The 71,370-nt window shown below is 45.8% G+C and overlaps 1 protein-coding gene, 3 long non-coding RNA genes and 1 other non-coding gene across 7 annotated transcripts in view; 2 read left to right on the top strand and 3 right to left on the bottom strand.

Annotated features, from left to right (window-relative positions):
• Window positions 1-4,574, bottom strand: part of LOC120098781 (uncharacterized) — a 6,974-nt gene extending 2,400 nt beyond the window's left edge. Inside the window, exons 1-3 of one of the 2 annotated variants that reach the window (XR_005497195.2) lie at window positions 4,451-4,574; window positions 2,252-2,374; window positions 1-1,533 (exon numbers count right to left, since the gene is read on the bottom strand). The exon at window positions 1-1,533 is cut by the window's left edge and continues 99 nt beyond it. This is a non-coding gene — a long non-coding RNA (uncharacterized LOC120098781). Of the gene's footprint in view, window positions 1,534-2,251; window positions 2,813-4,450 lie in introns of those variants that run through there. The other variant, XR_005497194.2, reaches the window with a different exon arrangement.
• LOC134484945 (uncharacterized) lies at window positions 2,849-4,536 on the top strand. Its single transcript, XR_010062754.1, has 2 exons — window positions 2,849-4,211; window positions 4,453-4,536. It is a non-coding gene; the product is annotated as an uncharacterized LOC134484945 (long non-coding RNA).
• On the bottom strand, window positions 4,095-4,238 carry LOC120100405 (small nucleolar RNA SNORA48). The gene has a single exon (XR_005500165.1). It is a non-coding gene; the product is annotated as a small nucleolar RNA SNORA48 (small nucleolar RNA).
• A 10,334-nt stretch (window positions 4,575-14,908) lies between the features above and the next one.
• LOC120098780 (uncharacterized) lies at window positions 14,909-18,528 on the bottom strand. Its single transcript, XR_005497193.2, has 2 exons — window positions 17,065-18,528; window positions 14,909-15,568 (listed from the first exon to the last, which is right to left on the bottom strand). It is a non-coding gene; the product is annotated as an uncharacterized LOC120098780 (long non-coding RNA).
• Window positions 18,529-31,237: 12,709 nt separating this feature from the next.
• On the top strand, window positions 31,238-60,249 carry Stx11 (syntaxin 11). 2 transcript variants are annotated; one of them, XM_008758601.3, is made up of 2 exons: window positions 31,238-31,437; window positions 55,988-60,249. In XM_008758601.3, the coding sequence occupies exon 2, from the start codon at window positions 55,993-55,995 to the stop codon at window positions 56,854-56,856; it is 864 nt and encodes a 287-aa protein (XP_008756823.1). In that variant the 5' UTR covers window positions 31,238-31,437; window positions 55,988-55,992; the 3' UTR covers window positions 56,857-60,249. The 2 variants fall into 2 exon arrangements, with proteins under 2 accessions (XP_008756823.1, NP_001020809.2); NM_001025638.3 differs by having other exon boundaries at window positions 31,246-31,314; window positions 55,988-57,871.
• Window positions 60,250-71,370: the final 11,121 nt, after the last annotated feature.

The following is a 71,370-nucleotide window of genomic DNA, read 5'->3' as shown; positions in this document are numbered from 1 at the left end:
GGGGGTGGGTTTTGGTGTGGCATTTTCGTATGTTGCCCTTTATCCTTACTCAGCCCCTCCCTTTCTGCCTTCTCTCATCTGGCCGCACCAATCCTGCTGTTCCCCTTCCTCCTCTATGAGTCCTCATTGTGCTTTCATATCTCATGGGTTTCATTACCTGCCCTATTCCCCCACTGGCCTTCCATAAGATCTCTTCCTTTTCGTTTCTCTGTGGGCCCTTTCTAGAATTACTGGCTACACACACACACACACACACACACACACACACACACACACACACACACACACACACTCTTCACCAACATGTTGCATTTGTCAGTTTCACTCACCGCATTCACCGTAGCGATCTCCTGTTCCAGCCTCTTTTCTGTAAATGCTATAGTTTCGGTTTCCATTTCCACACCCTCACCAGCATTTGCTGTTGCTTGTTTTCTGGATAAGCATTTTGACTGTGTTAGCATTCTGTCTAAGCTCCGCCCCACAGTTGCCTGGCAACAGTCAGGTGTGCCTGGCTCTCTATAAAAGGGGCTGTTTGACCCCTCTCCTCACTCTCTTGCTTTCTTGCACTTGCTCTGTCCTCTTGATCCTGCTCCCTCTCCTTCCCTACTCCCCTTCCCCTTCCCCTCTTTTTCCACGTGCTCATGGCTAGCCTCTACTCCTTTACTACTCTCTCTCTCTCTCTCCTCTCTTTCTCTCTGCCTCTGTCTCTACTACCCTCTCAAAACTATTTTTGTTTTGGTGTTTAATTTATTGCAGTTCCTTTTATATTTAGATGGTAATCCTTCATCAGATTTTTCTCTATCCTACTTCCAAGTTTCACCCTGGTAAGCTTTTCCTTTGCCACGCATACACTTTTAACATCATGTAACACCGTTTGTCAGTTCTTGGGATGATTTTCCCTCTTATTGAAATCCTTTGTAGAAAATCCTTACCTAATCCTTTCGAAGCACTTTTCCTGGTCTTCCTATTTGACTAACTTTTGTGCAGCCTCACATGTGTGGATCGAGTTTTATTCTTTCACACGTGCTATCTAGTTTTTGCATCGCTGTTCAGCAGGATGTCCTTGTCCTATGTATATGCGTTTGTATGTAAATATATTAAGATGTATTTATCTTGTGTGTATTTGTGGCGTGGGATATATATATATATACATATATATATATATATTGTCAAAAAATTAGGTGGTTGCAGCCGTGTACATTCATTTCTGGGTCCTTCTTTCTATTCTGATGCTCTGTATGTCTGTTTTTGTGCCGGAGCCATGCTGTTCTTGTTACCATAGCTCTGTAATATAGTTTTAGAGCATCTCTCTTTCTGCTTAGGGTTGTTTTTATCCTGTTAGGTAGGGGTCTTCAAGAACCTTCCCTTTTTTTTTTTTTGTTGTTGTTGTTGTTGTTGTTGTTGTTGTTCTCCCAGGCAAGAGTCTCTTCTTTCCTCCTGGAGAAATGTTTCAATTTGGAGGGACATGCCATGCAGCACATGTCTTTGTGTGGACCCTAGTCCTGCAATAACATCTTTATCACCACCCATGACCTAGGGAGGAAAGACACCTTCAACACCAGTGGCACTGATGCCCCAACCAGCAAGCCCTTTACTGTCTCGACACATGGAATCCTTTATATTGTTCAAACATCATAGTTAGCTAAGTTTCCCAGGGGTGTGTGTGTGTGTGTGTGTGTGTGTGTGTGTCCCTGATTAGCCACTGTGCATTCGAACCCTCCCCTGGGAATTGTATGAGGCAATTAAATCTGGCGTAAAGGCAGATTGTCTTCGAGTTGCCGCTCACGAGAACCCACAAGAGTGAGTGAGTGAATTTGCAGGCATGGTTGGTATGCCCTGTCCTAGCACCACGGTTTAGAATTCTCTGGATTTACTTCCAGGAATACTCTGTCTTGCCTGTGTTAATTGTTTCCTCCTTTCTTAACTTTTTTTTTCTTTAAAGAGCACTGGCTGCTTTTCCAAAGTTACCAAGTTTTGTTTTTTTTTTAATTTACTTCTTCTTGGATATTGTATGTAATTACATTTCAAATGCTATTCCCTTTCTCCTTTCTCCCAACTCCCCCGTGCCCCTGTTTCTATGAGGATGCTTCTACTCTCACCCACCCGCTCCTACCTCAACATCCTGACATTCCCTGCATTTGGGGAAACGAGTCCTCACAGGACCCAGGGCTTTTCCTCCTATTGATGCTGGACAATGCTATCTTCTGCTACATATGTGGCTCGAGTCATGGGTCCCTTCGTGTGTACTCACTGGTTGGTGGTTTAGTCCCTCGTTTTAACTTTTTATTGATTGTGAGTTTCGCATCATGCACCCCAGTTCTGCTCATCTCCCCAAATCTTCTCATATCCACCCTTTGCCCTTGCTGCTTCACCCCTAAAACAAACAAAACGTTAAAAAAAACTCATCGAAGAACAGTGTGTCCCACAGTGCACCCCCTCTGTCCACACGTCTTCACTTGCAAACATTCGTTGCAATGAGTCATTAGTCTAGTTCGAGGTCTCTGCCTTCAACAGCACCCTCAATACTGGATCCTCATCGGAGCTCCCGGTTATCCTGTTGCCGCCTTGTCATTGTGATCCTGCTGCTTTAGATCAGCAGGAACTGCTGCTCATGCATCTCAACCATTTGCAGAGGATATATATTTTTGGGATGGGCCAACTCAGAGCCCTGGATCTGGGCCTGGGTGGTAGCTGGGCTGGTCGGCCTGCACATCACTGGGATGAGCTCTCCAGCACTTCTGTGACTAGGCCACCCAGTGTGGCCATCACCAAACAGCAGGAGGCAGGGTCAGCTCCCTCACCCCACCCCCCTCCTCCCCACTCCCACCCCCACCCTCGATCTCATGCCCTCAGGGCAGCTCAACCACTCATGCTTCCAGAGCCAGCTCCATTGTGTACAGCCCAGTCAGCACAGGGCTCACTCTCCCAAGTGCTGCAGTCTGTGAGGGGCTAGCTCACTGGTATCTTCACCATCAGGACTAGTGCCACTATGTTGCCCAGGCAAGGTTCAAGACCCATTCTCCTGAGTGCTGTGGTTCAGTGAGGGGCAGAGACTCTGCACAGCCTCTGGACATCTATGGGAGCCCCAACAGCTACCCCGACCGTAATATGTTGAGGTTTGGTCCGTTGCTGTGTATTGTATTGCTGTTCTGTGTCCCAGTTGCAAGATAGAGTTGTAAACTTTGCTCCATGACTTAAAACTATTGTTTTGAATAAAAATGACTACAGCCAATTCCTGGAGGGACTAGAAGTAGGCAGGTTTTCAGTTACCAGATTGGGGGATCATAGGTGGAGAGGAGAGAGGAGGCCACCGTGAGAGATGGACCGTGATCACACGGCCAGGAGAAATAGCAAGTCTCTGGGGTACCGCGCTGGAGAAGTAGACACTCTAGCAGTCAGGAAAGTAGATTAGAGGGTGCCCCCTCCCCGGTAATTGTCAAAACCAAATAAAATAAGCAGTCTGAGTCTCATTCGTCTGTAAGATAGATGGGGATACGTTTAAACTGGATGGACAGCAAGAATATGGGTCATAACAGACATGAGCCATGGACATCAACACTGACTCCTACTATTGCATAGCTAAGAACCAATTCGTGACCCTCCGGGGCAGCTCAGGCTGGGACCTCACTATGGCCCCAGTTGGTAGAGCTGGCCAATCACAACAGACTACTCCTCTCTACTCACGAGTCTCCAGTTCCATCTCTCTTCACAATGCTCAAGCTGTTCCTTCCCTTCCTCTCCCGTTTGTCCACCACGCACTCACGTGCTGTGGCAGTTCCCGCTGCATGCAGGCTGGCCGGCCACGTGCGCAGCTGTTGGGATCCTGGCTGGCACCCTCCGGCAAGAGGATGTCTATGGCCGGCCTATGCTGCGCACTGGAGGGCAGGTCTGTGGCTGGCATCGGGGTCAACAGGTCTGCAGTCCTCCTCCCACCACTGTGTGGTGGCAGGCAGGGCTCTGCGTGCCTGTGACATGGGGCAGAGGGTAGGTCTGCGGGTGTCTTTCCCTGCCTGCACTGTGTGGCACTGTGCAACACGTCGGGGCTTGTCTGTCGCCCTCTTCTTGCACTGCGCTGCCTGGATTTGATTGGGTTTCTGTGAGTCCTCGCCATAAAATGTTTCCGGCCACCAGACCAGGCATCAAGCTAGGATAAACGAAGGACTTCCATCTGCTCCGCCCCTGACTGATAGAAGAACGACATCGCCAAAGAGGTGTCTCTTTGCCCATTCCCTGGGGGAATTATTTCTTTTTGAGATAATCTCTCTATGTAGCCCAGGCTATCCTGTAATTCACTATGTAGACCAGGCTGCCCCCGAGCTCATAGAGATCTGCCTCCTCCTCCAGAGTACTAGGATTAAAGGCGTGTACCACCACATTGGGCAATCATTTTCATTATTGTCTCCCTGTGTAATAGAAACAATTTAAGAGGGGTTTCCTTTCTTTTACTCACAGTTTTGCTGCGGGATATTCGATCACACTGTGAACTCCGAGAGCATGTCATTAACTGAAAAACAAAACCAGAAATAAAACCTTTTTCTTGTTGCGGTGTAGCTCAGCTCTTAGCACACACCTTTAATCCCAAACAGTGAAGGTGAAGTTGGTTTGTAGAAAGGATGTTTGAAAGCAATGTCTGACTGAGTGGCAGAGAAAGCCACTAGTCAGAGGAAGTCGTGACAAAAGAGGATACGCCCAACTCTCTCTCTTGTGAAGACAGGAAAGGGAAGCTCCTTAAGGTAGTAGTTCAAAGGAAGAGAAAGAAAGAAGAGGAGGCAATTTCCCCCCGGATGGTTGCAGAGTCCATTTGCAGAGAGTTGAATAAGCTAGACACAGTTGAAGACGGGACAAGCGAGAGAATGAGAGGACAGGAGATTAGGACATAGCACCAAAGTTAGTACGAGGCCAAGCAGAGCAATTCAGGAGAAGCCCAGAGAGAGAAGCCAGACTGAGTCAGTCAGCTTGGAGAGGAGTTTGAGTCAGAAGAACTGAGCTGAAACAGTGACCCAGAGCTCAGAAAGAACTAGAAAGGGTGAGTTTAGTCAGCAGTAAGTCTCAGAGGCTGAAACCATTCCAGGCCTAGATTAGATTGCAGGGGGACAGTAAGCCTCAGAGACGACAATCACCTACAGGAGATTAAAAGACACTTTTATATGAGGTTACTGTCCATGGTGTAGCTTGGTTTCACGCACATCGATCTTAGTGATGGGGAGGGGTCAAAGCGACTCCCATTATGGTCAATAGAAAGCAAACAGGAGTTGCTGGAGGGATGGCTCGGCAGTTAAGGACACTGGCTGCTCTTCTGAACGTTTGAGATTTTATTCTCTGAAACTGCTCATCGGCCCTCAACCATCTGTAACTCTCGCTTCAGAGGATCAGACACCTCTTCTGGCCTCTACAGGCCCTGTGCACACACGGTGTGCAGACACACATGCAAGTGGCACTTTCAATGTATAACTGAAAAAACAAACAGCAAAAGGAATCAGAGAGGGAGAGGATAACCTGAGGAACCCACCCCAACATATAGTGACCTCCCTCCAGCCAAGCGCTACCTCCCAAGAATAGCAATAGCAGGTGGGGCTAATCGTTCAATATGTTTCTCTGCGAGGTGTTTCATACTCAGACTCTGATCACCAGCTCTCATTAGCATTGTTCTATAGTAGCTGTGATATCGAGAACCTTTCATTTCTTCTTTCTTTTCTTCCTTCTTCCTCCTCCTCCTTTTCCTCTTCCTCCTCCTCCTCTTCCTCCTCCTCCTCCTCTTCCTCCTCCTCCTCCTCCTCCTCCTCTTCTTCTTCTTCTTCTTCTCCTCCTCCTCCTCCTCCTCCTCCTCTTCTTCTTCTTCTTCTTCTCCTCCTCCTCCTCCTCTCCTCCTCCTCCTTCTTCTTCCTCTCTCTCTCTCTCTCTCTCTCTCTCTCTCTCTCTCTCTCTCAAATCTTTCTAGAGCTTCTGGAGGTCCTTTAACTCTCACTCCTGGCTTTAATTTGCAGATTAGAATCTCAAATTTTTCTCTCCCCGGTGCATCGGTGGCCTTAAGATGTAGCCTCCCAATCTGCAGTCCATGGTTGCTGTCTCCCCCATAATTCTTAAACTGTGAGGCTACGCACTGACTTGCGTACCTCTGTCCTTCTGCTAACAAATTTACCACAGACATCAGCAGCCCCCATCCCTACAACCCCCACCAGCACTGCCCTTACCACCAGGGATGAGGTACCCACTGAAGTCTGACCTGTGAGTAAGGAGACTTCAAGACCCTCCTCCCCCATTCCGGAGGCATTTGTTTAGAACTGCTTCGTGGCCCTATTGTCTTATCTTAGGTCGAGCCTTCCAGCAGTAAAGTTTGAGACAAGGACTGACCATGAATATAGAGACTCGAGCTTTCAGAACAAAAAGCTTGTGGAAAGCTTAGAGCAGAGGGAAGCAAAGGCTTGGGCTGGTGGCTCTCAACTTTCCTAATGCTGCAACCACTTTATATAGTTCCTTATGTTCTGGGCGACCCCAGTCATAATTATCTTTGTTGCTACTTCATAATTGCAATTTTTCTACCATTAAAAATCATAATATAAGGGGTTGTGGATTTAGCTCAGTGGTAGAGCGCTTGCCTAGGAAGCGCAAGGCCCTGGGTTCGGTTCCCAGCTCCGAAAAAAAAGAACCAAAAAAAAAATCATAATATAAATATTTTTTTGAGAGGATAGAGTTTGGAAAGGGGTCTCGACCCACAGGCTGCGAACCTTTGGCTTAGGCGAACTTAGTAAGAAAGTGGGCTTAGCAGGAGATTAGTTTTAGCTTGTGGGAGTGAAGTCCTAGCACTTAGTCACCACCTGTGACTCCGGTGGGATGTGAATTTGGGGCAAAGCCACACCTCTTCAGTTGGGGCCATCTCTGGACTAAAGAGCAAAGATTGGTTGATTTGCAGCCAGAATATTTAAAACACGATATGAGGGTAGTGAGACACTGGGCTGAGAAGTGAGAGGGAGCCATCCTGAGAAGCAGGGCTAATAGCAATGCCTAATTTACAGAGTCATTTGCAAGGCAAGTGAAGCTGGGTGACTGACAGCTCAAATGTGAATGAATCCACATATCCCAGGGAGTGCGGGGAGGGAGGGGGAGGGTGGAGCAATGGAGCTGTCCGAAGTCTGGTGAGAGGTCCTGGAGCTTCTGGGAAATAAGTTTTGATCATCGAGATCTCCTTTTTGACTTGGTCACTCACGTGTACAAGTTATCTGTGCAGATAGCACAGCGCTTATTATGGTATGGATGTGCACCCCTGCCAGATGCTGATCCCCAAAGTGGTCCTCCTCAGAGGGGAATCTCAGGGAAGTGATCAGACCAGGAGAGTAGAGCTGTCAAAAGTTCAGGTCTCACTTCCTGTGAGAGGTACAACACCAGGCCCGGCCTAAAGAATGTATTACCTGTTCTGGCTAGTTTCAGTTCCTTCCTCATATCGGATGATACCTTGCACCAAACTACTTCTCCTGGCTTTTCGAATTGCATGTGCATGTGTAGCTTTATGTGTGTCAACAGTGTGCACTCGAGAGTACGTGGGCAAAGACAGGAGGGTGTGCCACAGGGCCCATTCGAAGGTGAGATGACAGCCTCTGAGGTTGGTCCTCAACTTGTACTTTGTTTGAGGCAGGGTGTCTTGGCTGTCTTTCGGCTGTGTATAGCAGACCTGCTGGCTCACAAGCATTCAGGGATTCAACCATCTCTGCCTCCCACCTCCCCGTAGACCCTGGAAGACACTATCACATCTTTTATACGGGTTCTGGTGATTTGAACTTGGGTCATCACACTTAGCAGGAAGGCATTTTTATTCGCGTCTTTTGACTCAGATGTTGTTGTTGTTGTTGCTGCTGCTGCTGCTGCTGCTGCTGCTGCTGCTGCTGCTGCTGCTGCTCCTCCTCCTCCTCCTCCTCCCCTTCCTCCTCCCCCTCCTCTTTGGATATAGCTTCACCAAGGTTCCCACGACAACCTCCAGCTCATTCTCTTCCTGGTGCGGGCATCTAAGTAGCTGCTGCACCTCACCACACCTGGCTCACAACCCCCTTTTCTTTCTTTCTTTCTTTTTTCTTTCTTTTTTTCCGGAGCTGGGGACCGAACCCAGGGCCTTGCGCTTGCTAGGCAAGTGCTCTACCACTGAGCTAAATCCCCAACCCCACAACCCCCTTTTCTAGTTTAAGATTCAGCTGGAGCGATGGGCTCCTGAGCTCAGGTCAGTGTTCCAATTCCTATCACACAAACACCAAGTGGAGAAGATTATTGTACGATCGGCTGAGAAGGACTGTGGGTGGTGAAGTCAGAGGGGACGTGCTAGAAGGACCATCTAAGGCATATGTTTTTATAAGGGGGTTGACAAGAAGCCCTATTTCTCAAGAGGAGGTGTCTTTACAAGGCCTATAATTTCTCTTTTAACATTATTTTTAATTTTACGTGTATGGGTGTTTTGCCTGTATGTGTGTCTGAGCACCACTTGAACATCTTTATACTGACTCTGAGGGAGACCAGAAGAGCCTATTGGACTCCCTGAAATGGGAGTTAGAGATACCGTTCTACCGTTCTAGAGATATCGAACCTGGGTCCTTCAGAAGAGCAGCCGGTGTTGCTAACCACTGACTCATCTCTCCAACCCCAACTGCTAGTAACTTCTGAATTGGGGGCTTACTATTTATTTTAGACACTGTAGTTAAATTTTCCTGTCTAAGCTTAATGGAGAGCCCGTGAAACTGGCCAATATCAATGAAAGGTGTGTATAGAAAAGCTATGGTCATGTCTCGACACACAGGAAGTCCTGCGACCAAGCTATTTTCATTTCTCCCCGCTACTACAAGAAAATTAGCAGCAGTTAAAACTGTTCTCCCTTCCCTTCCGATCTCCATTCAGAGCTGTGAGTTTAAAATAGAACGTTAAATAGCCCAAGTGACACGGTAAATGTCCCAGCAAGTGTTTGTCAGAGATAAGTTTTAACACTTCTGCTAAAAATTGAAAAGCTGCCACTTCCTGGCTGGAGTTGAAAATAGTCATTGCTTACAAGTTATCCTTTCTGATGCAAATGCACCTCACCCTTTGTGTTACAACAACAGCGGAACGTTCCATATGGATGCCTTGCAGCCTTAGGACCCCCGTGATGAACGGCGCTGGTAACACATTTAATCTACTTTAAGTGAATGCCATGTCCGCAGAGACCCGACTTGCTTCTCTCTTCCCTTCTGTAAACTCAAGGCTCCCATACCAATTCCACTTAATAAATATGCATGGTGCAACTTTTAGCTAAAAATTCAAGGGCCAGACGGTCCCCAGACTAGACAGGTGAAGGCAGGTGTGCAGACTGTGCAGGGTATTATGGGATTGTCGCTGTGAATAGGATGATCTCACACTGTAATCAGAGCAGGGGTAGGTTAATTTTAATATATTTGATTGCAAGAAGAGTTGTTTACGGAATGGTCTAATACAGGGTTATGAGATAAATCTCTGTCTGCCTCCCAATTAAATGGTCCTGGGTGTTTACATTTGGGTTGACAAATAACACTGGAATGCTACTTTGTGACATCCAAGGGACGTATTTGCCATTCTTTAGGTTTTTTTTTTTCCTTCTGATGGTTAGAATGTGACCACGATGACAAGCGACTTAGAAGCATATGGTGCAGGCTCAGGTACTAAAGGCAAACCTGGCAAGACGGCTAGAGAGCAGGATTCTGGCTGTTATCTGGCTCCTCCAGGCAAACCCGAGCCCCTTCCCTCAGAAATGGCTTCAACGGAACATGGATGTCTGTGCTGCTCGACCTGCTGTCATTGGGATGTCTGTCTTCATGCCCCCCACTCAGGGGCCGGGATGAACTTAAGAGAGGATAAAGGGAAGGGGACTAAAGGGACAGAGATGTGGAAGAGAGCCCCTCAAGGCTTCATGTTCAGCCTTTGTGTCTCAACTAGTCAAGTTTCAGCGCAACCCAGCAAACCACAGCAAGCAGGCCTGCAGAGGTGGAGAGAGGAACTCGCCTCCTCTGGTCAGTGAGTTCCAGATTCGATGAGAGACCCTGTCTCAAAAGTAAAGGGAGAAAGCAACTGAAGAAGACCCCCGATGTGAATGTCTGGCTTCTCCGTGAGCGTGCGCTGGTGGCGTAATGTATCCACACAGAAGCACCCACAGGAACACGTGCACATGCATACATCATACACCAAAAAAAAAAAAAAATAACAAATGATATCTTTTGAAGAAAACTTCAAAAGCCACAAAACCACATATACAGCATGCATCCCCAACACTTTTGAATTTATCTTTTTGAGTGCGCACTTTCTTTTTGTCTATTTTTATTATTTGTTTGTTTGTTTTGAGACAAGGTTTTTCTGTGTGTCCTGCTGCTGCTGTCCTGGAACTTGCATGTAGACATGGCTGGCCTCTAACTCAGAGATTCCCCTGCCTTTACCTCCTAAGTGTGGGGATTAAAGGCATGTACCCTCAACCCAGTTCCTTTTCTTTCCTTTTTTGTCCTTCCTTCCTTCCTTCCTTCCTTCCTTCCTTCCTTCCTTCCTTCCTTCCTTCCTTCCTTTAATGTTTCAGGACAAGGTTTCTCTATGTAGCCCTGGTTGTCCTGGAACTCTCTCTGTAGACCAACCAGGCCTCAAATTCAAAGATCCGCCTGCCCCCTGCCTCTCGAGTGCTGGGATTAAAGCTGTGTGCCACCACCACCCAGCTCCTTTTCTTCTTTTTTTTTTAATTAAATTAAATTAAAAATATTTTTATTGAATGTGTACGTGCACCTGAGTTTCGGTATATGCACTTCAGACACCCAGAGGCAAAGGTAGGGGGATCTTTGAGTTAGAGGCCAGCATAGTACATGCAAGTTCCTCACGTGCCATGCAGGTGCCCAGGAAGGCCAGAAGAGAACATCAAATCCACTGGACTTGATTGATATTACAGTTGTCAGTCATCTGCCTGATGCCTGTGCTGACAACCAAACCCAGATTCTCTGCAGGAGCAGCAAGTACACGAGGCACCTCTCCTTCTGTAACTTAGTCCTGTTTGTCAATCTTGTGTGAATATGGGCGGAGAACGCCACAGTTCGAGCATGGATAGAGCTCGGAGAATAGCTTGTAGGAGACAATGTATCTCTCCTTTGTCCTTCTGTGCTCTGTATCCAGACTAGGGCTCCTAAACAATTCTCTGAACAATTCTCTTGTTTCTGTTCCCTGTCTCCCCCTCCATCTAGCCCAGAAGTGTTGGGGTTATAGATGTATGCTACTGGGGATTGGAGAGATGGCTCAGTGGTTAAGAGTACTGACTGCCCTTCCAGAGGTCCTGAGTTCAAACCCCAGCAACAACATGGTGGCTCACAACCATCTGGTGCCCTCTTCTGGTGAATCTGAAGACAGCTACAGTATACTTATATATAATAAATAAATCTTTAAAAAAAAAAAGATGTGTGCTACCACATCCAGTTTTTTACAGGATGCTGGGGTTAAAACTCAGATTATCAGGCTCACAAGATAAGGACCTGGACATGCTCGAGCATCTCACAGGACTCCTCTCCTTTTCATCATTATATTTTTATTATTGTTGTTGCTATCGTTAATTTATGTGCACGGAAATTTTGCTTGCACGCATGTTGTGTACCGCATATCTGCTAAGCCAACTCTTTGGGCCTCCAGTCTCCTTTCCCTAATAAACTCCAACTTTGCTTTACCCTGACTGGTGCTGAAGTTATTCCCTATGAAATAAATCAAGATCTTGGCTGTATCTCAGTGGCGATCTCTGAGAAGACTTCAGCACAGCTGTGAATGTGGAGTTGCATCTCTTGCCTTAGGAGACAAAACAAGGAAAGGTGTTTAGCCCGTAAACAAGGAGAGCCCCTGCTCACCATGCTATGAAAAGGGGCAGCAAGGTGCAGGTTTCAGGCCACGTAGCAATTTGCCTCGAGAGGTGTCCTAATTTGCTTTCTATCGCGGTGATAAACACCATAACCACAATGAACTTGTGGACAAAAAGATTTACTTTATCTTACAGTTTCCAGTCCATCATGAAGAGAAGCCGGGGCAGGAACCTGTTTAAAGGAACTGAAATAGGGGCCCTGGAATAACACTGCTTGTTATCTTATTCAGGCTGAACCGCAGAATACTTTTTTCATTTAACTCAGGAGGACCACCTTGCCCAGGAGTGGCACTTTATGCAGTGGGCTAGACCCTCTCACATCAAGCACTAACCAGGAAGATGCTCCTTCAGGCCAAACCGACGAAGGCATTTTCCCAACTGAAGTTCCCTTTTCCCAGATGACCCTGACTTAGGTCAAGTTGACCAGAATGGGAATCAGCACAGGTGGGAACAGGAATGGAGCAAGGATGCTGGACGGGTTATATAAATATGTGATACCCTTCCCCAGAGATGCCCAGAGTCCTTGCAAGTCTCTCCATTCTCTCTGTCCTTCCTCTCTTCCCTCCGTCTCTCCTCGCTTCTTCTGATTAGAGTGACCTGTGAAATTATCAACATTCTTTTAGAGACTTTGTTTCCCTATAACAATTTGTCTACTCTTCACTTGTTCATGCTGCTGACATAATTTTGATAAAAGATGCAGATATGGAGTGGTGGTTTGAATATGATCGGCTGTCCCGGAACTTGCTCTGTAGACCAGGCTGACTTTGAACTCATAGATCTACCTGCCTCTGTCTCTAGAGTTTTGGTTTTAGAGGCCTGTACCACCACTCCTGGACCTAAGACTTTCTTTACCTGGAACTTGGTCTGTACCAGATTGGCATTTTATGTAACTATACAATATCAAAACAGGAAATTGGCATCGGTAAGCTACTATTCATTAAACTAGCTACTCACCCCTTCAAAAGTAAAATAAAAAATCCCATTCACTGGTGCGTGTGTGTAGGCGAGACTTTAATGAAAGTCTAGTTAAGTGTGCACAGATGAAGTGTAGTAGCCAGTGGGAAACCAATGCTCTCCCCAGCCATAGCAGGATGCTTTCCCTGTGCAGACTGCAGCCAGGAGACTCTGGAGAGGCCTGGGATGCTATAGCTAGCGTCAGAAGCCTGGCGTTATCTGGAGGGAGTAGCAAGATCCCTGACTTCACCTCATTTTTGCCCTTTGGTGTTCTGTTAACACCGGCTAGGGCTCAGAGCTGCAGGCAGAACGACTAAAAACGGATCTGGGACAACGGAGAAGTTCTAATCTAGTGCTAAGGCTAATGTCTAGTTCTGCCAAACCCTTTCTGTTTGCCAAGGGAGCCTAACGTCACTATGTTGAAAAACAATCTGGGTTTTATACTTTCTTGAACTCTGTTGTTTGCACCGGCATTGACGAGTGTACACCATTCACCCGACAGCTGCTATTAAATTCCATGTTTTCCCCTCAAAAGGGCCATTGTCATATAAATGATTGCCTTTGACAAACAGACTCAACTAACAATGACATAAGAAAATTTGTGACATTCTTGGTCTGTTATTCACACATGCTCTGTGTGTTAGTCACCCTCTTAAAGCGTCCTGGGTCACCGCAATCCATGGCCCAGCTACTGAAACTGCAATTCAGCTGTTCCGGAGGGGAAATCTGATAATGGGTTAATTTGTTATTCAAGCACAGGGAGACAAACAGCTCAACCTAGTCCATGCCCTTTATTTCAAAAGTCAGTGGATTTCAACTCAGAGAGTCAAGACCACAGCAAAACCATCCCTGAGTACATTTGCCCTTCGGTATGACTTAAAATGTCAAGCGTACGTCTGGCTATTTAGAAGGTGTTTTGGGGGGCTGGAGAGATGGCTCAGAGGTTAAGAGCACTGACTGCTCTTCCAGAGGTCCTGAGTTCAATTCCCAGCAGCCACATGGTGGCTCATGACCATCTGTAATGAGGTCTGATGCCCTCTTCTGGTGTGTCTGAAGACAGCTACAGTGTACTCATAAATAAATAAGTCTTAGAATGTGCCATGGTAGGGGAGTGTCAGGGTATACCTTACCCTGTTCCCTGTCCCTGGACTTTGTGACTGCCATTAAGTAAGGAAGGTATACCTTTATCCATTCCTTTCCCCCTGCCATGGCCTACTTACTCCAAACTAGGCCTTACCTCTACAGTTGAACCACCTACTTCCCAATAGTCAATTCAAAATTCAAATCCATCTATGGATCGAACTGTGATGATCTAACCCTCTCTGCATGCATCCTCCGAGACTCACCTGTAGTGTGCCTTTCTAGTCTTTGAGTTGACTCAAGAGTTGCTCAAGTTGACAGCCAAGATTAGCTATCACATAGAGCCTATATTGGGACCATACGACAATCCCAATGAGACAATGTTAACCAATGAAACTAGGCTTGCCTAGAAGCAGATTTGGTAAAGAATCTCTTCTAAAATGCTCCCCCACACACACACACACATATTCCAGCTGAGAAGCATCTTGACCCATCATAGCAACAGCCAAATGTGTGATGGCCAACAGACCTGTCTTATAACATTTCTTTCCAACCCAAAAGACAGATTTACATTTGCGTGCCACAAGCACACGTGCTCTTCCCTTCCTGATGACTACAAAGTAGAGCTCGCTCTTAATCGGAGGGTAGCATGATGCTGTGCTACGCTTCCCAGGGACACTCCATATGTGGTCAAAACCTGTGCCACAACCAGATCCTGTGCACAGTTACAAAGAGACTCATGTCCAGGAACTGAAAGCCCGGTTACAAGGAATACATGAGGTCCTGTAACAAAAGACTTATAACATGCACGCTCAGCCCCTACCACCAAGCACAAGGGGTGACAGTATTGTAGAGTCATCCAAAGACACGATTTTTGGAATAAAAAAAAAGAAATGTTTTGCTTCATCGTTATTTAAAAAAAAAAAACAGAAAGTGGTACATTAACTAGTATTTAATATGGTAATATGATAGTTATTAAATGTATTTTCAAACTTAAAAATAATTGAGACAGACAAGTTTCCTTATAGTTTTATTGTCCTTTCCCATAGGATGGGCCTATGTTTTTTTCTCTACCCTTGTGTCCTCTTTGCACGGAGGTATTCTGCCAGATCCCTTCCTCGTAGATTTATTTATTAGTATTCTGTGAAATAGAGAAACATCTTGCAATGAAAGATGTATATAGGAAAACAAATTAACATTCTCACTACAGATTAGGGAATTCACACACACACACACACACACACACACACACACACACACACACACACACTAGTTAACTTGACCAAATGCCCCAAGTCAACATGGTACAATATGCTTGGAACTGTAGACTGGGTTCCCCATAAGCTTGTGCTGATGGAGTCTAAAATGACAGCTGCTTGCTAGGGATCACCTAGGAATGGAAATGTCCGAAGCAAGATCGGGCATAGGAAGAAGCCAAGCCATGGTGCAGACAGGACAGATCTTCAGTCAACTGGACAAAAAGTTCTGAAGCATTTAATGGTCAGCAGAGTCCCTGTAAAAGCTGGACTGGCACAGGGCACTGGCTGCCTGGAGATGGTGTCCTTGTAGATGAAGTGGCTCTCTGTGGCTGAGTCAGGACTGGAGAGTGTGGATGCCAGATCAGAGCTGGGGCTGCCAGATGCCTGCGTTTCTAGCCGTCAGATATCAAGTTCTCTCCTAGGGGAGGAAACACAAGACCAATAATACATTGCCTGTTTAAAACAAAAAATTAAGTGGATGACAACTCAAGCAGTCTGGTTTCAGAGCTCACTCTTTTGTGTGTATGTGGGTTTTTTTTTAAATGTTTTCAAAAGTATGTGTTTATTGTGCAAAATGAGGGGTTTCGTTATGACACTGTGGAACATGTATGTAACGTGTGTTTTGATTACATTCACCCCATTGCCCTCTCTTTTTCCCCTCCCCCTCCTGCTAATCTCCTCTCATGTCCCAATGAGTCCCTCCTCCTACCCTAGACCCTTTGTCTCAATCTAGAAAAGTTCACCAGGGTCATTCACAGCAATGCAGCTGATTAGAAGTGGCTAGACCATTGTCTCTTCCTCTACCAGTAACCATCTTTAAATCTTCAGTTAAGGTACAGCCTTATGCATCCCTCTGCCCTGGATGGGCTCAGTACTGTGCAGATCTCCTGAGAGTTCGAGAAGGAACTAGTCATACGAGCCCTAAAGTCAGGAGCCTCTGATTTCCCAGGTCCTTTCTCCCTTAAAGAAGTATCAGGATCAGACAGACCCCGGTGGGCCTTTGATGGAAGGCTAGAAACCTGGTCTCGGGACCAATCAATCTCTCTTCCACTTGGCTACACTTTCCCATGTAGCACAGGCCAACGTTTCTCACTGGTGTTGATGCTTGCAGGGGTCTAAGGGACCTACAAAACTGAGTTTTCACGCTGATAGGACAGTTACAAGCCAGGGTTGGCAGTATGCTCAAATCTGCAAGTGTATGGCCCCATCATTTCCATCTAGTTGACAGGTATGTGACAGCCTGACTCTAAGCAAAGATCCAGTGATGGCAGTACTGGAAAACGAAACAAAACAAAACACAGGAGGAGAGCTGAGCGGCCACCTAGCCTACAGCAGGGTAAGGAGGTCCAATGCAGGGAACCTGGACCTGTGTTCAGAGACGTACATGTTCAATACTAATGGGCGTCGCTGCACAGAGGACCTGGGCAGCTCAGCTCAGCCGCACTTATGCTAGCATAGCTATTCAGTAGAGTCATCTTATCAGACTAAACTCCTTTCTGAAATTATAGTTTCAAGACAGCTTTAGATTGGCTCATCGGGAAATCATGGACTTACATGATTCCAGGTGAATGTTGCTTAAGAGAACGTGTCATACTCTGACAACACAGGGTCTCTACGTGAGCTCTCACTCACACGTGTACCCCGTGGGTTCAGAACAAAGAAACTCAGTACGGACAACAGGCAAAAGGTCAAACTCCAAGCACAGTTTTCTACCCCTAGAATAAAGCTTTGTGGTTTGGCTCTAACAAAATGACATTAAACCGATGCGCGTGCTCTCTCTCTCTCTCTCTCTCTCTCTCTCTCTCTCTCTCTCTCTCTCCCTCTCCCTCTCCCTCTCCCTCTCCCTCTCCCTCTCTCTCTCTCTCTCTCTCTCTCTCTCTCTCTCTCTCTCTCTCTCTCTCATGCCGCTTTTACCTTGGATTGCTTTGGATCTGTTATTAAACAGCCTGCAGTCATTTATATGGCGTTATTTATATGGCGTTCATCTTGAAGTAGCATTATCCTTGAATAACTTCACAGGAGATACAGATTAACTCCACAGGGAACCCTGTGTTTGCTTCCCTTTAGAAGGTCCTACTCACTTGTCAAGTCAAAGGGACCCTATACCAGGACCATGTGGAAGTTGGAGCCAGGACCCACACCTTTGGTGGTGTCAGTTGCGGGCTCTGATTTGCACAGGAGGGACATTGTAATGTTTGTGACTTTGGATGGATGTAGAATTGTGTGGCAATGTCCTGTTTCCTAATCCTCCTTTGCTCATCGCTGACTCGGAGGACACGGGTTTGAGGTAATTCGCTGCTGTTGCCAGCTTTCAACACACGACGCAATGGTGCAAGGCCACCGCAGGGTCCTCTTCAGCCTCCCATCTGAGTACGGGAAGGAGCTGCAGACCCAGAAGAGTGACTGTGAGCTTCTCCTGGGCAAGAATGTTATGCTATCCCTAAAGCCTTGTCACTGGAAGAACCCTTACATCTGGGTGTTCACTGCACCTACTTCAATCTGTTCCCGTTTGTATTAGCTTGGTTTTTTTTTAAGGTGGAGTCTCCTGCAGCCTGGGTTGGGCCTTGAACTGGTCAAGGATGACCTTAAACTCCTGATCTTCCTGCCTTTAGCTCCCAAGGATTATGCCACCCAGTCTTAGGGGGTGCTCCAGATTAAACCCTGGCACTTTCGTAAGTGCCAGGCAAGCATTCTGAGCTCCGCTCCACTGCTCTATGTCCCCAGCGTTCACTCAGTTTTTGCCGTATCACTTTTAGTCAGTTCCCCATTTGAAGCGCTTTAGGACTTTGTGGTGCCAACAGTCTGCTTTTGCGTTTTCTTCGGGATCATGGGGAGACACTTCCAGGCTGGGTTCCACAAATTCACAGGAGCTAGAAGCCCTCAGCAGAGAAGGGGATCTTTTGGCCCGAGGAGTGTGTAAAAGGGGAAAGTGGGACAACTGAACTCCTAGAACTTCGGCAGGGGGACGAGGAGAAGCGAGAGAAGAAAACCAGTGCTCGAACGCGACAGAAGGCTTTCCGGTGCAGACGTACATCTTGTCTAAACTAGAGTCAGGTATTCGGCTAAAATGAACAAAGGATATGAACGTAAAGATGTTCCACCTGTTTATAAAAACGGCGCCCGCAGAGAACGAGTAACTGCCTCTCGAAATCCACTTAAGGAAGATCTCACTTCTCTTCACAGAAAGCTATTACTGGATCCTTTATCTGTCTGTAGGAATATGGGCTTTTGCTGGACAGTGGCGGTTCCAGCACTTGGGAGGCAGAGGCAGGTTGATCTTCAAGACGGGCCTCGTATTCAGTGAATTCCAGGACGGCCAAGGCCACGTAGAGAAGCCTTGTCTTGAAAAACAAACATCAAAAAAAAAAAAAAAAAGAATGTGGACTTTTGTGCTGAGGCTGAGGGCTGTGCTCTATGCAAAAGGCCTGGCTTACTCATCATGGTCTGTCCAGATGTTTCTGCTCACTTTAAAGCATAGATTAATTGTGCACGGCAATGGGTTTCATTATGACGTTTCTAGATATGCACGTAACACACTTTGATCATATCTCCCCTCACAGTCCTACCCCTCCTGGTTTGCTTTGATCAGTTCAGAAGGGGACGGGAGTGTTGCAAAAAAGGGGTTTCCAGAAAAGAGCGTTCAGCAGCATTCTCATCACGCTTCAACAGCTGGTTCGGCAAGATCCTGTTGACTGAAAAATCAGTTTCTACTACGAGCTGCTGAGCAGATAAACCACGATGTCTCCAGGTGAGGATTTAAAAAACCCATTTTCTTTCACAAAAAAAAATCTTTAAAAAAAATCCTCCTTCCCCCAGAAAAAGAGGAGGTCTCCCAGAAGCATCAAAGGAAATCAACACTGTATGATACAGTAAGACAAGGCATGAACTCTGACACCAAGGCTGGGTGAGGCAGCCCAGGAGAAGGAAAAGGGTGTCAAGAGGAGACAAGACAGTCAGAGATACCCTCACTCCCACTGTTGAGACCCCCAAAATAGCAAGTCGACAACCCTCTTATATAAGAAAAAGATGTCGCCTACACCCACGTAGGCTCTGAGATCTGCTGCTCCGGTCTCTTGAGAGCCTCTATGTGTGGTGCCCTATTTAGTTGATTTCCACTTTCCTGGTGTTCTAGATTCCTCTGGCTCTCACAGATTCCTTGAGCTCTGAAGAGAGAGATGACAACCTCCAGGCTGGCCCCTTTTTCCACCTCATGTTTGGCTGTGGGTCCAAAAGAGAACTTTTGTTTCGTTCGTTTGCTGGAGCAACCAGAACACGGTCCACTTCAGATCTCTTACAGTATGCAAATACACCAAAAGAGTGTTTCCATTTACTGAGGTTTTTGTTAAATTTAAAATAAAAATAGTATCGTTTCCAGAACTGTAGACAAGAGTGAAATTTAGCCAACACCAAAATATTACAGCTTCCCTTCCTTCCTTCCATTTCTTCTCCCCCCGCCCCCGCCCCCGCCCCCGCCCCCGCCCCCGCCCCCCCGCTCCCCCCGCTCCCCCCACGCCCCCCCCGCTCCCCCCACGCCCCCCCCGCTCCCCCCACGCCCCCCCCGCTCCCCCCACGCCCCCCCCGCTCCCCCCACGCCCCCCCCGCTCCCCCCCCCCCCCGGAGCTGGGGACCGAACCCAGGGCCTTGCGCTCACTAGGCAAGCACTCTACCGCTGAGCTAAATCCCCAACCCCCCTTCCTTCCATTTCTTTCTTTTTTTGGTTTCTATGAATGCAAGCTTTATTATTAATGTACCAGCAATAGGCATAAGACCCAACAGCCCTGTACCCCAGTAAAGAAGTTGAAAAACATTAACAAAAGGAGCGTGTGGTAGATAGGCCAGGGAGTCAGAAATCCTGTGACACACCATCTCTGCATCGGTACCCGGATGAGACTGTGAGACTCTTCAAGGCTCCCAAGGATTGAGAGAGTCCAGGTTCATTTTGAGAGGACGCCTTGGGGTTTTGCCTGGTGGTCACTCTTCATTCCCCAACGCTTGCAGGGGCTCGGGGCTCAGACCATGGCTTCATTAGAGTCCTTTTCTGGGAGAACCAAAGCCTAAGGCATCCTTGTGTCAGTTTGAGTTTGTCGCCCAAGGCCTCCAGAGTCTCGTCCTTAGGGCGGCGGTCTTTCCGGAAGTGATTTTTTGGCTCCCAGAACTGCTTCATGGGTGATTCCATCGTTTCCATGGCCGTAGGACAAGAAGGGTGGAGTTGTCTCCATCTCAGTTACTTCTATCTCGGCTGCAGCTCCCTTGCGTTCCATTCTTCAGCTTCTCTGTTCGTTTCCTATACTTAATGTGAATCATGAGTGGGCAAATAAATGAACTTCTAAAAAAATTGCTTTTCTAAAATTTATTTTTAATTTTTTTGAGATTTATTTATTTTGCCTTTATAAGTATGGGTGCTCTGCCCGCATGTATGTCTGTGTACTGTATGTGTGTGTGTGTGCAGTGCCCACAGAGACCAGAAGAGGCATCATATACCCCTGCAGCTGCAATTACAGGCAACTGAGAGCCACCACATAGGTGCTGGGAGTCACCCTCTGGTCCTCCGGAAGAGCAGACAGTTCATTAGTCCATTTATTAATTGGATACTTTAGTTTGGAGTATTTAATTTTTCGCAGCTTCCTATGTGTTTCAGATATGAACCCCAGTCTGCTGTGGCAGTTGGCAAACTCTTTCCACATCCTGTATTTCTTCTGTCCGTGTGGATCGTTCACTTTGCTTTTTCATTTTATGAGATGGGTCCAATCCTGAGATTATTTCCTGTGCTGCTAGGGGTGGACTCAGAAAGGTTTTGCCTATGTTTATATCTCGATGGGTTTTCCTTAAGCAGTTTAAAGGCTTCAGGTCTTACATTTAGACTTTTGAATACGTGTGTGTGTGTGTGTGTGTGTGAGTATACATGTGTGTGAGTGTCTGTGTATGTGTATGTGAGTGTGTGTGAATGAGTGTACGTGTGTGTGAATGTGTGAGTGTGTGTGTGTGAGAGTGAGTGTACGTGTGTGAGTGTGTGTGAGTGTGTGTGAGTGTGTGTGTGAGTGAGTATACATGTGTGTGAGTGTGTGTGTATGTGTATGTGTATGTGAATGTGTGTGAATGTGTGAGTGTGTGTGTGTGAGAGTGAGTGTACGTGTGTGTGAGTGTGTGTGCATGCCCGCACGTTATATGAGCGCATACACGGATGCTCATGACCATGTGTGCACATGCAGAGACCAGAGGATGATGTTGAACGTCCTCATCTATCGTTCTGTCTTCCCTTGAAACAGGGTCTCCCACAGCACCTAACACTTGCTATCTGAGCTAGGTTGGCTGGCTACAAGGATCTGCCTGTCTCTGCTCCTCAACTTATTCTGTCCTTAAATTTGGTTTATAAGTACTGTATTGAGAACTTTTCTATCTATATTCATTAGGGAAATCCGTGTATGCTTTACTCTCTTTTTTAAAAAAAGGGTACCTTTATCTAGTTTGAGTATCATGATAATACTGGTTAATAATGCAAGGAAACAATACAAAATCTGACAGGAAAATATTAACTTGTCTACAAAGACATATACATAGGAAGAATATTAGATTTCTCCTCAGTAACTCAGAAAACCAATACACTTAAAGGAGACCCGCTAACTTGCTAGGTTACACAAACATACAAGAAAAAAAACAAAAAACAAAAACCAAGCAAACAAATACTGTTTTCAAGAAGCATGTCCTAATTGGCAAAGTCTCCAGGAAACCAAAAGTCAAAGGATGGCTTCCATCAAGCCAATGGGAGCCAAAACCAAGCTAAGTAGCTGTTCTGATATCTAATGGTGTAGGCTTTGAACCAAGACTAATTGGAAAATATAAAAAGGTCACTAAATATTAGTCAAGGGAAAAATCCATCCAGAAGCTAGAATAATTATACATACATGTATCACATTTTTGAGTTCCTGATTTTGTAAAATACTTTAAAGCATGAAAGACCAGATCGGTCCCGATACCATAATACAGAGTGAAGTCAATACCTCAGCCCATGTTTAGCCAGGTGGTTCCAAGCTAAAAAATCAATGAAGACGTTTCAGAGCTAAGTCACAGCACAGATCAATTGGATTTAACAATCCAATTATTAAATGTAGCTTCTAAATGTTCTGTCTAACACAGAGTCTACTCTAAAACTAAGCACTTTATTGTCCGTAAAACAGATCTGGCCAGGTGTGGTTGGAGTCTAGGAATCACCACCACACATACCATCCTGACACGGATATCAGTCAAATAGGCATGGTTTCTTAAACGCCACTCCCCAAGACCGATCCATCAGGGCCAGAAGTCAGACTCCGGAGATGACTGTGATATCTAATTATGATTCTACAAGGCTTTTAAGCCTAAAATCCACAAACATCTGTGCCAGGTTATTCCACCAATCAGGATTTAAAGATAGGGGATTTCCTTGGGAACGTGTCTTTTTGTTCTATACTTACCCTGCTCCCATCGGTTGGGGTAGTCAACTGTAGCGGGGGACTTGCCTTGCCTAACATTCATGTCTTAACTTGCTGTGGTGGTTTGAACATGCTTGGCCCAGAGAGGGGCAGTGGGTTAGGAGGTGTGGCCTAGTTGGAGTAGACATCGCCTTGTTGGAGGAAATGTGTCACTGTGGGTGTGGGCTTAAAGACCCTCATCTTAGCTGCCTGGAAGCCAGTCTTCTCCTAGCGGCCTTCAGATGAAAATGTAGAACTCTCAGCTCCTGCTGCACCATGCCTGCCTGGATGCTGCCATGCTCCCACCTTGATGATAACGGACTGAACCTCTGAATCTGTTAAACCAGCCCCAATTAAATGTTCTCCTTATAGGAGTTGCCTTGGTCATGGTGTCTGTTTACAGCAGCAGAAGCAACAACAACAATAAAACCTAACTAAGACACTTGTCAGCCAGGATGTCAGTTACTCACATACATGTCTCTTTCTGCCAGGTAGGATGTCAGTTCCCAGGGAGGTCTTGGGAACTTAAATTTTACTCAACCCCTACTCAGAATGGAAGTCTTATTCCAAATAGTTTCTTATATTGATGTAGGTGTCTCTCTTATGTTGGGGCCCATCCCAGGGGCAGCTTATGAAAGCAAACGCCATAAAGCTTATACTCTGGTGCAGGAAATGCTGCTGGATGGTTGGTTCTGGTCCAAGCTTATTGTGGGTAACTATACAAAGCAGTTCCACTGATTTATATCATGATTGGTTTCTTTCTTTTTTTTTTTTTTTCGGGGCTGGGGACCGAACCCAGGACCTTGCTCTTCCTAGGCAAGTGCTCTACCACTGAGCCAAATCCCCAACCCCTCATGATTGGTTTCTAAGGGCACAGAACATAACAGAATATGTAATGAACTTGAGCCCGAGTTTCCTAGTAGCAGCAGAAACAACATATGAGAAAGTTTCCTTATACTATTAGTAACAACACAGAATGGCAAGCTAGCCAGGTAACGGGTACCTAGTCCTTAACATTTCACATAGGCCTTAATATTTTACTTAGGCCTTAAGAGGTGTAATGGCTTTAGTTACAGCATATAAGGAGCAGAGACAGGCAGATTTCTGTGGGTTCAAGGCCAGCCTGGTCTGCATAAGAAGTTCCAGGCCAATTAGGGTTACATAGTGAGACCTTGTCTCAAAATGGTTGTGTGTGTGTGTGTGTGTGTGTGTGTGTGTGAGAGAGAGAGAGAGAGAGAGAGAGAGAGAGAGAGAGAGAGAGATCTCAAATAAATAACCAATTATGTTTTAGAAAATCATAAACAAGTCAAACCAAACCAATGGGTATCAATAAATAATAGAGATGAGGGCCCATGAGTGTCTCAGATGGCAACTATGCTTGTTATCAAGTCTGACATCTACAGTTCAGTCCTGGAACCTATTGACATGCCTTGGCCACATGCATACATATGTGTGCACACATCAAATAAACAAATAGGAGGTATTAAAGATTAATAAAGGTGGGGGTAAAAGTTAATGAAATGGAGCCTATGTAAACAGTATAGACGTGATCAAACACTTGGAAAGAGAAAATAAGGGTGACAATCTCCTAGCAACACTGATAGAGGATGGGGAGCATGAAAAAATGCGAGATGCAGTGCAGACAACCAGAGAGAAATAGTGGCTGTCTCTTGAGGGTACAGGCAGATTTATTTTATTCTATTTATTCTTATTTGGTTGGCATACATCCTCTGGGCTCATTCCTAGTCTTTACTCTTTTGCTAGTGTTCCACTCCTCAAGTCCCAGAGAACTAAGGTGTTAGGAACCCTGGTAGAGCAATCATTCAGAGTAGCCTCCCATTTCAGAGTGTTGGGGAGGGGAAGCACTTGATACCTATGCTGATAACATAAAAACCTAGGGGTCTTCTCCCTCGTAATCTCTGCTGGCAAGTGTTGGTATAAGAGCTCGTGGTAGGGACTAAATTTTCTGTATTTTCTAAGCTAAAGGGGATAAACATTAAAAACAATCTATGTTCTGTTAAAGACAGTTAAAAATAATCACCCCAGGTATGGCAATGCATGCCTGTAAATGTAGCAATAGGGAGGGTAAGATAGGAGGATCATGAGTCTGAGGCCAGCTTAATCGACACGATCTCAAAAACAAGAATGAAATAAAAATCTTTTCTTGAGAGAGCTATCTGAAGATTCCTGAGAATCCTTCTGAGTGCCTCCCTCAACAAGGCTGCCATAGAGCTCAAGGTCAGCTCCACTTCAGTAGCTCAGTCACACACCTTTCGACATTAGACTTTGAGTCTCCAAGGCACTGGGCACTGTGCTAAGCTTCTGGTGAAGCCAGTAAGTATCAGGACACGAGCCCCGTCTGTTCAAATCTTACCAGGCAAGTCAAGGGACGGAGACAAAGAGATCTCAATGACCACGCCTTACATTTGTAAAAGCAGTCATGGAAGAGTCATGGGACAACATGGCTGCCGAGTGTCCACACCCAACACTTGGAGTTGAAAATGAGCGACTTGCAGAGCAGCTGGGCAAAGAACCACATTTCTCATGCAGCACGATTTCCTCTTCCTAAAGGAAGATCTTTCATGTACGGATCCATATAGTATCATGAGACAAGGACCCAAATGGCTACTAGGATGTAGAGATCTATCCCACCTGAGAGTCAAAGAACTTTGTGCAGTAAAAGGAAGCCCATGTGTGTGCTTCTCAGGGCAGCGGGCACTCATGCTGGTGATGACTGAGGTTTTGAATGTTGTCAACTACAGTGGCTACCTGTGGGATGATGTCACAGGTGAGGTAGGTACAGGATAGAAGGAGGCCTGTCATTGGACTAGAAGGAAGGATGGGCAGGAGAAAAGTTTGAAGGAAGAGGAGGAGACTGGAATGGAAAGGAGGAAGAGACAGGAGGGACAGGGAGAGAAGCCGTGGCAGGACAAGATGGCAGGTGATGTTAAGATTCCACTCTGTGTATTTACAGGTTGTTATTAATGTTCTTAAGGGATGGCTGGTACTGGGCTTTGTATGTTTAGGTGGGCAAGTATATCTTATCAATTGGGCCAAAGGTTATTGTGTTGTGTGTCCTTTCATGTGCAGATTTAAGTGTAATAGAGTGTAGGGTGGCTGCTCTGGCCCACCATGGAGTTGGGATGTGTGTTTCTGGCATGGAAACCTGCCTTGGGAAATAGATAGGTAGAGAGATTGCTGCCAGGCTCAGAGAGAGGCCTTTGGCAGTGTGATATGGGATGGAGCAGAGAGTGTGAGATTCTTTGCTGACTGAGTTTTTGTTTGTTTTTTTTTGTTTTTTTGTTTTTTGTTTTTTGTTTTTTCGGAGCTGAGGACTGAATTGCTGACTGAGTTTTAAGATATCCAGCAGACATCTTGGGACACCACAGTGCTGACCCTATCAAGGTAAAAGACAACCATGCTCTTTTATATTTTATATTTTTACAACAACAGCTACCTGCTGCTATGGTAAGACGGCAGATTTAGAACAAGGTATGTAAGGGATTCCCTGAACACAGGCTGCTTCCAATAGCCTTATTTCGGTTCTTTGGGTCTTCCCCCCCACCCCTTCTTATAGTATCATTTACCCTGCAGTGTTTCAAATAGGGAGAGATCAAAGATAGGCTACTTAAAACCCAGTGAGTCTACCTCTGAATATAGCTTCAAAAAGATATTAAATCAGGAAATGAAAGACATATGTGTGCAGCTGTGTTCTTAACATCCTCCTGCCCCTCCTCCTCCTCCTCCTCTTCCTCCTCTTCCTCCTCCTCCTCCTCCTCCTCCTCCTCCTCCTCCTCTTCACCATCTTCCCTTTTCCAGACGCTTGGACCCAGGGCCACCAACTCCAGTTAAGTGTTCTTCCACCGATCACCCCTCCCTGGCCTTTGCAACAGTCTTTACACTAGCTAACGGGTAAATGCAACCCAAAGTATGAAACTGTAAAGAAAATCAGGTGTGGGTGTACAATGTGCTGCTATTCAGACTTAAAAGGAATGAGGTCTGGATGTAAGCTACAGGACAGGTGAACATTGAAGGCATTACGCTAAGTGGAGCAAGGCAGTCACAAAAGGACACACTGATAGCGGTTAAACCATGATGGTGGTTGCTAAAGGCTTGGAAAGAGAAGAAGGAGCTAGTGTTTAGTGGGTAGAGAGTTTCAGTCAAGAAGATGAAAACGTCCTGGAGAGGCACAATCGTTGATGATTACACATGTGTGCAGTGCACTTGATGCCGCTCAACTGTACCACTGAAAGTGGTTGCCTGTAAATGTTCTATTTTATCGCAGTTTTTAAAAAACTGTCTTCGAGGAGTCCTAAAACCAGTGTGGAAGAGAAACGGAAGTTCATGATGACTGGTGTGGAAATGCAGAATCACTCCTTAGCCAAAGGCTGTTGGAGGTGCCCTGTGCAGGTTAGATGGTTGGACCCTCTGCCCTCGAGCATCCATGGGCCTGTGAGCCTGTTAGACACACCCTCAGTGTCTCAGACCCATCCTTGACATCTTGAGGAACTGGAAGTGTCAAGAATAGAATTCTTAGGCTGCGGGTGTAGCTCAGTTTGTACAGAGCTTGCCTGACACCCACTGTTGTTGGTTGTTAGCCAGCAAAGACCTCTCAGACATGGGTTTAATTGTGCCAGTAGAACATCTTTGTTAGCCATCTGGTGACTACACAGGATGTTTGGGATCTGAGCCTTTCTCAGGATGAGCTTTTAGGTCTCCAACATTCCGGGTAGATATATTTCAGTTATCAAAGCAGCCAGAAGCAGAACTACGAAGGCCAAACAAAAGCAAAGTTAGTACATTTAGGGACTTCCCCAGAACTGTGGACTCTGATGGACTGCACCTTTGTTTTAGTTCTGGTACGTGGCGCTGTCTATGTGCTGAGTTTTACAGCCTTCGTGGTACTTCTATCATGGAGTCTGTTGTGCTAAAGTCTACTTTAAAGGGAACTTACTAAGGTCTAGTGCCCTGTGCACACACAAAGCTCTAGGCTTGACTCTCCACCTAGAACCTGGCGTGATGGTGTGTGCCTATAAATCCCAGCACTGCAGGAAATTGCTCCAGAAAGGTCAGAAGTTCAGGGTCACTCTTGCTGTACGTTTTTAAGGTTAGCTTGCAATGCATGAGACTCTTTCTCTGAAAGTTGGGATGGGTGATTGCCTGCCGGAGGGTGAATTTTGTATGTTTTTTGTATGGGTATATGAATGTGAGTGCACATGCACACATATGTGCGTGCATGCACATAGACAGTGTCTTCCTCTATTACACTTCTACCTATTGTGTGTGTGTGTGTATGTGTGTGTGTGTGTGTGTGTGTGTGTCTGTCTGTCTGTCTGACACAAGGCTCATCCGTTGGCTGAGCTGGCTTGCTGGTGAGCTCCATGAATCTAACTGTCTCCACCTCCCACCTGCAGGCTGACTCCTGTGCTGAGTTCACAGAAGCAAGCCATGGTGCCAAGCTTCCTTTATGTGTCCTCTGGATCCAAACACAGGTCCTCATGCTCTCAGGGCAGATGTTCTATTAACAAAGCCATCTGCTTCTGGCCCCATCACAGACACATCGAAATGGACTCTTTATATGCCAGCACCCTCTCTGTTCCCACATTCTTACGAAGTTTGAGATGGTCTCCCGAGATCTACATAGGAGCCCCTTTTCTACTAGTTGCCCTTTCCCCTTTCGCATGCCCTTCACCTTTTTACCATTGCGTCCTCCTTTTTGTGAATGTGGCTAGAACCCCATGGCTTCTTACTTGTTCCAACACTATGGTTTCTTTAAAAAAAATACACACACACACACACACACACACACACACACACATATATATATATATATATATAATACACACCAGAAGAGGGCACCAGGTCTTAGTATAGATGGTTATGAGACACCATGTGGTATTAGGATTTGAACTCAGGACCTCTGGAAGAGCAGTCAGTGGTCTTAACCACTGAGCCATCTCTCCAGCCCCCACACTATGGCTCCTTGTTTCCCAGGATTTCCCAGAGAAGCAGAACGAAACAGAGGACTGCCTTATATGCGTGTCTGAGCATTGTAAGGAATTGGCTCATGCATGAACGGAAGCTGGGAAGTCCCAAGAGCTTTGGCCAGCAGACTGGTAACCCAGAAGTCACCGTGCAGCTCCAAGCTGATCCTGGAGGCCAGAGGAACAGAACAGCCAATAGGGAAAGTTCCAGTCTTCACTTACAAGAGAAGTCCAAGGTCTCCTTTCAGGGACAGACAGACAAAGGAATTGACCCTTAACCTTTTTGTTTAAGTCAGGCCTTCAGGAGTTGATTTAAGGCCAACTTGCATGGGGGAGGGCAATGTGCTTTGCTAAAGCTGCCAACTCAAACGTAACCCCACCCGAAAGCCACTTTTGTGGTCGCACCTAGAATAGTATCTGGCCACTCTGTGACCCAGTCAAATTTCGACATAAAAATCTGCCACAGTTCCCTAATATATCCAAGTGGTTCTCTTTGTCTCTACTCTAACCTCAACAGGACCATGGAGGGTGGAAAAGCCATGTCAGGTCGTCTCAATTCTCCTAGAGGTTCTTCTTTGTATCGCTTCTCAGTGGAAGCCAAATGGAGACGGTCAAGGTCTCCATGCCCTCTTCTCCATCCTTAGCCAACCCCTGCCACCCGTACCCTCTGCATCTGTCCTGCACCGATTGTCCTCCAGGAAGGCAAGTCTGTTCCAGCTTCAGGGACTTTGACGTCTGTACCTTCCAGGTCCCAAAGGTCCCCATCAAAGTATCATGGATTCTGCTTCTTCCCTCAGAGCCAATGGCACCCATTATCAGTGTTTAGGTTCTTTTTCAAATAATCCGTGGTAGGGGTTTGGCAGTAGGTGGTCAAACACTGGTATACCATGCTTAAAGCCCGTGTTCACATGCCAGCACAAGTTTAAAAACCATTTTGGAACACTTTAAGATTTATACACACACACACACACACACACACACACACACACACATGCACACACACAGACACATACATGCATGCACACACACATATACACACACATATGCACACATACACACACATACACGCACACATACACGCACACACACATACACACACATACACACACACATACACACACACACACACACACACACACACACACACACACACACACGTCCCAGAACTGATGCCTCTCCTTATTTTCTATTCTAGGTTCCCCTTCTATCAAGATCCGACATTAACAGGATGGAGTCATTCTGGCTGAGAAACCAGCCTCCTCCCTCCATCTTTAGTTAAGTGTTTTGTTTCCATTTTCAGAGATTCCTTTCCTTTTATTTTATGTGTGGGAATGTTTTGCCTCCATCTACCGTGTACATATCATGTGTGCGACCGGCACCCACAGAGGTTAGGAGAGGCACCATGTTGGTGCTGTGAATCGCACTCAGGTCCTCCGCAAGAACATCAAGTTCTGAGCCGTCTCCCACCGATTTGTTTTTGTTTAATTCCGAAACCCACCTCCCAGCCTTCTCAGCATCTTCCGTGGCCGGTTAAGATTCTTTTCTCGTAGGATCTTTCAACAGCTGTGAGTAGGATTGGTCAGGCATTTTCGTGGGGTGGGGGTGGGAGTGGGGGTGTGCAAGTGGATTTGTGGTTGTTGAACCAGGGGCAAGCTCCGCTCACTGTCACAACATCATTTATCTGTGTGGTAAAAACTACTTTCCTCCTCCTTTCTGTACAGCCCTATGTAGAGGAGCAGGCTCTCTATATTGAGTGCAGAGAGACAAGTTTCTTTTCCAAGAAAGTGGGTTTCTGCTTCGGTTGCTTGAAGTTGCTCTGCTCCGGAGACTTGTGGACCTATTTCATCGGCCATCTGTTCACGTTAGATGAATAACTTTGTGTTACCATCCAGTGCCACCTCGTTCCTCAAATTCTTCCGGCTTTAGGCACCCGGAGCTCTTTGGGTGACTTCCTAGCATCAATGCACACATCATTTTTCTGTTTTAGATGGTTAGCCTTCGCCGTGTTTGTCCAGAGGCTTCCCATCCGCTCACCCGAAAGCCCCTTTTCTCTTTCCGAGTCTCTAGTAGGGTGTCAGGCTACGAGGACGAGGTCGTGGCAGTACCCGTGGATGCCCCACTGACAGCAGGCGGGAAGGGACTAGTGGAAGGCGGGGCTCAGTGTCTTCAAGATCCACAACCTCCGGTTCAACCATCGCGCGGGTCTCTGCAGGCGCAGCCACACCCACGCTCAGAAACGGTTTCTAGCGTCCTAGCCTCGGAAATGCTCTGGACTGCAAATGTCATTCATGCCGAGGGGTTTTCCCTTGGAAAGTCCGACGAATCCCGCTCCGCCCATCTCTCCATCCCAGAGCACCGAAGAAGACAGAGGAAGTTTCCCGGGTGGTCCACACGGTCGCCCGCAGCATCTCGGGGCGCACAGCAGTGGAGGGAGGCTCGTGTCTAGGTTCTCAGCCACCCGCACCGTGGCGACTCTCGTCCGTGAGGACGAGAAACTGCGCGCCCAGCCCAGGGCGTCCCCGGGGCGGGGCCTGGTCCCCCAGCTGTGCAGGCTCAGCGCGGTGGGGGCGGAGCCAGCAGCGCCAGATGCGGCCGGGGTGGCGCAGAGCTCGGACCCGGCTGAGAAGCGCAGCCCTGGCCATCAAGAAGCAGAAGAGGCAGAGCCTCCGGGACGCGAGCATTGCGTGTCCTCCCGGCGTCCGGACGCTGGATCAGCGCCCCGCCGGATCACGGTTCGTTTCGTCACGGGAGTGTGCTTTGGTTCTCAAACTCTTTGGGCATCGGGGACCCGGGTGCGGGGCTGGCTGGAGTGGCGGACCTCACTGGCCCAGGGCAGGGATGCTGCCCAGCAGCAGGTGGGTTTGGGGTGTGGTTCCCTCTGCGCCTCTAGGTACCTTCAGGACGCGGCTTTGGGTTTCACTCCTAGAGCCAAAAGCTTTTTAAGTCTTTGAGAATCTAAGGCTTTATCAGAAGTGCTTCAGAAATGACTGGTGTAGTCAGTTTTATTGTTTTATTGAATGGAGGTGCTTCTTTTCCGTTTGGTTGCCACTTTCTCAAGCACATCAGAATGGGCACTTCTCCACTTGAACTTGACAGTATGACTCAGGAGCCAGGAAATATGGGAACATTGATAAGGCGTTGAAACAGCCCGCACAGAAGATTTGGGGGAGTTTGTTTTAGGGGGGAGCGATCTGGTGGCTTTGCTTAAAGAACCACACTACGGAATTCTTTTGGCTTCTTTGGCCGAGACCAGCTGAGACCTGCGTTTTACTTCCTGTGGCTCTCTCACACTTAGTAGAGCATTTCTCAGCAGAGGGAGGAGCTGTTGTTTCTACACGGGTATCCACAAATGAGTCAGAAGGCGACTATAATTGCAAGGCTTTGTTAATACGCTTTTGAAAAGCGAGGTTGGATCCCTGTACTTAGAATAAGAACGGAGATGAGTCTGGTGCTGTCAAACTGGGGCAGGCGGCCTAGGAAGTAGCTATTCAAGTTTTCAGTTTCCTAGAGCGTCTGATGGGACAACATGCCAGCTAGGGTCACTAGGCCGATCTGAGATAACCCTTAAAATCATGTGCTTTCCCACAGAAGCTGAAGAGAAAATTAATTCCATTATCCAATAACCATTTGTTTTCACTGGTTGGTAGAAACTGGGCATTTAGTGGAGTGATTGTAAGTTACTCCGAAATTTAAAATATTTCAGAAAGTTTATTTTTTTTACCAAGTTAGTACTTTAAAAAATATAGAGAGAAGCTTTTGAAGAAAGTAGATGGTTGCTAGAGCCAGACATTAATATGCTCTTAGAAACAGACTTCCCTATCTAGAAGCTAAGCAGAGGCAAGAATAACTGTGTATCTTGGCTGAGCTGAGGTCAGCCCTAGACAGCAGTTACAAGGTTCTGGTCTGTTCTTTTCCTCAAGTTCCATGTGTACAATCCCAGGCACAGTGCTATCCTGACAGCCAGAGCCACAGCTGAGCTGATTTTCCTGGAAATCCAACATTGTGAGATGGGTGCTATTGTGTTTTATAAAAAAGAAAAAGAAGTCAGGGATATGTTTAGTAGAGGTGTGGGGGAAGGGGGTGCCTCTGTGGGTCCATGCTGAGGCATCCCTTTCCCCTGAGGGACCATCCATACATGGTATAGTATAAGAGTATAGAATAGAGTTTATTTAGGGCATGGGGAGGGGAGTGGACGGGGTAGAAGAAACAGAGAAAGGAGAGAGAGAGAGAGAGAGACAGAGACAGAGACAGAGACAGAGACAGAGACAGAGACAGAGAGACAGAGAGAAACAGAGACAGAGAGAGACACAGAGAGAGACAGAGACAGAGACAGAGAGAGAGGAAGGAGGAGGAGGAGGAAGAGAAGGAGGAAGAATAGAGAGTAGAGGCAGGCTTTGATCAGGTATAGAGGCGGGTAGAGGAGAATGGGGAGAAAAGGGACAAAGAGCAAAAGAGTGAGGAGGGGGCAAGCAGCCCCTTTTATACTGAGTCAGGTATATTTGGCTGTTGCCAGGTAACTGTGGGGCAGAGCCTAGAAGAAATGCCAGCAGGTGCTGTGAGAAATTTACACCCAAAGGAGGCGCCCCAGTGTGGAGGATCAGAATATCCTGGATCACTCTTGGGACAGCAAAGGAAAGTCTGGGTTCCCATCATCTGCTTGTCTTGGTTGGCAGCCAGGTTTTCACTCAATACATACATGATTTGAAAAGCATATTTGTATGTGCATATGTGTATGATTTAAAGAACATACTAGTGAGGCGTGGCGTTTAAAGTGTTTGAATTAACCGTGTTTTGTATTGCTCGGTAGCTGTGTGAAAGCAAACCCAGTCTGTTATCATCCCTGGGCACTTATGGGCACTTTCCTGTGTCTTTTAAACAACAGGGAGTGACTTACGAGCCATTGGTGGCTTTCTGCTCATCGGTTGTTCCTTATCTGAGGACTGGCTTCACTTCCTTGATTTTTATTACCCGAGCTCTGAAACGTGAAATAGAAAGTTCCAGCAATAATAGTATGCATCTATTTATTTTACTTGAGACGTGGTCTCACCGCGTAGCCCTGGCTGACCTAGAATCCACAGCTATCTCTCTGCCCGCTTCTGCCTCCTGAGAACTCGTATTAAAGGTGTGTGCCACCACACTTGGCAGTGAGATGATGCTCTGAGAGAGGGAATACATCCACACCAAATTAATTAGAACCATATCGTTGTAATTGCTCCACTATTAATTCTTGTTCATCTCTTACTGTGCATAATTTATGAATTTAAACTTTATCTTAAATACGCATGCACGGAGAACAGCAGAAATAGGTGTCAGGCGTTCACCACAGTCTCTTGGCTCAGATCCCTGAGGGTTAATTTCCCAGTCCTCTGAGGTGGCCAACTAGTAAAAGGCTCCATTACCACATCTTTCACCTCTGTCTCATCGCTCCCTCCGCAGCCTCAGAGCCACATCTTCTAGAGGAAAGAAAAAAGATGAAGTGTTATTCAGTATGGCGTTCCTGGGCTTGGGTACCCATCTGACTCGTGGTTAGTGGAAAGAAAGCATTTATTAAACAGTGAGCCTAACTGTAGATGAGGGTTGTCCAGGAGCTTGGATTGGAAGGTGACCCAGCAGAAGGAACAGCAGTGCCAAGGACAGAAACAGTTTCTGTGGTCAAGAAAGCCTGTTTCCTGGGGGCTGGGGTTTAAGGTAGAAGGGGGGGCAGAAAGGTGAAGGGGGAAAGATAAGAGAAGAGGACCACATAGACCCATGGAGGCTCCAGGGCTTTATTCTGTGGAGGCCTCAGAGAAAACAAACACCAGGAGAGACGTGTTTAAAACAAAGCAGAAACGAAGGGGGCAGCTCAGGTTGTAAAGTGCTTGACACACGAGCACAAGGCTGTCACCTGTAATCTAAGCACTGGGTAAGTGGAGGCAGAAGGATCCTGGGACTCGCTGACCTTCTGGTCTAGGTGGATCAATGAATCCGAGATTCTGTGAGAGAGCTTAAGCACCAGTGTCAACACACATGAAGACGTGCACACACACACACACATGAATAAGCTCAAGTGCTCACACCCTTAGAAGAGATTACTGTACTACTGAGATGGGAACGTGAACGAAGCTTGGATTGGTGGGGGAGGGGCATGGAAATGAAGGGAGGAGCTGATAGAATTGACATCGTGTAACACGCAGAACCCAAGTGGGGTCTGAGGAAGGGGAAGAAGAAAAAAAGATGACGTCTGTATTTCCGGTTCGTGACTGGCTTAGGAACATCCCACCCAGTGGAAGAGTTGGTGTAGGCTAAAGGATAGTGAAATGCTCACCCGCTACTTGGTGTATGATCGGCTCTTGGTAGGAGATGTTCGACCAAATAATAACTAAGATTTTATGCTGCTTACTTTCTTGTGAACGTGACACAAACTAGAATCGTGGGGGGAAGAGAGCCTCAGTTGCGGAATTTCCTCCGTCAGGTTGACCAGGAGGCATTTCCGTGGGACATTTTATAGATTAGTATGAAAGACTCAGTCCACTGTGGGCACAGCCACCCCTGGGTAGATGAGGTGGTCTGGGGATGTATTTTAAAAGTGAGCGAGGGAGGAATGGAGAACAAGCCAGTAAGGGATATTCCTTCATGGTCCCTGCTTCAGTTCCTACTTCTAGGTTCTTGCCTCAATCTCTCGCCTCTCCGTCTTATAATCGTGTGTGTGTGTGTGTGTGTGTGTGTGTGTGAGAGAGAGAGAGAGAGAGAGAGAGAGAGAGAGAGAGAGAGATGGATAGACAGAAGGTAGAGATAGATAGATAGACAGACAGACAGAGATAATTGTGAATGGGATGGGCTTTTGAAACCTCAAAGTCAACCCCAGTTGGCTCATGCCTCATCACCACATGATTCAATTTGTGACCTAGGACACATAAGTCAAATAAACTCTTTCCTCTGCTAGAGAAAGGGAACCACTTTCTCTCTCTCTCTCTCTCTCTCTCTCTCTCTCTCTCTCTCTCTTTCTCTCTCTCATGCCGCTTTTACCTTCGAAGTTTTAATGTGTGGATTGGACACAGAGACACAGAGAGGGAGACAAAGAGGGAGACAATTCTAGTTTGTCTCCTGGTTGAAAACCAAAGGAAAGGTCTCAGCTATTGCTCCAGCACCATGACTGCCTGCCTGCTGCCATGTTGCCCACCATGGTTGATAATGGACTAAATATCTTTATGGAGACTCAGGGCATCTAAAGATTCCCAGAGCTTTTGACCCATAGAGCTGTTTCTTAAGTGCCCAGTGTTCAGCTTTTCCTGTTTCTTCAACATGTTTGCCCAGTAGAAAGACCCGCCGAGGGCCCAGGTACTAATCAACAGGTTGTGGGTAAATGCTGGAAGAACCACTAGCAAATGAAGTCAGGGACATAAAAACTCCAAATCGGGGGTTGGGGATTTAGCTCAGTGGTAGAGCGCTTGCCTAGGAAGCGCAAGGCCCTGGGTTCGATTCCCAGCTCCGAAAAAAAGAACCAAAAAAAAAAAAAAAAAAAAAAAACTCCAAATCGTACATTCCTCGCTTGCGATCTACCTTCTGATGCCTAGTTCACCTTGGTTTGGCTCTGGACAGCGTCTAACCTCCACAGTCTTAAGCAGTGAAGTAGACTCTGCTGTATCCTTTCTCTCGACATTAGTGAGACCAGTGATTCAGTTGTTTTCTGTGGAGATCTTGCTTTGTATTGCAGGCATTCGAGTAGATTCCATTGATTCTAAAAAAGGTATTCTCACAAAAATACTATGCCCCTCAACCCCCGCCAAGTCCAGCACCAACCCTACACCATTCTCACTGTTTGGTAATTTGACTTGATCTGACTTCTTGGGTTAATACTTTGTTTCGTTTTGTTTTTCCAACATGGTCTTGATCATCTTGATGTTGGACAGTTCAAAGATAGAAGCATTGGGTTAATATTGTCCTCAAGCTTAACCATATTCACCAAGTGTAACACACTAAACTGTTTAGATCTACAAAACTTGATACCTTTCCATGTTTTCTTCCTGTGTGAACTAAACGGTTCCATGGTTCAGATTTATCAGGAAGTTGATAGTTGCCTGTTGCAGGAGGGCAGAGCATGGAGCCTTCTCAGGCAACACAGCTCACACTGGCTCTTGGTTTGAATTCCTATACATGCCTGTGGTTCATTAAGTATTCCTCTCAGTAGAAAGTGAAAGGCTTGGTTACTACTTCGTGTGGGTTCATCTTGCTTTCTTAATTCTTTGGGGAATTTCCTGAGAATGGGCAACTGCTATGGTTGGTGTTGGCAGATTCCCCCAAAGCCTTCTCTCCATTCTGTGACTTTTTTTTACTGATAACAAAGCCATCTATCAGAGTAAGCATTTGTGGCCCACTCTCTGAGCCTATAGGACTTGCACATTGCTGTATGTCATTCAAAACCTTTGTGGGGCTTACTAACTGGTAACTTTCATTGTGGGAATTGGAACTCTCTAGTTGAGACCACGAGACGTCTTTAGCTTTAACTGAGGGTATTTTCCTCTTCACTGGATACTGAGATAATTCAGATACAAATGTTTCATTTTGTGTCCCGGACTGTTCTACTCCTCTCTGTGTTCAAAGATGCAGAGCAATATTTCTCGTGGAACTTAGTGGTTAATAATGAGAACTCCAGCTTTTCGGAATAGTGGAGGGAACAGGACACATCTTGCCTTCTGGTTCAGCATCTGAATTGCAGCAAGCCTGCCTCTCCCCCTAGCTTTACTCCTCACTTTCTACTCAGACTTCTGGGCTTCTGGGCTACTGGTCCACGATCGGATATGGAGTGAGGTAAACTGTTCATGAGATGACGACCATGACATCACTTCACTGCCCATCTCATACCCTCTTTACTTACCACGTCATAAACTATTTGAAGCAATGTTTTCATGTGGCTATTTCGAAGCTCTTTATTGTCTGCGGGTTTCTTTCACCCGGAAGAACAGCCTGGCAGGGCAGTAATAGCAAGTAGGTGGTGTTGGTGCAGAACACGTTTGAGAAGCCTCAAACAGTCCAGCGGATCTCCACGCGCAGCCTGTAGGTTATAAACATCAGGATTGCCTAGTGCATTTCAGAATAAAACTGGGGAGGGCTTCAGGAGGAGGATGATTAAGGAGATAGAAAAGGGAAGGAGAGAGGGAGGGAGGGAGGGTGGGAGAAAGAGAGAGAATGGTGGAGGGAGAGAGGAAGGGACAGAGGGAGTGACGAAGGGAGGTTCTGCCCTGACTTTTTCCATCTTCAATGGAGTGATGTCAAGTTCCTTGAAAAGCTGTGCCTGACGGAAGGTAAGCTTATAGGAATCGGTAACTTTTCTAGGACAGGAAGACGTTCCAGGGAGTCTTATGCCGAGAAAATGTTGAGGTGCTGCCTTTAATCCTTAATGACCGTCTAAAAGCATGAAAGAGATAGCTTGGGAAGAAAGATTAAACATTCATAGGTTCAGGAAACACATCGTTTGACTCACAGAAATGGGCAATAACTTTTCTTGGAAGGGGAAAGCACTTGAGAGGATATTGATTTTGAAGCAGCCCTTTGCAGGAATAATGAGACATCCGCAGAGAAACCTGGTAAATGAGGCCTTCTGTTCATTCCTGAGGAGTCACTCCTGTGCCCCCCACACATGCTTCAGGCCTCTGCTCAGGTTATCTCTGCCTTTCCTCTTCTTTTCCCCTAACAAGTACCTCTTGTAAGCCACTTGGAGTTACGTCAGACCTGTGTTCTCTAAGAAGAGTTCCCTTTCTTTGAGTTTCACACTCTCCTCTGGGCCCTGCTTGCTTCTCATTTATTACCATTGTGAGGGCAAGGACTGTCTCTTTACCTGTGGCCAAGATGTGTGACTCACAGAAGGGACTGAAAAGAACCTTTCTAGTGGGCACATCTTTTGAAAAAAATATATATATATCAGGGTTTCCATGTTAGATACTTCAGAGCACATTAAAAACACAGCAGACATAGACTTAGGCACAGCCCCAGACCCATGAAGGTTATGGGCAGGCAGAACCTAAACAGCAAGAGACCGTGCAGTAAACCAGTTAGTAGGGGAACGTGGTGAGTATTGGGAAAGAGGAAGCATGGGGAGTGTCTGTTCACAGACCCAGTCTGAGGTCAGAGAAAATGTCCCATTTTTTTTTTTTTTTGGTTCTTTTTTTCGGAGCTGGGGACCGAACCCAGGGCCTTGCGCTTCCTAGGCAAGCGCTCTACCACTGAGCTAAATCCCCAGCCCCAAAATGTCACATTTTTAAGAAAACCAATTCACACCGAAGTGAAATCTGGGAGGGTGGCTTTTGTTACACTCCAACACGGGAAAAATCTTTTGTTGTACGTAGATCAAAGTTGAGATTTCCCACGTGGATATGCGGGCACACACATTTGCACTTGTGTGTATGTGCATGCATTTGAGTTGATGTATGTGTGTGTGTCTGAGTGTGTGTTTGTGAATGTGTATGTGTGCATATGACTGTATGTGTGTATGTATGTGTTTATGCATGTGTGTCTATATATCTATGTGTATATGTGTGCATACTTGGGTGTTTATGTAGGAAGGAACAGAGAAGGAAGTTTCTGCATATTTCATGCAAATGCTGTTGCTAGAAGTTGGTCTCAACATCCCAATATGTAATATACAATGACAAAAATAAACAAAACCCCAAATATCTAAGGCTCTGAAATTCGTGAATTTGTAGACTTTTTTTTTTTAATTTTAATTGTAAGCACATGAAGCTGGCAAGATGGCTCAGTGAGTAAGGGCATTTGTCACCAGGTCTAATGACCGGAGCTTCCAACCCAGGGCTCACCTGGTATTGAAAACTAATATCCACAATATGCACACGCACACACACACATGCACACATGCACACACACACCCACACACCACACATACACATCATACATACATACACCCCCCACACACACCACACACACACACACCACACCACACACACACACCACACACACACCACACACACACAACACACATACACACACACCCCACACACACCACACACACCACACACACCACACACACACATACCACACACACACCACACACACCCCACATACACATACACACCACACACACACCCTACATACACACACACCCCACACACACACACACACCACACACACACCACACACACCACACACACACACCACACATACACACACCCCACACACACACCATACACACACACATCACACCACACACACACACCACACACAACACACATACACACACACCACACACACCCCACATACACCACACACACACACACCACACACATACAATACACACACCACACACACCACACATATACACACACACCCCACACACAACACACACACCCCACACACACACACCACACACACCCCACATACACATACAACATACCACACACACACACACACACACACACACACATACAAAGAATAAACAAATATAGGGCTTGGAAAAACTGCACCAAAGTTAAAAACACTTGGGACTCCTGCCCAGACTTGGTTTCCAGCACCCACATGACCACTCAGAGCACAGCCTTTTATAATTCTAGTTCCAGGGACCCTGACACCATCTCCTGCACTCCTCAGGCAGCAGGCATGCATGCTGTATACGTACACCCATGCAGGCAAACACTTTGCCCATAGAAATAAAAACAAATCAGTAAATAAATAAATAAATAAATAAATAAGTAAAAAAAGTAAATAAATCTAATAGAAATAGCTTTTAAAATACTTTTTGGAGTCACTATTGTCAATGAAGAGGTTGCTGGGCTTGGCCTAAGAGAGTCACCCTTGAAGTTCTGTCCTAAACGGCCCCAGGAGTGAAACACAGTTGCCGAGAACTGTATCTGTTCTGTGAACTTGGCTTCCAAGCAGGGGAGAAAGGTTGCAATTCCTGTGTTGCAATTGGTAGTCTCCACCCTGCTTAGCAGCTCAAACTGGGTCCTTCCCGTTTCTTCTTTTCTGGTCAATTCTTCATTTCTTATTGTTCTCCTGTTGGGGTGTATTTTTTTCCCCTCATAGACTACAAGCTCATCCGAGCACAGAAAAAGAAATGATAAATTCTTGATTTTTTTTGAACTATCAGGATTTAATATTTAAATTGACAGTCGTTTCGTATTGGTTACATCTCTGTGGCTGTAGCAAAATAACTCAAAGGCAACTTAAGGAAGAAAGAATAAATTTCGGCTCAGTGTTCCTGAGGTAGGGTTCCTTAGCCCACGATGGTAGGGAGGTGCAGTGGGTGGAATGGGAAGAGTTCACATCTTGAATCTTGAACACACATCAGGGAGAGTAAATTAGTAGTGGGTGGGGCTTTCTAACTCTCAAAGCCTGCCCCCTAGTGACATATTTCCTCCAGCAACACTATCCACATAAGCCTCACCACCAGCTAGGGATGGCGTGTTCGAATGTCCAAGACTATGGGGGAGACATTTCTCACTCAAACCACCGCACATTGTCAGTTTTATTTTGACGGATAAGTCATATTTGCTCATGTGTGTGGTACCCTGTGGCATTTTGATATACGCACGCAATTCCGTGATCGAATGGAGCTAACCAATATGTCTAGCATTCCTTTTTGCTTAACTGCATGCTGACGCTGAGATTTCAAATTTAATCTCTCCTTTTATATTTACACTCTTCGTTTGTTTCATGTGCGTGCTCCCGCACACAAAACCACGCATGTGCGGAGACCAGAAAGGGCCGTCGTGTCTCTTATTTATCCTCTACCATAATTTTTTTTTAATTTACTTTTTTACCGAGGGACAGTTTCATACACAAACATAATAAATTTTTCATTTCCCAAAAAATTTCAGGTGGCGAGATTTGTCCCTTAAGGGATCGGATTAGAAGCATGCCAACTCGTATTTAGAGGTTGAAGGATGATGACACTAGGAATGGCCTGTTTTAGTCCATTCGTCCTTTTTGACATTGAATTGGGCGGTTTTTCGAGTTAACAACTTCCAGTGCTGTGAGCATTTTCGTGTGACTCACTGAGGATTACCTGCCTGTTTCCCACCGCTGTCATTCTCAGCATCAGCACCAGGCGTATTTTTCTAGATCTTGTACCCTTATTATTTCTCTCATTTTCGTCTAAGCTGCTAACTGGCATCTTGTCACTCATTCTCTGTTGCGTGGAGGTCTCCAGGTTTATGTCTCGAAGCCTGGTTCTCTTTCCTGCTGGGATTTCTTCAGACCGTTTATCAGTCTCCTTCAGGGCAGATAAGGATTATGAATTTTCTACCAGCGTTTCTCTTACTGCTTTTGCATCTCTAAAGATTTATTTATTTATTCTATATAAGTACACTGTCGCTGTCTTCAGACACACCAGAAGACGACATCGGATCTCATTACAGATGGTTGTGAGCCACCACGTGGTTGCTGGGATTTGAACTCAGGACCCCTGGGAGGGCAGTCAGTGCTCCTAACCACAGAGCCATCTCTCCAGCCCACTTTTGCATCTCTAAATCCAGAATGTCTCTGTAATGTTAGAGAGTTTATGGTGGAGATTACAGAGAATTCAGTTTATGCCAGCCAACGATGACAGCCTGGCTCGTCTACAGTCCTCTTACTGTTTTTCTGATGGGTGTGTGTCCCGTATGTCCTTGTATGCCATGGTTCTCTGTGTTTTTACTCATATCCACCTGTCTGTATTTTATATTGCAAAGTGTTATTCTCTTCATTATGGGCTCATGAAGGAGTCGTCGGGTCAGCCTCTGTTCCTTACTACCGTGTTCGTTTTATAAAAGACAACACCACCAAAATTAGCCATTCACTAATTGAGAATTGTTTATTTTAGTGTGTGAGGGTGTTTCACGTATGTGTGCACATGCGCATGGAAGGCAGAGAACAATGACTTCTTGCAGGCGTGGGATCTCACCCTTGTCTGGAAGCCACTGGCTAGGCTGGGTGGTCTGGCCAGCTGGCCCCCAGGCCTCCCTGTCTCCTCCTCACCTGGGTTAGCACAGCACAAGCTTGTGCCAGCAAGCTGGTTTTTTTATGTGGGTTTTGGGAGAGGAGCTCAAGCCTCATGCTTTTATATAAACACTCTGCTGACTGACGGCACCATTGCCCAACACCTTGACAATTATTTTAGGATCTTTCTCTCTCTTTCCACGTTCCCATTTCAGGGTTTCACTGTGGGGGTAGAACTTGAATTCACTGGAGTCCTGCCTCAGCTTCCCCGGTGCAGAGATCGTGTGTGTGTGTGTGTGTGTGTGTGTGTGTGTGTGTGTGTGTGTGTGTGCGTGTGTGCACCACAGTTGGCTCAGGGTCATTTTCCTTTTCAGGCTTTTAAATCCAAAGCCTTGTGGGAAGTTTGGTTTATTTCAATCAAAAACTTAGTACATAGAGTTTTTCTCCTTTTTTGAAAAGTTTTTATTTTAAGGATTTATTTATTTATTTTATGTACGTGAGCAAGAGGGCGTCAGATCCCATTACAGGTGGTCGTGAGCCACCATGTGGTTGCTGGGAATTGAACTCAGGACCTCTGGAAGAGCAGTCAGTGCTCTTAACCGCAGAGCTATCTCTCCTCAGTCCATGTGAAAAGTTTCTGATCCCACTATAAATGTGTTTAAAGGTCTAATCCAAAGTGGAATTTACAGGAAGCCGTCAATGTCAGAATCAGGGACCCGGGGCCCTCAGGAAAACAGACAGGGTTTCTCAATTATGCTGCTCTCCCTACCCTCTCTATGTACGCCAGACCAAGATGGCCTTGAACCCACAGAGATCCTCTTCCCTCTGCCTCCTGAATGCTGGGATTAAGTGTGTGTGCCACCATGTCCAGCTCTTCTGAAGTCTTCTTAGTCACCCTACTCTAGCCCAAATTCACAGCATTAATTAGGTCTTTCCTGCCTACCTCCCCCTTCCTTGTCCCTCCCTCCCATTCTTTCCTTCAGGAAGGAAGTTAATTGAGTACATAGTAGGGATACAATGGCCTGTCAATAGCTAGAATCCTACCTACAACCTCTTTGTTTCATTTGTTTGTTTGTTTGTTTGTTTTCAGTACTGGGGATGGACCCCCAGGTCCCTGCACACTCTAGAAAACCACTCTACCATTGAACTGTATCCCTAAAGCCTTTTTACATTCTGTTTTGGGATGGGGTCTCACTAACTTGCCAATCAGGCCTTGAGTTCAGTCTTTAGTCTTTAGGCAGGCACTGAACTTGTGATTCTTTTGCCATAGCCACCCCTCCTTGTAATGGATGAGATTATAGGCCTGTCCTTTTTGACCCAGCTCGATCACTCTCTGCTATCCTTTCCCCCTCCCTCTCCCTCTCCCTCTCCCTCTCCCTCTCCCTCTCCCTCTCCCTCTCCCTCTCCCTCTCCCTTTCCCTTTCTTCCTTCCTTCCTTTTCTACCTTTTAATTTTCATCAAACATATATTCAAGGAAAGCCAATTCCATGAAACATAATTTAAAAAAATATGAAAAAACAAAACCCAAAAAAACCTCAGTCCCCTTTCACATTTCCACTAAAAGTAAGCAGGTCCAGCTTCTTCAGATGTGTGCCTTCAGTCTCTAAATAGTACTTCTGTCACAGTTTTCTGATTTTTCAGTTTTAGGCATTGCCAGTGTTTCAGATCATTTGCACCCCTTTCTAGCCAGCCATGCACCCCCATTCCCAGTACAACTCTATCGTAACTCAAGCTAGATCGATATCCGGAAGCAGATCCACTGCGCTTTGTAACACGATTACGTTCTAGAGCTCGCCGTATGTCCTGCTTTCTGGATGGTCCGTTAACTTCTCTTCCTTGCCGTTCTATTCTCGCTAGCTTGGTTTTCTTTCCAGTCATGCAACTCCAGATGGTCTAAATCTACTCTCAAGTTATGGGCCACATAAAATTCCATTACTTTATCTTTCTAAACGAGCTCACAACCTCCTTCCTCTCCAAGAAGACATGCCCCCCCCCCCAGGCAAGTGTCTATAAAGTGTCCTTGCCACGTTAGACAATCCCTCTGCATGACAGTTGGTGAAGTCCTTACTGTGCAAGCATGAGACCACGACTTCAGACCCCTAGCACTTACAAGGGAAGCCAGGTGTGTCAGCACGCATCTGTAATCCCTACATTGGACAGGCAGAGACGGGAAAAAATCCCAGGGGCTGGCCAGGCAGTCTAGCTGAATGACTCCAGATTTGATGAGGGAGCCCACTTCAAAAACATAAGTTGGAGAACAATCAAGAAAGCCATCCATTAAGGAAGTCATCCACTGTCGGCCCTTAGCTTCCACACATGGGCACATGCATTCGTATACAAACGTGCACATAGATGTGTAACACCCCTCCCCATTACAATAAATAATAAAAGAATACAGATGAAAGGTAAACCTGGGGCTTTGTAAACACTAAGTCATGAGGTTATTAGGCCTCAGACTAGTTTACACACCTCCCGATTCTTCCTTAGTCTCCGAAACGTGCTAACCACCTTGGGAATTCTTGAGCACAGAAGCACATGAGAACATTCTTTTCCTTTCTAGAATTTTCTTTCCTTTTCCAGGTTTCCCTCATCATTTTATTTAGCTTCACCTATGCAAGACTTTTGATGGTGGAATGTACCCAGTGGCTTTCTCGGTGATGCTGTGGGATGCCCTGTCCAGAAGAAACCTCATAGTGCCCTCTATTTCACCAGAGAAATGTTCTCCCCTTTATAGCACCAGGGTCAATGCTTCTAAATGTGCTTGCTAAGTGTACATGACTTGCTAGGACAAAAGGTACCTGATGGGAGATGTTTTAGATTTTTATCGTGGACTAGTTTATAAATGTATTTAATTTTATTAAATATTTATTAATATTTTAATAAATGAATAATTTATTTAGACGATGGAAAATGTTTATCTTTTATATCAAATAATTCAGAGTTTTTATATCCCTGTTTAAAGAGTTAAACAGGAAAAAGGAGATTTTAAAATATTAAGAAAAGAAATTATTAAAAAGGGAAAAGAGAAGAAGTCATTTAAAACTTCAAATAGGGCTGGCAGAATGGCTCAGTCAGTAAAGTACTTGTTATGAAAGTCTGGTGACATGAGTTCAATCCCTGAGGCCCTCAAAGGTAGAAGTAAAGAACTGACTCCCTAAGATGGTCCTCTGACCTCCAGCTATATGCCATAGCACAGGTGACCCTGCTTCCATTAAAAATGTTTAAGCTCAAATGATATAGTGACCCGTAGTAGGCGTTAGGGTCGCTTACGGCCACAGATGAAGTAGAACATAGGCTGTTAATAGCACCCTGGAAAACGTGCTGTGGACACGCGTGCTTACCAGATCTGCATTAGTTCTTTGAGCCAATTAAGGTCCTGTGAATCTAAGGAACTCGTGAAAGCAGGTAGCAAAGACAGAGTATTTACTCTTGCATGTGCAAAAGCTCTTTGTGGACCTTCCCACCGAGTCTGCTCTAAGTCAGTGAGGTCGGCGTTCATACACAGGAGAAGGTAGACTGCAAGGAAGAGTGACATTTGCAGTCTCAGAAAGCGGCAGCCTCTGAGGAGTTGCATTCCTCCCCCCCCCCCCCCCCCCCCGGAGCTGGGCTGGGGACAGGGCCTTGCAAGGGCTAGGCAAGCGCTCTACCGCTGAGCTAAATCCCCAACCATTGCATTCCTTTCTTTTTTTTCTTCTTCTTCTTCTTCTTCTTTTTCTTCTTCTTTTTCTTTTTTCTTTTTTTCGGAGCTGGGGACCGAACCCAGGGCCTTGCGCTTGTTAGGCAAGCGCTCTACCACTGAGCTAAATCCCCAACCCCATTGCATTCCTTTCTTGACAATCACCCTGTCTACCTGCTGGGATGCTGGAAGCCTGAGAGGAATCTCCAGCGAGGGCCAACGGTGCCAGAAGTGGAATGAGAACATGACCTCACGAAACAGCCAGGGCTGAACTCTTGGCCACTCCTACTTCTATATGTAGATGTGGGATTCTGAATAGACTCCAGGCTCTGAGGAGAATTAACCGGTTGCCTTACCACTCTGAAGGATGAGTCTGGCCATATCAACCCCAGACACTTTTTAGAGACTAAGTTGAGCCCCCCCCCCCGCCAATAATTTGGGTTCTTTTTAGTATGATGGCACGGAAATCCTCTGCCGCAGTCTTGGCTGATACTGTGCGGCAGATCCAAGCCAGTTGGAAAGTTGCACTGAGCCTGCCGGCTGCACCTTCTTTGGGGGTGAGCCGAACGACAAATAGACTTGAGCTACGCTCACTTGCACCAAAACTGGCTCTTCAAGTTCTCCTGACCTCCTATCAGACTGAACCCAGGCCAAAGGTAAAGCTACCAGGTGTCTGTGTACTGTCCCCAACTCACGGTTCCTGGCTCCGGTGCAGTGCTGGGACCGCGAGGCTCCCGTAGAACGCTTAGAGCTGCGAGGCTCTCGTAGAGCACGCAGGAACGTGAAGCAACTCCCTGGCACCCGACGCTGTGAAGCAGCTCTTTACGCCTTATTGTATCCTCACTGGGACCAGCTACAGATCAACAGGAAAGACAGAGTGATCCTCTCTGGTTTATTAGGCTATGCATCCTTCCTGAAAACCTAAATGTGTCTTTATATGAAATTTTAGATAAAATGTGAACAGAATATCACAAATGTAATGGGTGGTCAAAATATATACCTTAAACTATGATCATGACATATTATCACAATCCTCAGGATGGTTGTTTGGAATATTGCTTATATTTTTTCTTTCAAGTTATAACAAAAATTTTTTAAATGCGTGAGAATTAACTTTCCAAAAAATATGAATTTTCTGTGATTGCTATCAGCTCCCTAATTTGGGATTAAAGAAGAGTACAGTGGAGGGGGGGCACAGATCAACCCAGAGAGGTGTATCACTGACTATTGTGACAATAAAGCACCCCCAGATAGCTGTTAGTCCTCTCTTATGTTTGAGGCAGTGACACGAGTTGACCTCTATGCAAGCTTTTTACAGTAGACCAGCTCTGGATAGGTCTACCCCAGGCTCAATCACTCAGCCACTTTCTTTGTGTGGTCCCCATTCTCAGAAGGCTAGCTCCCACTTCCTCACAATGGCTCCAATAGTAAGCCAGGGCAAGCCTCAGTGACACACACACAAGTTGCTGAGTCCATTTTGGTTGTTGTTTCTGTGTACAGTTTCGGGGCTGACCACTTCTTCCTCTCCCAGAATCCTTAGTTGCCCATAGTTCTTTGACTGGGGATGGCAACCCCATCAAACTTTCACCTTTCCGTGTTAGCACATTTGTTGATTTTGTCATTGTTCTGGTCTTGTTTATGAGGCCATACCCAGGAGAGACTTTCACAGCAAACACATTTTTAAAAAGTTATTATTTACTTAATGTATATAAGTGTACTGTCTCTGTCTTCAGATCCCATTACAGAAGGTTGTGAGCCACCATGCGGTTGCTGGGAATTGAACTCAGGACCTCTGGAAGAGCAGTCGGTGCTCTTAACTGCTGAGCCGTCTCTCCAGCCCAGCAAACACTTTTATGATCTCTTCTAGCTCTAACTCCATTTTGATGAACAGTCTTTAAACTCTCATGTTGTGCTTTGAATGCACCATAAGAGAATGTTAAATATGTGTTTGACAAATGTACTTGAAAAAAAATTGGCTTTTATTGTCTTTCTTTTAATCACCTTGAGAGCTTATAATGTTTAAAGGATAAAATAATACTTCCTTGCTGGGCAGTGGTGGCGCACACCTTTAATCCTGGCACTCGGTAGGCAGAGGCAGGTGGATATTAGAGTTTGAGGCCAGCCTGGTCTACAGAGTGAGTTCCAGAGAAGCCAGAGCTACCCAGAGAAACTCTGTCCCTGGGGGTGGGGAATGGGGTCGGGGGTACTTGGGTCTTTCTCCTTTTTCGATATGTCGCTTTTTAAAATGGAGAAACAGAGCAGAGCACCGAGAGGATCACTCCGTTGAGTGAAATGACTCAACCGTGATGGCTTTGAGTCACCCTTTTGGGGAAAGAGCTTTTGTTGTCTTTTAAGGGCGTGGTCTTATGGGCGAGCTGGAAAACAACCTCTAAGCTTCTGTGACATAGTGGAATGTCCTGTTCCCAACCAGATGACTGTGGTGTGGGGGCGGCTGGGCAGGAGGGGCTGCAGCATGTAGTTGAGAAAGGTCTGTTCAGGGCGATCGCAGCTGAGCAGGCCGTGACCTCGAGCGTGCGGCGTGAGGGCAGGGCTGCAAGCTCAGCTCACCAGGCAATGTACGCCGGTGCCGGCTGCGTCCACCAGGAAGGGACGCTCTAGGAGCTTCTCCTGGGGTCTCCTCTGGACTAGGAAGGGACCTCTTGCCCGGCAGCCATCATTTCCATCTACTGTTTAAATAAACTGAGATCCAACAGCTATAGATTACAAAACCCCGAAACAAGAGCTTGGTTCCTATACAGAGGCGATTGTTGATACTCCCTTGGGGACAGGATGATTTCCGCTTTATCAATAGCTGGACGCTGCATATAATTCAAGCTCCCGTGTCTAAACGTGTGGTTAACATTCACTGAAAGGAAACCACTCAACACTCTGCGCGTACTCGAGACCAGAGTGAGAGGCGGGCTGCTCCCCTATTCTCCAATTCACCTCTGAGGCAAACCCCTCACGATCCAGTCTGCACCTCCTTCCCCTCTGTGTTCCCATATCTGTGTCTGAGTTTTCTCACTACGAGCCAAAGTACGTGTAACACACTGTGTAATCAGGAAGGATCTGATTTATCGGTGTGAGGCAAGAGATGTCATGGCAGAGTATGACGGTGCAAATGGCTTTTAGGCCTGTCCAGTTTGCTTACCACATTCAGTCAAAGACAGCTGTGAATGGAAGCCAAGGGGAAAGCCATAAGCATAATTAAAATGTCGTGAGTTATTTTTATTGTTGTTGGTGGTGGCTTTGTTGCTGTTGTTGTTGTTTTGTTAATTTGTTTGTTTGTTTATTTTGCTTTACAACCCAGTCAGTCCGTATGCAGCTAGCTCTCTGGTGTGAACTTTGTAGATGGTAACTAACATATCACAGTGAGAAAAGTCTGGATAGCCCGGCACTAGACACACCTCACAGTTCATGAATGCTGTAAATCCAATATAAGGGTTTGGGGAGGTTTGGTGATTTGAATGAGATGTTCCGCAATGTCTTGGGTGTTTGAATATTCGGTCCCCAGTTGATGGCGTTATTAGGGAGGTTTAAGAAGGGCAGCCTTGGACTGGAGAGATGGCTCAGTGGTTAGGAGGACTGACTGCCCTCCCAGAGGTCCTGAGTTCAAAACCCAGCCACCACATGGTGGCTCACAACCATCTGTAATGAGAGCTGATGCCCTCTTCTGGGGTGTCTGAAGACAGCGACAGTGTACATGTAATAAATAAATCTTTTTTTTTTTTAAGTGTGGCCTTGCTGGAGGAAGGCTGTCACTAGAGATGGGCTTTGAGAGTTTAAAGACTCACACCATTTTGAGTCTGCTTTCTCAGCTTTGTGCTGGCTGCTCAAGATGTGAGCCCTCAGCTTTCTGCTCCCGCCGCCATGCTCGCTGTTTCCCTGCCGTGGTCGGCTCTCATCCCTCAGAAACTGCAATCTCTTTCTTCTGTCAGCCCGCTTGGTCAGAATGTTTTATCACAGCAATAGAAAAATGACTAATTTAGCGAGGTTTGTTTCTTCTGAGGTCTGTTTCTTCGGCTTACAGATTAACTGTGTCTTCTCTTAGTCTTCCTCTGCATGGACAGAATTTCCTCCGCTGGATTCCCTGTCAGCCACATTGAATAAGTTAAAAAACTTAATTACTCCATTACCAGCTCCAAATACAGATACATTCTGACAGGCTAGTGTCAGAAATTTGCAAATGAATTTGGGATGAGGCATAGTAACCTACATAAGTCAACCACACTGATTAAGCCAGTTCGAGGTTCTGAGTCCTTTTTTATTGAGGGCCAGACCAAGAGTGTGCTTGTGACTCTGAAAAGTCTCTCGGTGCCCAAACCCAGGCACGCAGAGTTTTTAGAGGCCAAAACCACAAAGGCCACAATTTATCTCAGAGTTAGGTAAGAGTCAACGTAGCCTTGAAACATTCACTTCTAGCAGAGCATAGTAATTATTTTAGACAAAACCTGCCAATTATTTTATATCTTATATCTTTTCTAGCTATTTTAGTTTCTTTTCTAGTTATTTTAATTTACTTTAATTATTTTGGTTAATAATTCTCAGCATGTCAAGGCTCTGAAACTATCAGGCAGACATGACTGTTGTGGGGAGAGGTGGAGGGCTGAGAACTGTCTAAGCCATTGGTTCTTTTAAAAAAAACAAACTATTATATATAAGGACACTGTAGCTGTCTTCACACATGCCAGAAGAGGGCATCAGATTCCATTACAGATGGTTGTGAGCCACCATGTGGTTGCCGGGATTTGAACTCAGGACCTCTGGAAGAGCAATCAGTGCTCTTAAACTGCTGAGCCACCTCTCCAGCCCTAAGTCAGTGGTTCTCAATCTGTGGCTTGCAGCCTTTCACTGAGATGGCCAAAGACCATCTGTGAATCAGGCATTTATATTATGATTCACAACAGTAACACAATTACAGTTATTAAGCAACAAAAATAATCTTATGGTGTATGTGGGGGGAGGGGGTTCACCACAACATGGGGAACTGTATTAAAGGGTTGCAGCATGAGAAAAGCAAAGAAACACTTCTCTATGCAGACACAAAGTGGAGAGACAACAAGATGACAAATTACCTTTGTCATTTCAAAGGGACCTACTTGAGACTGTAACAATTAACAATTTTCTTTCCTTTTTGGTTGCTACAGAGTAAATGCACATAAAACCTTTCCTTCACAAGCAGTTGTTGCTACACACTGTGTTTATGAAGTGCTTTCTTGGGGACAAGCAGAGACAGTGACTCTGGTGACTGTTCTCTGCAGCGTCCGGTGTGTTAGTTTTGCACTTGCCATCCCCATTCCTTGATCCTGAGTCATGCGTCCTGATGTTAGAGAAAACATGTATGTGCAAGGATGTGTGTGGGGTACCGTGTGATATGTTCTCATGTGCTCACGTGTGTTTGTGTACGTGCACCTGTGTTGGTACATGTATATATATGTGAATGTGTAGGCCAGAAGCTAACACTAGATATCTTCCAAATTTTCTCTCTACCTTGGTTTTTGAGTGAATGCCGCACTGAATTTAGTGCTAAATAAAATTACTTGGCTGGCCAGTGAGCTCCAGGGATTCACCTGTCTCAGCTGCCCCGGAGTCATGACTACAGATTTGCATCACAGCGTCCAGATTTTTACATGGGTGCTGGCAATTTCAACTCAGGTCCTCACGCTTGGGTGGCAAATACTTTACCAATTGAGCCATGACTAGAAAAATAGCAAGATATTATGGGCCAAATTCAACAGTAGGACCCAGGTCCCAACGTCTTGTGTATTTAGCTAAAAGGGTCACACCTTCCTTCATTTTGAATTGTTACATAACTTATTAATGTGCTTCAAGGTGTCACGTGACTGAAGCTCAATGTCCATTTTAATGCTCTTTCCTTAGTGTCTGCCTTAACTATTCTCCTGAGAGTGAAGTGATTCTAAAGAGCTCCAACCACTCTGGCTTACACTGCCTTCAGGGCTCCCTGGATTGTTTCCATGACTTACTAGACTGGAGGTGACTTCTCAACTGGTTTCGTTTCACATGCAGCCTCTCTCTGCCCTCAGAAGCCCCCATCTTTCTGGTAGAGGAAGAGGCGGAGAGTTGTCCTTTTTCCTTCACTGTGGTTTCTTGGCCCTTTCAGTCTCTCTTCAGCCTGGGGAACCATTTACAGTTCTCTAGAACCTCGAGACTTTCGTGATCACAAAGTACCCAATGAGGGGGATCTGTGGGATGGGTTACAAATTTGATTACGTGCTAGAATCACTAGGAACCCACTCTAGATGCCTCGGCGCAGGCTGATGCAGCACTGGTAACTCCCAGGTGACTTTACTGTCTCCTTACAGCTGAAGTCCACATAGGTGACACCATCTCTTTGCTTCTCTATGCGCCCTCGTGTGAAATTTCATTGCTCAACAAGAGAAGGGTTAAGCAATCCCCATCCTAACCCTCCCCCTTTCCAGTCCTTCTGTCTTGTACCGAGCTCTCAGGCCACATCACATGCGTGTGTAAGGGAAAGTTAGAGGCAGACTTCTGATACTTACAAACGGTCCCTGGAATTTCCCGCCTGATGAATTCAAACAGGTGCTAACTCAGCACCTCTATGAACAGTTTGCCGACGTTCACGTGCCGCTCTTTGCCACCCTGAAGCTCGAATTGGTTGAGCTGTCTGATTTGCTTTTATCGGTTCCTATAATTTTCTCTCTTAGGATTTCATGACCCATATGGCCCTTTTGAACATAAAGCTTATCTTAATCCTCTCTTCGGTGCCCTCCTCTACCTCTTGATGTACCCTCAGCAGAGATGCAGGTTTCTAAGATGTCGGAGGGCATTCTCAGAACGGAAGCCTGTTGACTGGCACACACCCTCTCTTGCAGCTTTTCCATTACCCATCCAGGACTGTGCTGTCAAGAAGGGACTGGGAAAGTTCCCTCAAAAGCGTCTGAGTGTTCCCTCTGCCTTCTGTACAGATTAGAGACGCGTGCCTTCAAGTGATCTTAGCTCTTTACTGACAGAGGACCTATGGTGTCAGGTCGTTAGATCCCCGAACCATCTTCCAGGTGCTTTGGACCCTGCTTCTCTCTCTGTGCTGAGAATGAGGTGATCTTCACGCACAGCTCCTTTACAGCTTTGGGCAGAGTCCTAGAAACCTGATACGTGGGATTCTTTTCATTTGCCAACAGTTACCTGCCAGTAAAGCGCTCTGCAAGGCTTGGCCAAGATGCAAGGAAAACATCTATGCTCTGTTCATCTAAATGCATCTATTTCGTTTATCCACTCTCGGGAGAGTAGAATCCACTGAATACTAATTTAAGCAGAGGGGTGTGGCTCCCGCTCTGTGCTAGCTAGGTAGCATACTTCCTTGGAAAACACAAGAGTGTCAACCTAGTGGTCAGACATAGACGATAACATCAGTTAAAATCAATTTAAAGTAATCAGAACTACAAGTGTCTTAGCTCATTATCGGCCTTCTAATTCTCCTCAAGTCTGTCCCCAGGCTGCGTCTTTTTAAGGCGCAGTCAATTATTTTGCTAGGAGGATGACATTTGCTGTCACAGAGAAAGTCCAGTATTGATTTTTGCCCCTCCAAAGAGTAGAAATTGCATTTTAAGCAGGGGATTTTGCTATATTAAAACTTACACTGAATCCTTGCAGACAAGGATTTCTGCTTAGCTTATGTAAATAATCATCTCGGCAGCTAGGAAGTCACAGCCAGTGGTCGCCATTCTTCTCCATAATCAACAAACCAGAGATGCTCTGTCCATTGGTCCTGCCGCACAGCACTAATTACTGCAACCTGAAGGAAGCCTTTGAGATCGCATTCACTCATGTAGGGCCTTTGCCGCAGACTAGGTAGTGGGAACAGGCTCTTTCTAGCCAGAAAGCACTATGTGTAAGTTCCATATATAAGTACTATGTATGAGTTCCATGTATAAGTACCATGTATGAGTACCATGTATAAGAACCATGTATGAGTACCATGTATAAGTACCATGTATAAGTTCCATGTATGAGTCCCAACTTCACATTTTCAATTCACTGAAAATGTGTGCACATAGGAAACACTATTTGTACCAACCTTGCAAAAGGGAGCCAAGGTTGCATGACGGGTAAATGAGACCGTGTTATACTATTGCTGTAAGACAACATGTATGGTTCAAATTTTTGGTACAAATGATTTTTAATTGTGAAAAGTGTTAACAATGATTACCACTAGAAAACGATATGGGGCGGGGGCGAGCAGTGAAAAGATCTCACCCTTTTCCCCCAATGGGGTTTGGTTGTATTGCCCCAGCTGTGCTAGAACTCACAGGGTCCGGTGTTCATCCTGCCTCGGCCTCCCTTTGCGCCTGACATCAATGTCCAAATTCTGTTTTGTTACACCGTATGAGGGTTGCCTTTATTCTGTTATTTTGCTTCAAAGCGTTTGTCTGCGTGCCTGTGTGTCGTGTGTCGTGTGTGTGTGTGTGTGTGTGTGTGTGTGTGTGTGTGCGCGCGGGCGTGCGAGCACCTGTGTGGGAGCATGCACGTACATGAGTTTATGCATGTCTTCTTAAATCACCCTCCCACCCTCTGCCTTATGTCCTTTGAGACAGAGTCTATCGCTGGCTTGAGCTCCCTGGTTCGGTGAGATTGACTGGATGGCCAACAAACCCTGGAGGTCCTCCTGTCTATAATCCCAAGGCCGGGATTACCATGTGGCCACATCCAGTTTATAGTACAGCTGTTGGGGGATCAGGGCTCTCTGAGCCTCCTCCCCAGCCCTTTACAGCATTTGTTTAACTCACCGGTTTGTTTATTTACTTAGTTCTTTTGAGACGTAGTTATTTTGTATCCCTGGCTAGTGTGGAACTCAGTATGTAAAACAGACTTGTCTCAAGTTTGCAGACATCTGCCAGTCTTTGCCTTTGGAGCACAGGCATGTACCGGCATGCTCAGCTATTAAGGGGTTTTTTTTCCTTCATTTTTTGTTTGGTGTGTGTGTGTGTGTGTGTGTGTGTGTGTGTGTGTGTGTGTGTGTGTGTGTGTGTGTGTGTGTGTCTGCTTGCCTGAGTGCTGGCTGAAGCTAACGCTCTCTGATTTGAATAGCCTGGCTGGTTAACGCAGCAGACAGAGTGCTCAGAACTAAGCACAGGTGCTTAGCGAGAGCAGAACCTCGCCTTAAGCGCCCGAGCCCCACCTCATGACAGGACAACATTTTAAAGAGACAAATACATAAAGCCAACTTAACTTTGTTTGGTTTTGAGACAAGGTCTCTTTGTGTAGCCCTGGCTGTATGGAACTCACTGTGTGGACCAGACTGGCCTCCAAATTACTGACATCCACCTGCCTCTGCCTCTCTCGTACTGTGATTAAAGGTATGACCACCACATAGACGAAATAAGTTGTTTCTATGTACAGGAGGATGTGTTTGCTAGTGACAAGTGGCCACAGAATAGAGTGTTTAGTGTCTTTCTCAAAGCCGTGTGTGCTGTCTTTATTGAAAAAATTTGCAAACCTTTCTGGTTTTTTCCCCCTTATGCCTGCCCGATTCATGATGGAGAAACAAAAGGGAACAAAAGAAATTGTTTCCCAAATCTAAATTTTTAAATTGCTGATTGAATTAGAGCTGCCTGTGATGCTGAACTGCAGATGTGTAGAGGCTGTGGGACATGACCAAGGGTCTGCCTCACAGTATTTACGTCTAAGTAAAATATCACTGGGCCTTTTGCCGCTTTAATGCAGGCACAGAAAAGGGAGTAAGAGCACTGGGCATCAGAGCAAATTCGTTACTGTGACCTTCAACTCCTCTGAATGCACAAACCTGACTGTCATTTAAAGGATCCTATCAACTGTTTCTGTTGTAGGCAAAATGAAGGATCGGCTTGCAGAGCTTCAGGAATTGTCCAGGAGCTATGACCAGCAATTCCCAGATGGGGACGATGACTTTGACGCTCCCCAGGAGGACATCGTGTTCGAGACCGACCACATCCTGGAGTCCTTGTACCGGGTCATCCAGGACATCCAGGATGAAAACCAACTGCTTCTGATCGACGTGAGGCGCCTGGGGAGGCAGAACGTTCGCTTCCTCACCTCCATGAGGCGCCTCAGTAGCATTAAGCGAGACACCAACTCCATCGCCAAGGCCATCAAGACCCGGGGCGAGGGCATCCACCAGAAGCTGCGCTCCATGAAGGAGATGAGCGAACAGGCAGAGGCTCAGCACGGCGCGCACTCGGCGGTGGCACGCATCTCACACGCACAGTACAGCGCGCTGGCCCGCGCCTTCCAGCAGGCCATGTATGAGTATAACCAGGCCGAGATGAAACAACGCGACAACTGCAAGATCCGCATCCAGCGGCAGCTGGAGATCATGGGCAAAGACGTGTCGGGCGAGCAGATCGAGGACATGTTCGAGCAGGGCAAGTGGGATGTATTCTCCGAGAACCTGCTGGCGGACGTGAAGGGCGCGCGGGCGGCGCTCAACGAGATCGAGAGCCGCCACCGCGAGCTCCTGCGCCTGGAGGGTCGCATTCGCGACGTGCATGAGCTCTTCCTGCAGATGGCAGTGCTGGTGGAGAAGCAGGCGGACACGCTGAACGTCATCGAGCTCAACGTGCAGAAGACCCTCGACTACACCGGCGAGGCCAAGGCGCAGGTGCGCAAGGCGGTGCAGTACAAGAAGAAGAACCCCTGCAGGACCATCTGCTGCTTCTGCTGCCCCTGCGTCAACTAGCAGCTGGCTTGGGCCTCCACTGCACATGCCTGGACATGGGAAAGTGCACATGCCAGCCAAAGGCATCCTGCACTAGGCTGAGGGAGAGGGCCCCAGTGCCTTGCAGAATTCGGAGCATAGTAGGGGGTTGGAATGCAAGATATGGAACCCGGCACCTGCCTACAAGGTTGCTAGCGTCCAATGGCTCCTTAGTGTAGGCAGATTTCCACTGGTGTTGTGTGATGTCATTATAAAGTACATAGCACTCAGCATCACGGGGAGGAACTAATGTCACTGCCAAGACCAGTGTCTTGAAGTCTAAAGGTAAAAAAGCCAAGCGAGCATATGTTAATAGTAGGAGCACATTATCAAAAATTGCCTTCGTTTATCCCCTCTGGAAAGTTCCTTGGTGCTATTCGATTTTGAGTGACATTCACTTCAGTATTCCTTAGTTCTGTTGAATTTCGAGTAACTTTGACCTTGGGTGAACTGGGCGCCAATTACTTCTGATTGGCGGTCTATTTATGTTGTGCGGGTGCTGTGGGAACACCTTCCCGGGGCTGGCTTCTCCTCTGCATCAACCTGCACCGGACACTGGCTCCTTGTTTCTCTCACCTTTTATAGTGTGTAGCAGTTTATATATGAATATTTTTCAAGCACCCAATATTGAACAAAACACTCAAGTTGAACTTTGTACTGGTCACAGTTTATGGGTTTTTTTTTTTTCCCACAGATAACATTTATTTAAAATTTATCTTCGTACTTCATTCCGTACGGATATGTGTGTAAATGTAAACTAATCTTCCCTTGCACGTGTACATGAATGGCCAATTGGATTGACTTTGCTTTTGGAGATTCTGTATATAAACAAGAGCGGTTTTTTTGTTTGTTTTTGTTTTGTTTTTTGGTGCGTGTCAGTGTTAGCTTGATGGTTTGATGGTCCCGAGTGTATTTCATTCCTGTCTGCACAGTCCAGTTTAGGTCTAACTTTATTCTGAACATCTGTGTACTGTCATTAATAAAGACAAGGGAGGAAGGTTGGAAACCTGTGAAAGAAGCGTCTAGAGACACTTAAAGGAGCTTCTTGGAAACAGCACCTTACTTTACCTTACTTCCAGCCTTTCCTTCCTACATTAAATCGGAGAGGCTTAGAGTCATGTTCTTCTAAGTTTAATAAGCATGACAATACAACTCTCTCCTTTTTATATTTATTTCTTGACCCATTGAAGCTAAATTGATTGTCCTTTTCAATTATTGTTAAAAACTTTCTCACATATAACTATAATGTCTGCATGTGTCTTAGTCACGGTTCTCTAGAGTCACAGGGTAATCTCTGTGTAGTAGGAGAATTGGTTGAGGACTTCCAGTCATCAGCAATCAGCAGCAGCTGGAAGTCCAAGGATCTAGCGGTGGCTCCGTCCCACGGAGGCAGGCAGGCAGGCAAGAAAGAGAGACTCTTCCTTCTTCCAATGTCCTTATGTAGGTCTCCAGCAGAAGGTGTGTCCCAGATTAAAGGCGCGTACCACCACGCCTGGGTCTGAGACTTGCTTTGTCCCAGGTGACCTTGAACTCAGAGATCTCCTTGACTTTAGCTCCTGGGATTCATAGCCACTTGGCCTCAAGATCTCCATACCAAGACCCAGGGCAGAAACTCGTATCTCCCAGCCTCAAGATCAGGATCAAAGGTGAGCCTTCCAGTTCTGGATTGTAGTTCGTTCCAGATGTAGTCAAGTTGACAACAAGGAATAGCCACTTCAGCATGGAACCCTAAACAAAGGATAATTTCAAGGAATTTCCATCAGGGTGGCCCCAAGTTACTGTAGTTTTTACAGTCATTTAGAAACTGATGAGGTTTTAAAGATTTGCTTTTACTTGAAGATGTTCAAGACCACGTTCCAGTGGTAGTTAGCACTGTGTGTCTTCCAAATCCATTCTATACCGCTGTTTTTTTGTTTTTTTAACGCTTGATGATTTTACTGGAAAGTCCTATATCCTGAGTTCATAAGAAGGTGAAAGAGGAACAGGAACTCTTTGGGGCCCGTTGATCTTATGAGAGAGAAAAACCAGCCCCGTGCATAGTTTTGTTTCTCATGGTTGGATACGAACTGCACAGGTGGAGTCCCATCAGGCTCTCCTCAAACTTTGCCCACTTCCTTTATCACCTAACTACTTCGATCTTCTCCTTTCACTAAGAGAGAGAGGAAAGTTTCCTCATGGCCCCAATGACCTAGTTTTCATTGTAGAGAAGAGTCTGTCTGTGGAGACTAGCTATTTTCTGCAAGAGGGAACAGTCTGCAAATTTAACTTATATGAACTCTGGAAGAAACCTTCTTTCTTTTAGAACCATTGCGAAAATAAACGACTTTCTGTGTCTGCATATTTTTTTCTCGAGACACAGTCTCACTATATAGCTCCAGCTGACTTGGTATTCACCATATAGACCAGACTTCTCTTAAACTCACAGGCCTGTCTCAGCCTCCTGAGAGCTGAGATTAAAGTCGTGTGCCACAAGACCAGGTCAGAACACTTTTGTCCTAGGTAATCCTAATGATGAATCTGTGTTAACAATTCTACCCTGCTTGCTTCTATTAGACTGTTCTTCTGTCCTGACAGGTCCTGTCCTGTTCTGTTTTGTTTTGTTCTATTCTATTCTGATGGGTTCTGTTCCCACGCTATTCTACTCCATTCCACTGCTATTCTATTCTGTTCTGTTCTACCCTACTCTGCTCTGCTCTGGTATGACCACAAAAATTAATGAAGCACAGTTTGCAAGGGCTTGTTCCCGATTCCTCCCAAGACATGAATTATAAGCTCCTTGGGCCATTCTGGAAAGTCATCCAGGCTGGAACACCGACTTCAGGGGAAAGCATCAATTACCTAGAACCTATGGTAGCAAAGAGAACTGACTCCACACGTTGTCTACACACACACACACACACACACACACACACACACACACACACACACACACAGCCTTCTGTCTTTAGGTTACATGCATTCTGATATTCTGCTTTTCTTCCTCCCTCTTCCTTCCATTAAGATCTTTTTATCCTCTTCTATTTATTTACTTATGAAACACACACACACACACACACACACACACAGAGGATTTAAATATGGATTCCGAATATAAGAGAAACCGTATGGTGTTTGTCTTGCTGAGTCTGGCTTATTTGAGGTTGGTTTGTTTGTTTTTGACACAGAGTCTCTCTGTGTGGCCCTGAATGTCCTCAAACTCACCATGTAGACCTGCCTGGCCTTCAATTCACAAAGATGTGCTTGCCTCTGCTTTGTGAGTTCTGGCCTGAGTCTGGCTTATTTCTTTAGCATATCAATCTCTGCTGTCACCCATTTTCCAAAACTGTCACTGGTTTCATTTTCTTCATGACCAAATAAAATTCCATTGTGTGTGTGTGTGGTGTCACATTTTCTCCGTTTATCTATTTGTGGACATCTAGACTGTGCTATTTTTCTGGCTATTGTGAACAGGTAAAGCAAAAAACATAGACATTCAAATATCCATGTTTCCTTAGAGTATGTGTTCCACAGTGGTTTAGGTGGGGAATGACGGTAGATCTTGGTTGTCAACTTGACCAGATCCAGAACTAATGAAGAGAAGCTGCTGTCACTTCTGTGAGTTTTCTTGATCAGGTGAGTGAAAGTGGGAAGACAGCTGCAACGTGGGCAATACCTTCTGATGAAGCCCAGACAAAAGATTATGTAAGAAGGAAACTTTTGCCTGCTTGCCTTCACTCTTGTGTGCAAGTCCATCTACTCTGTTGGTGCTCCTGCTGCTGCAGTTACATTCCTCTGCTGGTATCATAACCCAGCTCCTTCAGGCTGCCTACATAGACTTTCAGTGGCTCTCCAGGAATACTCCAGGCCTTCAGCGCCAGACTGCCAGACTGGAACTTCTGAGACAGTCTTTGCACAAACAGCTACTGGATTCTCCACCTTTCTGGTGTGAAGCAGCCATGGTTGGATTACTCAGACCATATCATGTAATCCAAGCTAAGAAATCCTCTATTCTATCAGGTTGTTCCTCTAAAGAACAATGACTAGGTATGCTGGATCATAAGTCAGTTCTATTTTCAATTTTTTTTTTAGTAGCATTAACGTTGATGTAAACTTGTACAGCTTAAATCACCACCATCAGTGTATAAAGCATCCTCCCCACCCCCACATCCTCTATAGGCTGAATCTTCACTCCGTTGATTTTTTTTTTTGCTGTGTTTTTTTTCTTTTTGTATTCTTTAATTCATTGACAAATCAATATGTGTATGTAATAAATTACCCTCTTATTATTCTCCTCCCTACAAGCCCTTTCTCTTTAAAGAAGAAAAAACCCTTTATTTAAGGTACATTGGAGTTAGGGTGTCAGATCCCCTAGAACCAGTTACAGACAGCTATGTGCTGCCATGCAGGTACTGGGAATTGAGCCTACATTCTGTGGAAGAGCAGCCAGTGCTCTTGACCACGGACGGAGCCATCACTCTAGTCCCCAGCAAACCCTTTCTTACCTCCATGTGTGTTTGTGTGTGTGACCAACTGAGTGCGAAGAGGTCGCCTGCATGAGCATGGGTGGGAGACGATCTACAGGATGGAGCATAGGCAACTTGTCAGTGGTAGAGAGAGGGGGGGGGGGGAAGGAAGGAAGCAGAAGAGAAGTGGAAAGAAAAGAAGAGAAAGAGGAAGCCTCTTCCTCCAGGATTGGAGGGATCAGAGAGGTCAGGGACACACCATGAGAACATGGCACACAGAACCAACTGCCTAGAACCCATGGGGGACCTGCAGAGATCAAGGAACCTGTAGGGATCCAACCTGGGTCCTCTTGTGGGATCCTTTTCCTCCAACTGGGTTGCCTTGTCCAGCCTTGATGTGATGATATGTGTGCCTGGTCTTACTGTAGCTTGTTATGTCCTGTTGGTTAATGTCCCTCGTCTTTTCTGAAGGGAGGTGGAGTGGGGGAGAGGGATACTTGCAGTAGGAGTGGTAGAAGAAATTGTGGTCAGGGCATAATATATGAGAGAAGAAGAGAAAACAAAAAACAAAAACAAAAACAAAAAAACTTTCTCTAGACATTGGCTGTCAGTCCTAAGAGGGGGGAATTTTGTTTTACAAGAGTCCTCCTTAACCTTTGGCTCTTAGAACCTTCTTCTGTCTCCACTTCCCGGGTGTTCCCTGAGCTTTGGGAGGGGGTGGGTGTATTGGTTTGAATGAGAAATTGCTCCCTGTCAGCCTCAGGCATTTGAACACTCACTCTCCAGTCGGCGGCACCATTTGCAAAGGTTTGGATGGGGCAGTCTTGCTAGAGGAAGAACACTGCTAGGGGTGGGCCTCCAGTCTTGTAGGCACTTCCAGTTTACTTTCTTCACAGGGTTTGTGGTTGAGAATGTGGTTTCTCGACTTCCTACTCTATAGATTCCAAGTCTACTGCTTGCTCCATGCCTTCCCCAACATGATAAATTCTTACCCCTCTGGAACCAAAAGCCAAGGTAAACTTTTTCTTCTCTAAGTAGCTTTTTTTTTTTTTGGTTCTTTTTTTCAGAGCTGGGGACCGAACCCAGGGCCTTGCGCTTCCTAAGTAAGCGCTCTACCACTGAGCTAAATCCCCAGCCCCTTCTCTAAGTAGCTTTTGGTCATGGTGTTTTATGGCAATCATAGAAAAGTCAGTAATACAGTGGAAAGTGATAAAGATGCCTTGTTTGGGGTCAGCCAATATGGTCTAGCGGGGCAAAGGGAAGCAGAAACGAAGATTAAGGGGTCAGGAAGCCCTGTAAGCATATATTGTGAATGATCACACCAGGACTGGCTATCAGGAGGCAGATCAACGGATTCTAGGCTCATAAAGTTTTGGGGGACTGAGGATAGGAACATTCAGGATGGGCAATGACCTTTGGCTGAGGCTGTACCCCGTGTGCAGGCTCTGTGACCTCCAGCTACAGGTTCTCGGCCAGGTTTACAGTTCCAGGCACGAGTTCTTTTCTTCGTATTGATCCTTAAATCTAATCATAAAGTAGTTGGTCAGACTGATAATGTCTAGGCTACTCTTACACCAACGGTTGGTATTTTAGTTCACATGGGGACGCAGCTACACAAGACTGCCGATGATTATTTCCCCCTAGAAGACCGCTTAGCCCCTTCCAACTCTGTGAAAGCCAGCCAGCAAGAAAGAGACTTTTAGCTGAGTTCCAGCTTGACATCTTGCGACCAAAGTGTGTAGCAATGAGGGTCTTTTCATCAGGTTCTATTGGGCAACTAAGAGCGCTATCAATAGTCCGTATTGTTTGGGGGAATCTTTGGGACCTCCCTGTAGAACGATTCACAGGGGAGTCTCTCGGCACGGGGGATTTTGTTTTGTAACCTGTGGCTCCTGAAAGTGTCAACCCCTCCCTCAACTCAAACTATTCGTTTTAAAATAATTTATGTATTTGGGTATTTTTCCTATGTATGTCTGTTTACTCTGTGTGCCCATAGAGGCTGGAAGAAGATGTCAGATCCCCTGGAAGTGAAGTTGCAGATGGTTGTGAGGGGCCGTGTAGGTTCTGGGAATTGAACCCAGGTCCTCTGAAGGAGCATCCAGTGCTCTTACCCATTGAGCCACATCCTCTTTCACTTTTTTCCTTAAATGACTAATTTTTACTACTCTTATAAAGTAGCAAATTTCCATGTAACATTTCATATACCTTTTTTTTTTTTTTTTTTGGTTCTTTTTTTCGGAGCTGGGGACCGAACCCAGGGCCTTGCGCTTCCTAGGTAAGCGCTCTACCACTGAGCTAAATCCCCAGCCCCTCATATACCTTTTTGATAGGTATTTCTCCCCTAATCCTCTGCAAACATGCCTGGTCTGGTCTATTGTTCTGATTTTACGTAGTTCCACTTGTTCTTCCAAGCCGCCGTTGGTCAAATCATTGGTGGTGTTTTATTACGTGTGATTTTTTTTTCTCTTTTTTCCTTTTTTTTTTTTTTTTTTTTTTTTTTTTTTGGAGCTGGGGACCGAACCCAGGGCCTTGCGCTTGCTAGTCAAGCGCTCTACCACTGAGCTAAATCCCCAACCCCGCAAAGATTTATTTATTTATATGAATACACTGTCACTTTCTTCAGACTCACCAGAAGAGGGCATCAGATCCCATTACAGATGGTTGTGAGCCACCATGTGGTTGCTGGGAATTGAACTCACGACCTCTGGAAGAGCAGCCAGTGCTCTTAACCGTTGAGCCACGTCTCCAGTCCGTGATTTTTTTTTTTTATTCATTTAAGTTTTTCAAATATTTTTCAAGATTTCAGTTTCCTTTCTCTTCTATGTGGCCTGATTGTTTTCAGAGCTATAACAACATACCTGAGACTTTGTAACACAGAAGGAATGAGGTTTGTTAAGCTCATAGATGTGGAAGCTGGAGTACAAGATTGAGCAGCCTCAAATCTGATCTTCTGGTGAAAGCCTTGTGCTGTTCCATGCATAGCAGAACATGGACCAGAAAGGACAAAAGAGATAATATTCTTTATTTAAAAAAAAAAAAACAAAAACCTTATTTTCTAGATTAACGATAACCAATTCAGTCTCAAAAAAAAAAAAAAAAAAAAGGTGAACTCTCTGTATGAAAAACATGGGTCCGATCATGGCCATTCTACCCTCGTGACTCAAACATGTCCTAATAGGCCACCTCCTAATACTGCTTCATGGATACTAAATCTAAGCATGAATTTTGGTGGAGTCTGCGGTCTTAGTATGAATGATCTGGGGAACAGGCAACCTCAAAAGTCTAAGCAAAGAATGACGATGGAGGGTGGTTAATGCCAATCCCGAAAGTCATAGATTATTGACTCCGTGTCAGGTATGGGATGCCTCATGAGGGGCTGTTGTCTAGAAAGGCCCCAGAGGCCCGGAAACAATACAGACTCTTAGCATCCTTCTTGGTTGTCCACCAGAACCGTAGGGTGAGAAACTCTTGTTGAACTTGGTTGCAGAACACACAGAATCCACACTGAGTGAGGTTTATGGATTGCAGAGGCGAAGTCTTAATTAGTCAGATAAGGCTAGAGCCTGTGATTGGACGGTGGAAAAAGAAGGCGGGGCTGAAAGTTTTAGAGAGGAGGGGACAGATGGAAGGAGTCAGAAAGAGGAGATAGAGGAAGAAGATGAACCTGAGAAGTTCACATGGGGGGATCCACGGCTCCAGCCGTATATGTAGCAGAGGAGGGCCTTGTCGGACATCAATGGGAGGAAGGCTCGATGCCAGGGGAATGCCAGGGCGGGAAGGCAGGAGGGAGTGGGTGAGTGGGTTGGGGGAGCACCCTCTTTGAAGCAGGGGGAAGGGGGATGGGATAGGAGTTTTCCAGAGAGGAAACTGGGAAAAGGGATAACATTTGAAGTGTAAATAAATAAAACATCCAGTTTAAAAAGAAAGAGTCACAGGTAGCTATGCCTATCATAGGACCATAGAGTAATGTAGGGCGCACCTGTCCCATCTAGGTGTGCAGCTTGCGTTTACATCAATTGAGTTTTGAGTTCTTTGTGTGGGCATTTGGGGGGTTGAGAATTTGCTGTTATAAATCTGACATGTAAATTATAAGCCCCTAGGGTTTTTATTTTCGGGGCTAGCAGGGGGACAGATGGCCTGGGAGATACAAGCGGTTCAGGGACACGCTAACTGGGAAGACCGAGGCTTGCAGCTCCCAAAGGGGGAGGGGAGACCCCCACCCCCAACCGCCGCCGCCCGGATGCCGGTGCACAGCCAACTCTAGTGTGGATTGTTTTTAATAATTACGCGCTACAAGGTTGAGCTTCCTCTCTGTTGTCTAGCCTTCCTCATACCAAAATTCCTATGCAGGCGTCTGGGAGAGAAAAATCAACAGCGGACTTTCCCATCGTTGCACCTTACGTACTACGTACCACTTGCCCGGCAGGATGTTCCCAGGGATATAACAGTGGCACAACTGTTACAGAGGCTTCCAACTGATTTCTGATTAACTCCGAGGTCCACTCCGCAAGATCCTGATACTACAGATCTGGTCAAAGGCTCATGATCGGGAAGTCGTGGTCACTAGAAGTGAAATTTACTTTTGTTTTACTGAACTGACGTGTCACGCTACACACTCGTGTTTATAACCATAAGCTAGGCTGGCCCCAGCCTCCGTCAAAGCTTGTATTTGTAGTGAATATCTGTCAGTGCAGACTCGGGGCTGGCCAAGGGTCCGAGAACGAGTGACTGACTGTTGGCTGCTCAAGTCTTAAATGGGACTCAGGGCCATCCCCTGCAAGGTTCGCGGAATGTCTCAGAAGAAGGGAGGGAAATAATTAAGACCCAGGCGGTGGGAGGAGGGCTGTGAAATGCAAAGCACTCAGGAACTCGAAGCTGCCTTGCCTCCCTAGAGACTGCTGAGGTCTGAGCGCTTAAAAATCCAGTTTCTGATAGGGGAGGGGCTTAAAGGGCTCAGTCCTGTGCAAGGGTCACAAAGGAAGTTAAACTTTCTGGAGAGAAAGTCACTGACTGTATTCAGCGATGTAGCCACAGGTGAGTTAATGGATGGTCCATGGTGCCAGGTGTGTGACCAGTTAAGCCCAGTGTGTGACAGAAAAAACAAAAGTAAACAAAAGACCTGAAAGTGGGATGGAGACCTGGGGTGGGGATGGAGAGTATGGGGTTGGGGTAGATGTGAGGGTGTCGTGCACGTGAGCCTGTGTGTGTGTGTGTGTGTGTGTGTGTGTATAAGTTGTCAAAGAATAAATTAAAAAGATGAGACAATGAAAGTGAAAATCTAAGACCTGGTCACTGACAGTGGCACACCTCCCAGAGAGCCCAGGAAAGCCCTGCTGTGAGACAGAGCTTGGGAGAGAGACCTTAGTGAAGGTGCAACTCAAGTGACATGCACAAAGAGAACCGGGTGGAACTGCTTCATGCAGACATGATTTTTTTTTAAATTCTTTTTTATTCCAACCATATAAAAAAGCTTTTCAGAAAATTCGGTGGGGTGGGGTGGGATGGGGCTAGAGTACACTTTGCATTCTCAAGGCCTTAGATTCTATCCACAAACCACACACACACACACACACACACACACACACACACACACACACACACACGCACATGCACACGCACACACATGCACATGCACACACACATGCACACACACGCACACACACAGAAACACGCATGCACACACACGCGTGCACTCGAGCGCACATGCCCATAGACACACAGATGAAATGCAAATTTTCTTCATTTACAACTCACACTGTCTGTGAATTAAATCGCCCCATGGCCGTTCCTCATCTGCGGAGCTGCAAACATAAATGCAGGAGGATCATGACCCTATACTTACTAAGCTGGGAACACAGCTGGATTTTGAGGCACAGACAGATGTTTCATCTTGGTGACGGGTGTCTCTCAAGCAGCCATCAGAAAATCCCCAGAAGGGGGAGAGCAATGCAGGGAATGTCACCCCCAGATGAACAGGACTTATTTAGCCTCCACGTGACAAGCCCAGGAATTTTTCTTGCTCTCTCCTGCGCATAGGAATGTTTGATTAGTTCATTCTTTGCCTTACCCTGTGGTTTGCCCCGGTGCGATGCAGCCTTAAATGGGCATTCTGACATGGTTTCTTCATAATCTTCAGCCACATTTTGCAATCTGTTGATGGGGGTGAAAAAAAATCCTGTCGAACAAGAAATGTCACTTCGTGATAAGGTGGTTAGGACATGCATTCAGGAGAAGAGATTTAAATCTACCATTTGAGAAGTTTAAAAAAAAAAAAACATTTCTATACCCCATCAAAAGGACTCCCTGTATCGGCCATTATTGATGTCTGAAGTAATTATGCAATAAGTTCTCATTTCCAGTGGGAAAGGACAGTCTCTGCACTCACAGGTGCCTCTCTCTGTGGGGCGTTAAAAGTAAACTGGCAGCACGCAATGCAGAACCTGCAACCTGTAAAGAACCCTCATGGATATGAGGTAAAACAACTTGTAATAAATTCCTTAAAGACAATCCAGTGGTATTAACAAATTAGTGTCTAAAATAAAACTAAAATAAAAGGATGAATGTCATTGCCAAGACCTGTAAACCTAATACTTGAGAGACTGAAGCAGGAGGATTACTGTGAGTTTAAAACCAACTTGGGATTTAAAGGTGGCAGAAAATATATTTTAAAGAAAAAAATAACTGGGAGACGTAGCTCAGTGGCAGGAGCTTGGCTATCATGCATGGAGTCTTGAGTTCAATTTCTGCTGGAGGAGAAAGACAGAGAGAGAGAGAGAGAGAGAGAGAGAGAGAGAGAGAGAGAGAGAGACCTAGATCTTCCCAAGAAGCTGAGAAAAAGCCAAGGAGAAGAAAGACCAAAATGTGGATGCTTCCTTCCTTCTTAGAAGGGAGAACAAAATACTCACGGGAGGAATTACAGGGACAAAGAGAGGAGCAGGGACTGAAGAAAAGATCATCCAGAGACTGTCCCACCTGGGGATCCATCCCATATGCAGCCACCAAACCCAGTCACTGTTGCTGATGCCAAGACATGCATGCCAACAACAGCCAGATATCAGTGTCTCCTGAGAGGCTCTGCCAGAGTCCTACTGATAGAGATGAGGATGCTTGCAGCTAACAATCAAACTGAACAAGGGGACCCCAATGGAGGAGTTAGAGAAAAGACTGAAGGAACTGAAGGGGGTTGCAACACCATAGGAAGAACAACATCAACCAACCAGACCCCACCAGAGCTCCCAGGGTCTAAGCCACCAACCAATGAGTACACATGGAGGGACCCATGACTCCAGCCACATATGTAGCAGAGGATGGCATTGTCCAGCATCTACAGGAGGAAAAGCCCTTGGTCCTGTGAAGGCTCCATTCCCCCAATGTAAGGGAATGAATGCCAGGGTGTTGAGGTTGGAGTGGGTGGGTGGGAGTGGGAGCATCTCCATAGAAGCAGGGTGAGGGTGCAGAGGGTATGGGAGAGGAGGGAAAGGGGATAGCATTTGAAATGTAAATACATAGCATATCCAAGAAAAATAAAATTATTTTAAAAAAACCTACAAGAGGGAAACTGAAAGTAAAACAGGGCCATTCCCGTGTGGAGCACATCCACGTATTGTTTTTACAAATAAAATAATTAAACCAACGGAAGTGTAAAGGCCTCCCAGTCGTGCAAGCTACAGTGTCAAAGCCATTCTGCCTATCAACTCCTGTCTGACTTGTTCTCTGCTGAATGAAACCAGCAAAGAACAGTGGTGCCCTTGATTCTGTTTAGTCTATTGTTTCCCTACTTACCCTTCCTTTCCATGTGCAAGGAAAAAAAATGTTAAAGACATGCATTGCTCTCCAAGCTTTGAGTGCAAAGTAAATGCTGTGGTTTATACCTCAAAGGAGAACGCGTGGCTCAGAGACATGCTGTGTAGTGACAGAGTAACTGAACTCCTACAGATGTGCAAAGAAAGACAGCAAAGGTAAGTATTTATGCATTCGAAATCATATTAGCAACTCCTGATGGATGTGCCCCAAAGGGCAAAGGGTGTGAGATTGACTGACAGGATTTGTCATGGACTACAACACACACACACACACACACACACACACACACACACACACACATACACACACATATACACACACACATACACACATACATACACATACACACATACACACACATACACACATATACACACACATACACACATACACACACATATACACAAATATACACACACATACACACATGCACACGCACATGCACACATACACACACACATACACACACACATACACACACACACACACAAACACACACACACACACACCCTTTTGCAATAAAATCATCCGATAGGTGAAGGCAACTGAGGAAGAGAGGAAGGGACATTTATTGTTCCCTAGTTCTTGGTAAAACCCTTCTTTGACAATAATGGAACGAATTTGCCTCCTTATAATGAGTTTGCCTCCTTGTGGATACGGTGTTCCTGGATACTGTCTCTCCTCTTTTAAAGTTAGTTTGTTCATGACTTTGTTGCTTTCTCATGCTAAGCCCTGGTAGAAAGACTGATCATGGAGGACCCCACGACTCCTTAATTTGGATGACAGGAAACCAAATATGCCTAGCACAATATGCATTTCATGGTGTCGGCACATGCAGGTAGCTGGCACCCAAACCACATGCATTTTCTTCTGCTTGCAAACTGCTCTCATTTTAATCTGTGAAAAACTAAATTGTTTTGGGGACTGGAGTGTAGCTTACTTGGTAGATGGCTTGCCTAGCTAGCATACACAAAGGCCTGAGTTGAATCCCAACATAACACTGGACATGGTAATACAGGCCTGGAATTCCAGCACTTAAGAGGTAGATCAGAAGTTCAGGGTCATCCTTGGCTACGTTAGAGAATTTAAGGTCAGCTTGGATTACATGAGGCCTTTTCTCAAAAACAACAGCAAAAAAAAAAAAAACCAACAAACAAATAAAAAACAAACAAACAAAAGCCAAGGACTGAAGATCTTTACCAATCCTACATCCGATAGAGGGCTAACATTCAAAAATATACAAAGAACTCACGAAGTTAGACTCCAGAGAACCAAATAACCCTATTAAAAATGGGGTACAGAGCTAAACAAAGAATTCCACATAGCTGAGAAGTACTTAAAGAAATGTTCAACATCCTTAGTCGTCAGTGAAATGCAAATCAAAACAACTCTGAGATTCCACCTCACACCAGTCAGAATGGCTAAGATAAAAAACTCAGGTGACAGCAGATGCTGGTGAGGATGTGGAGAAAGGGGAACACTCCTCCACTGTTGGTGCAGTTTGCAATCTGGTACAGCCACTCTAGAAATCATTCTGGAGGTTCATTGGATCCAGCTATACCTCTCCTGGGCATATACACAAAAGATGCCCCAACATATAAAAGAGACACGTGCTCCACTATGTTCATCGCAGCCTTATTTATAATAGCCAGAAGCTGGAAAGAACCCAGATGCCCTTCAACAGAGGAATGGATACAGAAAATGTGGTACATCTACACAATGGAATACTACTCAGCTATCAGAAACAATGACTTCGAGAAATTCATAGGCAAATGGATGGAACTAGAAAATATCATCCTGAGTGAGCTAACCCAATCACAAAAGAACACACATGGTATGCACTCACTGGTAAGGGGATATTAGCCCAAAAGCTCGGATTACCCAAAATACAATTCACAAACCACATGAACCTCAAGAAGGAAGACCAAAGTATGGATGCTTCATACCCTTAGAAGGGGGAACAAAAATACTCACGGGGGAAATATGGAGACAAAGTGTGGAGCAGAGACTGAAGGAAAGGCCATCCAGAGACTGCCACACCTGGGGGATCCATCCCATATACAGATACAAAACCAGACAATATTGTGGATGCCAAGAAGTGCTTGCTGAGAGGAGCCTGATATAGCTGCCCCCTGAGAGGCTCTGCCAGAGCATGACAAATACAGAGGCTCACAGCCAACCATTGGGCTGAGAACGGGGTCCTCAATGGAGGAGTTAGAGAAAGGACTGAAGGAGCTGAAGAGGTTTGCAA

The sequence above is a fragment of the Rattus norvegicus genome, chromosome 1 (assembly GCF_036323735.1).
Source record: "Rattus norvegicus strain BN/NHsdMcwi chromosome 1, GRCr8, whole genome shotgun sequence".
NCBI lineage: Eukaryota > Metazoa > Chordata > Mammalia > Rodentia > Muridae > Rattus > Rattus norvegicus.
The sequence above is the reverse complement of the archived record's forward strand: the minus strand, read 5'-3'. Positions and strand labels throughout refer to the sequence as shown.

Bases quoted from the DNA above. Each gene is read 5' to 3' on its own strand.
- Stx11 (XM_008758601.3), top strand. From the start codon at position 55,993: ATGAAGGATCGGCTTGCAGAGCTTCAGGAATTGTCCAGGAGCTATGAC.